Source organism: Triticum urartu, chromosome 7A (assembly GCF_056163025.1).
Source record: "Triticum urartu cultivar PI428250 chromosome 7A, HENAU_Tu73, whole genome shotgun sequence".
NCBI lineage: Eukaryota > Viridiplantae > Streptophyta > Magnoliopsida > Poales > Poaceae > Triticum > Triticum urartu.
In genome coordinates this window covers 270,989,389-271,061,477 of record NC_141879.1, presented here as the reverse complement: position 1 = coordinate 271,061,477, position 72,089 = coordinate 270,989,389, and positions in this window count along the sequence as shown.

Below are 72,089 nucleotides of genomic sequence, written 5' to 3'. Positions count from 1 at the left end.
GTTTTATATGCATTAATATGCTATTTTTATTATTTTTGGGGCGAACGTATTAACCTATTGCCCAGTGCCAGTTTCTGTTTTCCCTTGTTTTTGAGATTCGCAGAAAAGGAATACCAAATGGAATGAAACCTTTGCGATGATTTGTCTTGGACAAGAAGACACCTGTTGGACTTGGACCCCAAGTCAGAAGAGCTTGGAGTAGACAACAAGCCATAGGGGCACGCCCTAGAGGGGCCCTGCCTTGTGGCCTACTCCAACACCCCTGACCTAATTCTCCATCCTATATATTCACATATATTCCCAAAACTCCAAGGCCATCCACAAAAACACTTTTCCATCGCCGCAATCTTCTGTACCTATGAAATCCCATTTAGGGACCTTTTCCGACACCCTGTCGGAGGGGGATTCGATCACGGAGGGCTTCTACATCAACTCTATTGCCCTTCCAATGAAGCATGAGTAGTTTACCACAGACCTTCGGGTCCATAGCTAGTAGCTAGAGGGCTTCTTCTCTCTCTCTTTGATTCTCAATACCATGTTCTCCTCGATGTTCTTGGAGATCTATCCGATGTAATTTTCTTTTGCGGTGTGTTTGTCGAGATCCAATGAATTGTGGATTAATGATCAGCTTATCTATGAATATTATTTGAATCTTCTCTGAATTCTTATATGCATGATTTGATATCTTTGTAATTCTCTTCGAACTATCGGTTTAGTTTGGCCAACTAGATTGGTTTTTCTTGCAATGGGAGAAGTGCTTAGCTTTGGGTTCAATCTTGCGGTGTCCTTTCCCAGTGATAGTAGGGGCATCAATGCACGTATTGTATTGTTGCCATCAAGGATAAAAAGATGGGGTTTTCATCATATTTCTTGAGTTAATTCCTCTACATCATGTCATCTTACTTAATGCGTTACTCTATTCTTCATGAACTTAATACTCTAGATGCAGGTAGGAGTCGGTTGATGTGTGGAGTAATAGTAGTAGATGCAGAATCGTTTCAGTCTACTTGACACGGACATGATGCCTATATTTCATAATCATTGCTTTAGATATCGTCATAACTTTGCGCTTTTCTATCAATTGCTCGACAGTAATTTGTTCACCAACCATATTATTTGCTATCTTGAGAGAAGCCTCTAGTGAAACCTATGGCCCTGGGTCTATTTTCCATTATAAAAGTTTCCGATCTACAATATTAGTTTCCAATCTACTATTTTGCAATCTTTTATTTTCCGATCTATAAACTAAAAATACCAAAAATATTTACTTTACTGTTTATCTTTCTCTATTAGATCTCACTTTTGCAAGTAACCATGAAGGGATTAACAACCGGTGCAAGTTATTTGATTGTTTGTGCAGGTATTAGGCGATTTGTGTGTTGTCTCCTACTAGATTGATACCTTGATTCTCAACCTAAGGAAAATACTTATCTCTACTTTGCTGCATCACCCTTTTCTCTTCAAGGAAAAACCAACGCAAGCTCAAGAAGTAGCAGTTACCTCTACCTCTCCTCTTTACATTCTAACTGTTTCAATCATGTGATTTGTCTCAATGCATGCTTTTAGTTTCCATTCGTTAGCTTGTATTCGCTCGTTGTACTCTGTTTTCATTCGCTCTCCTGCTGGGTTCCGAGAGTTTTAAGATTTCTGAAGAAATTTTGAAACTCTCATTCACCCCCTATGGTAGACATACTTCATTCCTATAGGAGGGGGGGCCAACACCTGAGAGGACAATAGGGCATCTATTTGTAGATGAAGGCACGCTGCTCGTGAATGTGCAGCTCGGCAACCCTGGCCGTGACCGCCGCCACGAGGCCAGGGAAGGTCAGGTTTGTGTCAACCAACGCACGCCTAGCTCACTACTCCTCCACAGATTGGATCACATTTGCAAGGTGGCCCATGCTGGTTCTTGGGGCCAAAAGTGGCGAAGCCCATCGCCGCCTGCGAGGAGTAGTTCATTGCCTTTGGCCGAAACACCACTTCCGGCCCAAGAGCAGGAGGGTACAAGTATCATCTCAGGGAGTACACACATGGGAGGGGGCGGCACAAGTTTGTCATATTTAAAAGCACAAGTTGTGTTCGAGAAAAGGTAGTTGAAATCTATCAACTTGAGATATAATTTCATAGATACCGACGCAAGGAACATTATGATGGAAACAATTTATAACTTGGATGCTCGTTTTAAGAGGTTTTCTTCTTTTCTCAGTTGTATCTAACAAAACAACACATGCACAACCAACCCTTCCAGCTTCTCCTGTGGAAAAATCCATCAAAACTATCGGAGGGTGACAGGTAATGCACATTATTTTGATTTTTCTTTGGGGATTTTGGCTGTTATTTTGTTTTTTCTTAGTTTCTTTGGGTATTTTGCCCGTTTATTTTCATTTTCATTTTCTTGTTTTCATGACATTTTTTATATTTTTAAGTACTGATCTCTTTTCAGGTTCATGATTTTTTAAAAATTCATGATCTTTTTTACATTCGCAGACTTCTTTAAAAAAATTGTGAACTTTTTCACACTCGTGAATTTTTAAAAAATCCTCGAATCTTTTTTAAATAAATGAACTTTTTTCAAATACATAAACATGTTTTCATACTTCTGAATTCTTTTAAAATCCTTGAGTGTTTTTTGAATTCATGGATATTTTAAAGTTTACAAATATTTTTTAATCTGTGAACATTTTCTAAATTTAAAAACCGAGAGCCAGTTATTTACTAGACAAAGTAGCACGAAAAATGAGAAGAAGAAAAAAACTCGAGCTAAGGCGAGCAGGCGCAAGAGCATACATGGTTTTTTGGACTGCATCCTACCGACTATGCACCCAAGCGCTGGCGGATTACCTGGAGCCTGAAGCGCCCGGGAGGAGGTCTCACAAAGCATTTCGAGCAAGTTATGTGGTTCTCTATTATAACCCTTATTTTTGGGGAGCAACTAACTTACGTGTACCCCTTGCAGGGGAGCCATGGCGGAAATCATGGGGAGTACACCGGTGCCGCCATCGTGTAGAGTATTGGGTGCATCCACGAGAGCACGGTTTTTTTAGTTTCTACACGTCTTATTTTGGTTTTTGAATGTGCTTTTGGGTTCTTGTTTTCGGATTCCCTTTTTCGTTCTTTATGGTTTTTTGCTTCTTTTTTTTCATATTTTGTTTGAATTTTACTTTTTGGTTGTCGATCTTACTTGGTTTTCAATTATTTCTAGGTTTCTAAACATTTTTTCACAGAAAGAAATTCGTTCAAACCTGTTAACATGTGATTTAGTATCTAAGATCTCAATGCGACAAAAGCAAGGTGAAAATGCTCATGATCTGGATGCACAGTTTAAAAAATAAATTGTTTTGAAAAAACGAATCTACTAGAAAAAAGGCACAAAACTCCTAGGTTGTGACCTGCAGGCACTCGGAGAATAGTCACACGAACAAGCCTGGGAGACTAGCCGTCGGTTCTTTCGTTTCTTTCGAGTATTTAACAAAAAACTATCACAATTCGTGGAACCGTGCCTACAAACTACCACTTTACAAATTTGTGCGAAAAACTACCACTTTTGTTCTAATCTTCGCCTAAAAACTACCAAGTCAGAAAAGTGGCCGATTCAGGTTGTTTAAGCGTGATTATAACATGCTAGGCCCACCCGTCGGGGCTGAAAAAGTCAACCCCGTTACTTTGACCGTTAATGAAGGAAATATGCCCTAGAGGAAATAATAAAAATGTTATTTATATTTCCTTATATCATGATAAATGTTTATTATCCATGCAAGAATTGCATTAACCGGAAACTTGATACATATGTGAATATATAGACAAGACAAAGTATCTCTAGTATGCCTCTACTTGACTAGCTCATTAGTCAAAGATGGTTAAATTTCCTGACTATAGGCATGTGTTGTCATTTGATGAACGGGATCACATCATTAGGAGAATGATGTGATGGACAAGACTCATCCGTTAGCTTAGCATGTTGATCGTTTAGTTTTATTGCTATTCCTTTCTTCATGACTTATACATGTTCCTCTGACTATGAGATTATGCAACTCCCGAATACCGAAGGAACACTTTGTGTGCTATCAAACGTCACAACGTAACTGGGTGATTATAAAGATGATCTACAGGTGTCTTCGATGGTGTTTGTTGAGTTGGCATAGATCGAGATTAGGATTTGTCACTCCATGTATCGGAGAGGTATCTTTGGGCCCTCTCGGTAATGCACATCACTATAAGCCTTGCAAACAATGTGACTAATGAGTTATTTGCGGGATGATGCATTACGGAACGAGTAAAGAGACTTGCCGGTAACGAGATTGAACTAGGTATGATGATACCGACGTGTTGGGGAATGTAGTATTTCAAAAAAATTACCCACGATCACGCTTTAGGAGATGCATAGAAGCGAGAGGGGAGAGTGTACCTACGTACCCTCGTAGACCGAAAGCGGAAGCGTTTAGTAACGCGGTTGATGTAGTCGAACGTCTTAGTGATCCAACTGATCCAAGTACCGAACATACAGAACCTCTGCATTCAGCACACGTTCAGCTCGATGACGTCCCTCGGGCTCTTGATCCAGTTGAGGCCGAAGGAGAGTTCCGTCAGCACGATGGCATGGCGACGGTGATGATGAAGCTACCGACGCAGGGCTTCGCCTAAGCACTACGACGATATGACCGAGGTGTGTAACTATGAAGGGGGGCACCGCACACGGCTAAGACAAATCTTTGATTGACTTTGGGGTGCCCCCTGCCCACGCATATAAAGGAGGGAGGAGGAGGAGGCCGTCCTAGGAGGGGCACGCCTATAGGGGGAGTCCAATTAGGATTCGCAATCCTTGTTGGAGTCCCCTTCCTTTTCCAAGAGGGGAGAGAGGGAAGGAGTAGGAGAGGGAGAAGGAAAGAGAGGGGGGCGCCGCCACCTCCCTAGTACAATTCATACTTGCCATGGGGGGTGCGCGGCCAACCCTTGAGGCACTTCTCTTTTTTCCAGTATGGCCCATTAAGGCCCACTACTTCCCCCAGCGAATTCCGGTAACTCTCCGGTACTCCACAAAATACCCGAATCACTCGGAAACTTTCCGATGTCCGAATATAGCCTTCCAATAAATCGATCTTTACGTCTCGAATATTTCGAGACACCTCGTCATGTCTGTGATCTCATCCCGGACTCCAAACAACCTTCGGTACATCAAATCACATAACTCATAATACAAATCGTCATCGAACGTTAAGCGTGTGAACCCTACGGGTTTGAGAACTTGTAGACATGACCGAGACACATCTCCGGTCAATAACCAATAGCAGAACCTGGATGCTCATATTGGCTCCTACATATTCTACGAAGATCTTTATCGGTCAAACCGCATAACAACATACGTTGTTCCCTTTGTCATCGGTATGTTACTTGCCCGAGATTCGATCGTCGGTATCATCATACCTAGTTCAATCTCGTTACCGGCATGTCCCTTTACTCGTTCCATAATGCAACATCCTACAACTAACTCATTAGTCACATTGCTTGCAAGGCTTATAGTGATGTGCATTACCGAGAGGGCCTAGAGATACCTCTCCGACAATCGGAGTGACAAATCCTAATCTCGATCTATGCCAACTCAACAAACATCATCGGAGACATCTATAGAGCATCTTTATAATCACCCAGTTACGTTGTGACGTTTTATAGCACACAAGGTGTTCCTCCGATATTCGGGAGTTGCATAATCTCATAGTCAGAGGAACATGTATAAGTCATGATGAAAGCAATAATAATAAATCTAAACAATCATTTATGCTAAGCTAACATATGCATCTTGTCCATCACATCATTCTCTAATGATGTGATCCCGTTCATCAAATGATAACACATGTCTATGGTCAGGAAACTTAACCATCTTTGATTAACGAGCAAGTCAAGTAAAGGCATACTAGGGACACTTTGTTTTGTCTATGTATTCACACATGTACTAAGTTTCCGGTTAATTCAATTCTAGCATGAATAATAAACATTTATCATGATATAAAGAAATATAAATAATAACATTATTATTGCCTCTAGGGCATATTTCCTTCACAATGGTCGAATCTCAGGCAAGTAACATACCGATGACAAAGGGAACAACGTATGTTGTTATGCAGTTTCACCGATAATGATCTTTGTAGAATATGTAGGAGCCAATATGAGCATATAGGTTCCGCTATTGGTTATTGACCGAAGATGTGTCTCGGTCATGTCTACATAGTTCTCGAACCCGTAGGCTCCGCACGCTTAACGTTTGATGATGATTTGTATTGTGAGTTATGTGATTTGATGACCGAAGTTTGTTCAAAGTCCCGGATGAGATCACAGACATGACGAGGAGTCTTGAAATGGTCAATAGGTAAAGATTCATGTATTAGAAGGCTATATTCGGACATCGGAATGGTTCCGAGTGATTCGGGTATGTTTGGGAGTACCGGAGAGTTAAGGGAATTCGCCGGGGGAAGTTAATGGGCCTTACTGGGCTTTAGTGGAGAGAGGGAAGAAGAGCCATGAGGTGGCGCACGCCTCCCCCCTGCCCAAACAGAACTGGACAAGGGGTGGGGGCGCGGCCCCCTTTCCTTCTTGAAAGTGCTAGTAATCGACTAGAGGGGGGTGAATAGGCGATTTTTATGAAAGTCTTCAAAACATGGAAGTTTCGAAGACAAACGATAGAAATGAACCTATTAACATGCAGTGGAAGGAATACTACACTAGCCAAGCCATAGTCAAGTATTTAATGAAGTGAAAGCACGAAGACCACTGGCAGCTAGGAAGTATGGATCAGGATGGAAGATAGTATGAAGCCAATCAAAACAAGTAGTCTCACAGTGAAGTCGAATAGATAATGCAAGTAGGCAATGACTTCACGAAGACAAACTGTAAGTAAAGAGAAGGAAGAGATAGAACCAGTTTCTTGGTGAAGACAAAGGATTTGTTGGACCAGTTCCAGTTGCTGTGACAACTGTACGTCTGGTTAGGGAGGCTGAGATTCAACTCAGAAGACCGTGTCTTCACCTTATTCCCCTTGAGCTAAGGACACCCAGTCCTCGCCCGATCACTCAGGTAAGTCTTCAAGGTAGACCTCCAAACCTTCACAGACTTTGTTCACCAGCGATCCACAATGACTCTTGGATGCTCAGAACGCGACGCCTAACCGGCTGGAGGATTCACAATCCTCAAGTGTAACAAGTCTTCAGATCACACAGACAAAAAGACTTCAGTGATGCCCAACACTCTTTGGCTCTGGGTGTTTAGGGCTTTGTCCTCGCTAGGATTTCTCTCTCAAAGGCTTCAAGGTGGGTTGCTCTCAAACGACAAAAGCCGTGCACTAACTCTGAGCAGCCACCAATTTATGGTGTAGGGGTGGGCTATTTATAGCCACTAGGCAACCCGACCTGATTTGTCCGAAATGACCCTGGGTCACTAAGGAACTGACACGTGTTCCAACGGTGAGATTTCAAACACACGCGACACCTTGACTTGGGCTACAAGTAAAGCTGACTTATCTAGCTCTGGATAAGATTTGCTCTCATTGTCTTTGCTCGAAGACTTAGGATTTGGTTGAGCATCAGTTTAGTCACTCTGGCTTTGTTCACTTGGACCCCACTTAACAGTATGGTGGTTCCTATGACTCAACGAAGAAGAAAACGAAACTACGAAACAACTATGTCTTAGCGCTCCAAAGTCTTCATGCGATGTCTTCTCATGTCATAGTCTTCAATATGAATATCTTCACATACCACCATTGTCTTCAATGTCTTCACACATTTTTAGGGGTTATCTCCGGTAGGTAAACCGAATCAATGAGGGACTAGTACCTGTGTTATCCTGCAATTCTCACAAACACATTAGTCGCTCAACCAGGTTTGTCGTCAATACTCCAAAACCAACTAGGGGTGGCACTAGATGCACTTATAATCTCCCCCTTTTTGGTGATTGATGACAAACTGGTTGAAGTTTTCAACGGGGATAAAAGTATGTGAAATTGTAAAGGATTGAGGTATTGTCTTCGTAAGTAGCAAAAAGGCTCCCCCTGAATATGTGCATATAAGTATTTTTCTTTCGAATGCAAATGCACATGGCAGGTTGTACTTGTGGAGATCCTCTTCAACTTATGAAGACAATTCATCATGCATGTAGAGATATAACGAAGATAATGACATGCATAATGAAAAATGGACGTCTGCAAAATGACTTTGTGAGGAATTTATCGTCGCACATGCAGAATTTATCATCGCATCACATAGTTGACAGAAAAGGTACTAGACGACCATCAAGTATAAGTGTTACAACTCAAAGAACCAAATGTATCAAAAGCCAGAGTTGTAAGCACTTGGCAAATGTAGCAAAAGTATAGCAACCACACATATGGACCCGCTTGAAGACTATCAACTCATATGCTTCTCCCCCTTTTGTCAGTAATGACCAAAAAGGTTTGAAGACATAGAGCTTTCTACTCGTTCCCATGAGGAGTAGGCGAAGCAGTAGGGTCGTCGTTGAGGTTTGGTGGTGCAGAAGAACTTGGTGCAGTGTCGATACGCGCCGAAGTTGGAGGTGGTGAAGTAGCATCATCTTGGTCATCAATGACTCTGGCATTAACAGGTGCAGCTGAGGAGGAATAGTCAGAGTCTTCGAGTGAGGGAGTCCGACGCAAGTGAGCGTTCCGGGGAGGAGTGGAATCAAACTTGAATATCTCCATGAAGCCATCCCGTTGAAGATCATCTTCAGAGCTCAGCAAAGTCAGACTCTTCCATGACCGGCGACAGATTTCATGAGTGACAAATGCATTCTTGGTGGCAAGGTTGCGAATGTGATTGACATTCACCAAGAGGCTATGCATTTGACGCTTGAGCCAGTCATGATGCTTATCATGTTTCTGATCCAGGGCGACTAGAAGCTCTCGGTCATTGAGAACATGAGATCGCTTCCGAGGCCTTTGGGAAATTGTGCTTTTAGTGGCTTCAGTTTGGGACGAGGGGCATGTGTATTGCCAGCTAAAGGATAAACACGAGTGATGGCCTGAACTCCATCAATGGGTTAGGTGAAACTTTGACGATCGACGTTGTGAAGATAAATTGGCTCCTTGGCAGGCTCTGGGTATATGGCTTCGATAGACAGATCAACCTCTGGCAAGAATATGAGATGATTGTGCGCAGAAGGCTGATAGCTGATAGCAGAGTGAAGCTTGATGCGGCGCATTACCCATGGAGCATAGAACTTCAGACCAAATATATCGGAGCCAGATGCAGCCAATTGCCTGATGAAGAAGTCTTGAGCATTGAAGCTGATGCCATTGAAGATATAGAAACCCAATGTCTTCATTGCTCCTTCAAGCTTCGCTATAGGAGAATGTCCTTTGACAGGTCATAGAGTTCGCCTGATGATATGATAAATAGTGTGGGGCAGATACTCTAGGTCTTCAACAAATAACTCCTTTCAATAGTCAGCGTCATGGGGCAGTGGATTCATCATGCTCAGCATTTGGCTCATGTTGGTCTCTGGCTTCTGGAAGATGCTTTCCAAAGCATTCTGGTGCAGCTGACAACCTGGTTCAGAGTGTTCACCAGGAGTGGGAAGGGCAGTAAGCTCAGTGATGTCTTGGGCTTTGGCTTCATGGTGTACATCGCCTGTCATCCACTCACGGATCCAAGTCTTCGGATCCCTGTTGTAGTCGCGAATGTGGAGGGTAGCATAAAATTGTAGCAGAAGCTCTTCATTCCAATGCTCTTTAGCAGCCACAAAGTTCAGGAGACCAGCATCACGGAAACAGTCAAGTGCCTCTTCTAAGCAGGGCAGTTCAGCAATAGCTTCACTATCGAGACGCATATGGGGAAAGATGCGCCCTTGATCATAGAGAACACAAGAATAGTAACTGCGCTGCTGATAGCTCCAGAATCGATCAGATGAAATTCTTGGCTTGGAGTAGGGGTTCTTGGCACTATCAAAGAAGGTGTTGTGTGCTAGGAAGCCATTCACATTAAATGATACTTGTGAAGTTGTAGTACCTGGAAACCTTGGCAGCCTTGTCTTCGGCTTCTGGACCTGAGACCTGTGCTCCACATGATAGTCAAATTGAGGTCCGGGAGCAGGCGGAGGAACCAGAATGGGCCAGCGGATGGTCACAAGTTGACCATGATCATATGCTTGCTCAATGGTGTGAGGTCTTGGAGGTGGTACAAGAGCAGAGGCATTGTCTTCGAGCTGTGGTGCAGCATTGGCTTCAGGTGCATTCACTTCTGGCACCACATTGGCTTCGGCCATGACAACGTCATTGGCTTCAGTACTGGTATTAGTGGCCGCCTCAGTATTTTCAACCTCCACTCGAGTAGCTAGAGGGTCGGACACGTTCTCTTCAAGAACAACTTCAGGGTTGGACGGGGGTGTAGCAACACGTTCTTCTTCTCTTGGTTCTTCTTGTTCATCGGCTGATGGAGCCGAAATGTCTTCAGCAGCTTTTGCTTCGGATTCAGAGACATTCATAGTTGGAGTGGCGTCAGGGAACACTTGTCATGCCACTGAATTATGTTGCTCTTCTCCTTCTGGAACGCTCGACAGAGTGACTTGTGGCCTTGGTCCTTTGCGAAGCCTGCGAAGTGCGGGCGACGTCTTTGGAGAGGGAGTCAGCTGGACCACAAAGTCATCACCTTCAAGCACCGGAGTGGTGGCTTGAGGTGGGGGAGTACTTGGAGAGTCTTGAGGGTGATCAGCCCATGAATCATCCTGAGCAAGTGGCGTCAAGGGACGACCAATGCTGATGAGTTCGCTGTTCGTCGAAACAGCCGATGATACCATGTTGTGCTCGATCTAAGGAAGCACTTCATCATCTTCAACATTGTCTTGGGGACCAATGTCTTCAGCTGCGGTGGGGTCAATAGCTGGATCTTCTTCAGCTTCAGGAGCCTCTGTGGTAGCAGGCTCATGAACTATCAACTGGCGCTCATGGTGTTCAGACGCAGGGCGAGCAACTGAGATTGGCTCGGCGACCAGGAACTCTGTCGGAGCAGCCTGATCTTTCTTCTTTGTCTTTCTCTTCTTGGTCGGTGGAGCGTCGTTAGTGGTGTTCTTGGTCTTGCGCTTTCGGGCTTCGGCTTCAGTTGCCCTTGTTTTCTTGAGTTCTGAAGCAGCTGTGGGGACCTTAGGCTTCGAGCCTGTCATGCTGGCGGGGAAGACAATGCGAGGTTCTTCCTGCCTTGATGCTTCAGCTTGGGCCACAACAGGCTTCTTCTTCTTCTTGGCAGCCATTCTAGGGTCGATGCTAGGGCGCCCCAGAGCCTTGCACTTTTCTGCTTCATTGTGAGCTTGAACACTTTTCTCCGCAAAATACTTCATTCTCTCTCTTGAACCTTTTGCTTCCTGGCGTTTCTGGTGAAACTTTTCCTTGAGCTCATGCAACGTCTGCTTGAAGCTTTGAACATCAGCCATGTTGAGGTTAGCCATGTTCTTCTTGAACTGAGCCTTCTCATAATCAATCTTGTTCTTCATTTCAACAATCTTCTGAGCCAGAGCCAGCTCAGTAGCAATGGCACTATGGAAGGAGACACTGATGCCAATTGGAAGCTCAAGGTCATCAAGGTTGATGTTGGGGTTTTCAAACCATTCATCAATGAAGTTGTTCAAGATGTCCACATCAAACAGGGGTAGATCATTAAAGATCTCTGCCTCTTCCTTGCTCTTTATCAGCAGCTCAAGAGGATCATCGCCAAGATCATCATCACTTGACAGATCAATGGCTTCATTCTCATTCCCCAGAACGGCAGCAGGGTCAGTGCTTGACCAGAGATTTGAATGGGCTTCTTCTTCTTCTTCTCAGTCTTGGAGATGCGTGACAGATCTTCAGACTGCACACTAGCTTCAGGAGGTGCAGTGACTAGAGGCTTCGCATGCGAAGCTTTTGGTGCAGAGGAGGTCTTTGAAGCCTTTGGTCTCTTCTGCTTCTGTGGCTTGGGAGGAGCAGGCGCTTCATCAGAATCAGCGTCATCTGCAGAGTGCTCCACGGCTGCCCCTGAACAACAATGTGAGTGAGGAGACCGTCGAGGTTGTAGAAAGGCCCAATGATATTGGGTTGGGCATCACGGGTGCCATCGACACGAGGAGTAGATGGACTCGGGTTGAAGCCCAGACCAAAGTCCTTCTTGTTCTTCTTTGTAGACTCTTTGGCAAACTGGAAGTTGCGCTTAAAGAGATTGTCTTCACAACACCATAACAGAGAGGATGGGTCTGCATTAGCAGGCTGAGGTCCACAGACCATGTAAGGGTAGAAGCCTTGAGCAATGGCTTCGAACTTCGACTTGGGCTGAAGACCTTTGTATATAATACCTCCTGTCGGTGTCAAAACCGGCGGATCTCGGGTAGGGGGTCCCAAATTGTGCGTCTAGGTCAGATGGTAACAGGAGGCAGGGGACATGATGTTTTACCCAGGTTTGGGCCCTCTTGATGGAGGTAAAACCCTACGTCCTGCTTGATTAATATTGATGATATGGGTAGTACAAGAGTAGATCTACCACGAGATCAAGGAGGCTAAACCCTAGAAGCTAGCCTATGGTATGATTGTTGTTCGTCTTACGGACTAAAACTCTCCGGTTTATATAGACACCGGAGAGGGCTAGGGTTACACAGAGTCTGTTATAATGGTAGGAGATCTACATATCCGTATCGCCAAGCTTGCCTTCCACGCCAAGGAAAGTCCCTTCCGGACACGGGACGAAGTCTTCAATCTTGTATCTTCATAGTCCAGGAGTCCGGCCGAAGGTATAGTCTGGCCATTCGGATACCCCCTAATCCAGGACTCCCTTAGTAGCCCCTGAACCAGGCTTCAATGACGACGAGTCCGGCGCGCAGATTGTCTTCGGCATTGCAAGGCGGGTTCCTCCTCCAAGTACTTCATAGAAGATTTTGAACACAAAGGTAGTGCCCGGCTCTGCAAAATAAGTTTCCACATATTGCCATAGAGAGATTAATATTTACACAAATCTAATCTGCTGACGTATTTCGTAGCGTGACATCACACCACGGCCAAGTCTTTATTCGAATTGTTTTACTGTCCCACCTCAGCGCGTTTAGCGAGGTGGTTTCCTTAGCACGTCTTGTTAAAGCAGAGATCGTGTCCCCTTATTCTGGGATTCTCATCAATACGGGTGTGGGTAACCCAACCGCGCCCTTGACTACGGCGCTTGGGAGATAAGCGAGTTTTACCAGGCTGGTGGGGGCGCATAGTCGTCCGCCCATATAAGGGGATAAGGATCCGCCTTTTCATCCACGCCTTCTTCCTCCTTTGCCTATCCATTTCCGCACGCTCGAGCTCCAGCGCCCAAGTCCGCACACCCCACCTCAACCTTCTCCAGCCATGTCCGGAGCGGGAGGCAAGTGGATGGTCTCCTCCGTCACGGAGGGACACATCAAAAGACTGAGGAAGGCCAGATACTTGTCTAACGACATTGTGCAGCGGCTTCCCGAAGAGGGGCAGCTCATCCCCACCCCTAGGCCCCATGAGAGGGTGGTGTTCCTCCCCCATTTCCTCTGCGGACTGGGCTTCCCTCTCCACCCATTTGTCCGGGGGCTCATGTTTTACTATAGCCTGGACTTCCATGATCTGGCCCCGAACTTTGTCCTCAACATCTCGGCATTTATCGTCGTGTGCGAGGCTTTCTTCTACATCCGCCCCCATTTCGGCCTATTGCTCAAGACTTTCAATGTCAAGCCAAAGGTGGTGCGCGGCACCCAGGCGGAGTGCGGAGGCGCCATGGTGGGCAAGATGCCCAATGTCCTATGGTTCGAGGGCTCCTTCGTGGAGTCCCTAAAGGAGTGGCAATCGAGGTGGTTTTACATCACCGAGCCACGCGACCCTGAATGGGTCGCAGCCCCCGAGTTCCGATCCGGACCCCCTATGCGGCTCGTCTCCTGGAAAGAGACGGGCCTGTCGTGGGGTAAAAAAGGAGAGCTGATCGGACTCCAAACATGCGTCCAAACCCTGGTGGACAGGAAGCTCAAACTTGTCAATGTAGTCCAGGTTATGCTCATCCGCCGGATCCTCCCGTGTCAACAACGGGCTTTCAACCTGTGGGAGTTCAACCCGGCGCGGCACCGAACTCTGAGCAGGCTCTTCGACACGACATACGAAGATGCCTAGAAGGTGCTTTTCAAGGGCGCCGAGGCCCCCCGCATCCACTACCGAGGATCGCGGATTCAGCACGCAGCGTCACGCTCGTGCGGTAAGCTGCTTTTACCTTTTACAGGGTATTAGTTTTTCATAGTTTGACTCCATGCGGGATCTAAGCTCCCTTACCTTTGACAAGATTGGCAAGAGACGTCCGGACAGATCAACTATCCAGCTCCTTTGCCCGAAGGCCCAGCGGACGCTCGCTTGGCGAAGCTGCTGGTTCCGGCACACTACGTGGTGGCGGAGAAGAAGGCCAAGAAGAAGGCCACGGGGACTCGAAAGAGTGCCCGGCGCCAGGAGGTGTCGGATTCATCATCCGACGACTCCAAGGCGCACTCCTCCCATGAAGACGAGGAGGAGGAAGAAGAGACCTCTCCCCCTCCAGCGGGGGCAGGGAAGAAAAGGAAGGCCGCCCCAACCGGGGAGGCCGAAGGGTCCAAGAGGGGGAAGACCCCTCCTCCGGACTACTCCACCAACGCCGACGATGGCGAAGAGGAGTGGCCGCACAGGGCCAAGCCCCTGGCGAGATCGTAAGTATCCGGATACCAGAGTGATTCATAGTATTCCCCCATTGCACAATTTTTGCTTACGTCGAACATGATTGTGCAGTCCGCCCAAGGCCGGGCTCGACGAGTTGTCTAGCGGCTCCCTGGATTCGTCGAATGTGAATTCGCTTCCGATGGCTTCCTCCCCCACCCTACGGACGGCGCCGAGGTGGCGTCCCAACAGGTTCCAAGCCAAGAGGAGGTGGTCCTGGAGGCGCCGCAAGGCAACCTCCCGGACTCCAGGCGTAAAGGGGATAAAACCCCCAAGGGCTCCAAGTCCGGCCTTGAGCCGGACACCGCGCCGGAACCTTCAACGGTTCCGGACTCCGGTAGGCAGCCTCCTTCCAAGAGGAGCAAGCCTATCGAGCCGGTGACCTCCGTCCAACCGGAGGCACCAGACAGTTTGCTGGAGACGCTTAACAGTGCCTCCATCGACGAGGAGCACCGCATTATTATGAGTGCGGTGATCCAGAAGGTTCAGTCCGCCAAGAGCGGACTGACTGAAGCCTGTGCCAGCCTTCTAACAGGCTTTGAGGTAAGTAAAGAATATGTAAAAATATTACCACATAGACAGTAGCCCCTGATGCTCTGTTCGGCGTTCGGAAAGAAAAGCCAAATAGAGGATCTAATAACATTTGCAGGAGTCTAACATGATCAACTCAATATGCGTATGCAGGCTTCGCTGCTGGCCTCCGCCGCACTGACTGCGGAGGTGGATACGCTGAAGCAGAACCTCGAGCGGTCCGAGCAAGAGCTCGGCCTAGCCAAGCAGCAGCTCGAGGAGAAGGAAGGTACGGAATACCTTATTGAAATATGTGAAAGGTGCAATTGCAAAAAGTGACAGGATTAACGCGGCTATTGTAGGGGCCACAACTGAGGTGGCAACCCTTAAGCAAGCGCTGTCCGAGGCCGAAAAGAGGGCGGCCACGAAGCGCACCGAGCGGGAGAAGCATGAGATGCAGGTTGGCGAGGTGCGGAAAGAGCTCCAGGCTCTCATGAAAAAACATGAGAGTTTGGAGCTTGACTCGAAGACGTGAGAGTATGAGCTCGCGGCGGCCATTGAAGATGCCAAGTCTGCCAAGGCCGAAGCCTAGAAGGCCCTCCAGGAGATTGAGGCGATAAAAAAGATAGCGGAGGGTACGACATTCTTTATGCAAAGCAAGTACGTAAAAGTGAATTACTTGTTACTTACCCGAATCCGGAGCTCTCCAGGAGCATTCGCAGACTTTCCCCGTAGCGTGTCGGATGCCGCCGCCTTCTACCGAGCCGAGGAGGGAAGCTCGACGGAGAAGGTGTTCTGGTCTCAGTATGCTGAGGCCGAACACCCGGTGCCCTTAAGCGGCCAGCTAAAACAGCTGGTCGAGCTCCATAAGGTGGGCGAACAGGCCATGAAGGGCCTCATAGTCCGGCTGTGGCCTGGAGAGGCCATGCCTGGGAGCTACTTCAGGCTGGTGAGGTGGCTGGTGGAGGCCTGTCCAAGGCTCGAAGTCATCAAGCGCTCGGTATGCATCGAGGGTGCCCGTAGGGCGCTTGCCCGTGCGAAGGTGCACTGGGGCAAGCTGGATGCCGAGAAGCTTGTGAAGGACGGGCCACCGCCGGGCAAGGAGCATCGCAAGCCCGAGATGTATTATGAGGGCATTCTGATGGATGCCCGTCTTGTGGCGGATGAATGTTCCATGAATGTAATTTTTCAGTGAACTCGCTCGTTTTGTCCTGAGCGCTGAAAACTTGTTCATGTGCGCTAAGAAATGCTTTTTGAATTTAAAATATTACCTTCTGTGCGGCCATTTATCAAATTTGAGAGATGGCGAGTCATCGGCTTCTGCCCCCATGGCACGAGTGTTGGGGTGTTCGGGATAAACATGAGCGCTCTTTTTCCCATTCTTGGGTCCTTCGAGGGAGGCGCTCAACACAACGAACAAGCCAATCGGACTATAATGCTTGAACACTCTCACTTAGCCATAGAATTCTATAATTTTAAATTTCGGCGAAGCCCCTAGTGTTCGGAACACCGAGTTCGGGGCGCTATCCACGCCTAGGCCGGACAAAGCCGGCTCCTCACTCTAAGCGGCATAAGTCTTTAGGGACTCGAAAACCTCTCGAACAGCGACCAGCTCTCGCCTCATCATGACGGTCAGTTTTAGCTTTCTCTACTGAGGTGCTTAGCCCAGCTCAACTGGGGCACAATCACAGTAGTTCTCCTAGTGCTACCTTAGCCGATATAATGGAACGTAATGTACCAAAACATAGGAGCCGGGCAAACCCAACTATTGACCCAAGACATGATTCGGAGCCGATGCATATAATGCTATAAGTTCGGGGTGCCGTACTTGTGAAAGTGTTCGGACTTCTCACACCATGTTGTGGGGTACTTAAGCCCCTGGCGTATTGGTCGTACCAAAGTGTACGGGTGCAACATGTCATTAATGAACATATATTCGTAAAAAAGAGGTAATGCAATAATAGACGGAAGCTATGCATTGTTTATTTAAAAAAGCTGCGATCAAAGCAGAACGATACAAATAGTGCGATAAGCAAAAGATAGGACTATCAAATATGTCCTTTCCAGGGGCGAGCTGCGGAATGTTATGCGAAACAGGTATACTGCTCGTTATAGAGACCACCTTAGAGTTCCATAGTGCGGCGTAGCTTTCTGCTTCCCTGGTTGTATCATTTGTGCGGCAATTGTACTGTCGGACAAGCCTTCCGAAGAATGGAGTCCTGAAAATAAGAGAAAGTTAAGAAATCCGCAGCCCCTAGTGCGGTTTAAGCTGCGTTTCGGGCTTGCCGTGATGGTGCCCCTCCCCCTGTGCCCATGGTATTTCTAGAGCATAGTTATGTACATGCAACACTGGTTTCGCAAGTTCGCGAGGGCTGGGGTTGGGGCCACATTGCTATGCTTGCTCGGAACGTGCCAGGCGATCTTGTTGTAGGTTACTCTGGGCGCGCTTGACGGTGTCCGGACGTTTAATGGCTGGACTGGAGAATTGCCTTGAGAGGCTGCTTTGTACTTCCACTGTGATAGCCACCGTATGGTCCTCTGTTCGGAGAGAGCGTTCGGTGTTTCCATTGACCGTGATGACTCCTCGAGGGCCTGGCATCTTGAGCTTGAGGTATGCGTAGTGCGGCACCACATTCAATTTGGCAAATGCGGTTCGCCCGAGCAGTGCGTGATAGCCACTACGGAACGGGACTATGTCGAAGATTAACTCCTCGCTTCAGAAATTATCCGGAGATCCGAAGACCACTTCAAGTGTAACTGAGCCTGTACAGTTGGCTTCTACACCTGGTATGACGCCTTTAAAGGTCGTTCTGGTGGGTTTAATCCTCGAGGGATCAATGCCCATGTTTCGCACTGTATCCTGATAAAGCAGGTTCAGGCTGCTGCCGCCGTCCATAAGGACTCTAGTGAGGTGAAATCCGTCAATAATTGGGTCTAGAACCAATGCGGCGGATCCGCCATGACGGATGCTAGTGGGGTGGTCCCTTCGATCAAAAGTGATCGAGCAGGAAGACCATGGGTTGAACTTTGGGGCGACTGGCTCCATCGCGTATACGTCCCTTAGCACACGCTTCCGCTCCCTCTTGGGGATGTGGGTTGCGTATATCATGTTCACCGTCCGCACTTGTGGGGGAAAACCTTTCTGTCCACTATTGTTCGGCGGCCGGGGCTCTTCCTCATCATCGCTATGCAGCCCCTTGTCTCTGCTTTCGGCATTTAACTTGCCTGCCTGCTTGAACACCCAACAATCCATGTTGGTGTGATTGGCTAGTTTTTCAGGGGTGCCATGTATCTGGCATGAGCGGTCGAGTATTCGGTCCAAATTGGACGGGCCCGGGGTATTTCTTTTGAATGGATTTTTCCGCTGACCGGGTTTAGAGCCTCTGAATCTGGCATTAACTGCCGTATCCTCAGTATTGTCGCCGTTAATGCAGCGCTTTTGCTTATTGCGACGCGACCTGCCACTGCTGTCCTTGGTATCCGAATTACCAGGGCTCTTGGTCATGTTATTGCTGCGAGCTAGCCAGCTGTCTTCTCCCGCGCAAAAGCGGGTCATAAGTGTCGTGAGGGCTGCCATAGATTTCGGCTTTTCCTGTCCTAGGTGCCGTGCAAGCCACTCGTCGCGGATGTTATGCTTAAAGGCTGCTAGGGCCTCTGCGTCCGGACAGTCGACCATTTGATTTTTCTTGGTTAGGAACCGTGTCCAGAATTGTCTGGCCGATTCCTCTGGCTGCTGAATTATGTGGCTTAGGTCATCGGCGTCTGGTGGTCGCACATAAGTGCCCTGGAAATTGTCGAGGAATGCGGCTTCCAGGTGCTCCTAACAACCAATTGATTCTGCTGGCAAGCTGTTAAGCCAATGCCGGGCTGGTCCTTTAAGCTTGAGTGGGAGGTATTTGATGGCGTGTAGGTCATCACCGCGGGCCATGTGGATATGAAGGAGATAGTCCTCGATCCATACCGCAGGATGTGTTGTACCATCGTATGATTCGATGTTCACGGGTTTGAAACCCTAGGGGATTTGATGATCCATTACTTCATCTATGAAGCATAGTGGGTGTGCGGCGCCTCTGTATTGGGCTACATCACGACGTAGCTCAAACGAGCTTTGTCTACTATGCTCGGCCCGGCCGGATTTACTGTATCCGGCGTGATGAGTACCATCTCGTGCCGTGGGGCGCCCACGTGATACGTAGATCGATCTTATTTGCCTTGCCTTGTCCTCCAATATATCTCACAGGTCTGGCGCATTTTCCCATGCCTTGGTGGTTTTTGAGCGGCGCCGAGGTGCGGCTTGAGTGGAGGGCCAAGAGGCCTCTCTATCGCGGCCATGGGGTGGCCGATCGGCCGCATCATGCGTTGGTGATGTAGGTTTAAGTGCTTCCTCCTCTAATTGGGGTAGCAACCTGCGCTTTGGGTAGCTCTTGGAGGGGCGTTCGAGTTCATACTCTTCGGCCGCAAGGACTTCAGTCCATCTGTCGGCTAGCAAATCTTGATCAGCTCTAAGCTGTTGCTATTTTTTCTTGAGGCTGCTCGCTGTGGCCATAAGCCTGCGTTTGAAACGCTCTTGTTCGACGGGATCCTTCGGCACGACAAATTCGTCGTCGTCGAGGCTTGCCTCATCTTCGGAGGGAGGCATATAATTATCGTCCTCGACCTCTCTGTCTGACGCTCTCTCATGAGAGCTGGCTTCTCTATCCTCCTGTGCTGAATCTTGCTGGAGGTGGTTGTCTTCGGCACTGTCCGGGGTGTTATTATCCCCCGTGCCAGAATCACCGTTTTTGTTTTGTCGGGATTTAGAGCGGCGCCGCTGACGCCGGCGCTTAGGCTGCTTCTTGGAGGGGTCATCCTCCGCTGTTCAATCACCATTGCCTTCTTTTGGGGTGTCCACCATGTATATATCATATGACGAGGTGGCTTTCCAGTGCCCTATAGGCGCTGGTTCTTGATCATCTCCTGCATCCGCGTCCATACCGTCGATGTCTTCGGAGTCGAAGTCGAGCATGTCAGTTAAATCATCGACAGTGGCTACGAAGTGGGTGGTGGGTGGGCGATGAATTTCTTCATCATCCGCATCCCAACCTTGCCGACCATAGTCCGGCCAGGGCTCTCCTGACAAAGAGAGAGACTTTAGTGAATTCAGAATATCGCCGAAGGGCGAGTGCTGAAAGATGTCCACGACGGTGAACTCCATGATCGGCGCCCAATCGGGTTCGATCGGTCAGGGTGCGGAGGGCTCGGAGTCTGGAGAGGAGTCCGGCTCCTTGGAGTCACGGGCTTCGCAAAGAATAGGGCAGGTGTTCAGCTCGATCACCGTAGAGATTGCAGCCCCCGAGGCGGTGTCGAACCACCCATCCTCGGTTGGTGTGATCGGCTCCGAGCTAGGGGTCGGAGCGGACACAAGTGCGGCCTCCAGGGCACTGTTCGGCGGTAGAGCTAAATCATGCCCATCGTGACAGTGCGGCGCGCTCGACTGTGGCTCGAATCCGTCGAAGATCAAGTCTCCGTGGATGTCGGCCGTGTAGTTCAAACTTCCAAATCTGACCTGATGGCCAGGGGCACAGCTTTCGATCTGCTCCAGATGACCAAGCGAATTGGCCCGTAGTGCAAAGCCGCCGAATAGGAAGATCTGTCTGGGGAGAAAAGTCTCACCCTGGATCGCATCGCTGTTGATGATCGGAGAAGCCATTGGGCCTAAAAGTGACGACACAGAGGAACTCTCAATGAAAGCACCAATGTCGGTGTCAAAACCGGCGGATCTCGGGTAGGGGGTCCCGAACTGTGCGTCTAGGTCGGATGGTAACAGGAGGCAGGGGACACGATGTTTTACCTAGGTTCGGGCCCTCTTGATGGAGGTAAAACCCTACGTCCTGCTTGATTAATATTGATGATATGGGTAGTACAAGAGTAGATCTACCACGAGATCAAGGAGGCTAAACCCTAGAAGCTAGCCTATGGTATGATTGTTGTTTGTCCTACGGACTAAAACTCTCCGGTTTATATAGACACCGGAGAGGGCTAGGGTTACACAGAGTTAGTTACAATGGTAGGAGATCTACATATCCGTATCGCCAAGCTTGTCTTCCACGCCAAGGAAAGTCCCTTCCGAGCACGGGACGAAGTCTTCAATCTTGTATCTTCATAGTCCAGGAGTCCGGCCGAAGGTATAGTCCGGCCATCCGGACAACCCCTAATCCAGGACTCCCTCACCTCCCCAGGGGCCCTTGATGGCATTCTTTTCAGCATATTCCTCAATGACAAATTTGTACTTGAACCATTCCTCTACCCAATGTCTTCGAATCCATTGGATTCGGTTCTTGCATTCACCATAGGTCTCTTCAGGATCTGACTTGTATAGCTCATAGAGATCTGGTGGCAGGTCCTTAGCTGTGTTCCCATAGCGCTGTCTGCCGCCCTTCCTGACTGATTTCTCTATTGCGATGAAGTTCAGACTGAATGGCTTCAGGACTTGCAAAGGCTTCTGTCTGCTGGTCAGACAGAAACTGGCTTCGGGAGAATTAATGTGACATTGTAAGAACTCTACAAATGAATGCAGACTATGAGAACCAAGGGATTCTCCCACGGACATGTACCTATGACAGCATTAGAGATGCAAGGGAAGTGGAAGAGGTCATATGCATTCTCAGAAGATTTTGAAGATAAATCAGTTTAGAAGACATTGACCTCATAGTGTGAAGACATTCACTCATATGTTAAGAGTTGGTTCCAGATTTGTACGAATCCAAGAATAAGTACAAGTGAGGAATCTAACTACTTTGTGAAGCATAAGTGAATATACTAGGCATGTTATGAGATACAGAACAGGATAGATACAAATTTGTAGGGACAGAAACCACTTGTGGTTGACAAGGATGAATCTATCGGATCAAATGGACAGTAAAAAAGGAGGTTTTATTTACAACACGAAGAACTGGTAGACGGAGTAGAAGATGAGCCTGAGCAGTTCGATCATCCGTGCCCTAACTTGGAGACGGAGGACACCTACGGCGACTGATACGTCTCCAATGTATCTATAATTTTTTATTGCTCCATGCTATATTATCTACTGTTTTGGACATTATTGGGCTTTAATATCCACTTTTATATTATTTTTGGGACTAACCTATTAACCGGAGGCCCAGCCTAGAATTGTTGTTTTTTTGCCTATTTCAGAGTTTCACAGAAAAGGAATATCAAACACAGTCCAAACGAAATGAAACCTTCGGGAACATGATTTTCGGAACGAATATGATCCAGGAGACCTGGACCCTACGTCAAGAAATAAAGGAGGAAGCCACGAGGTAGGGGGCGCGCCTAGCCCCCTAGGCGCGCCCTCCACCCTCGTGGGCCCCCTGTTGCTCCACCGACGTACTCCTTCCTCTTATATATACCTACGTACCCCCAAACGACCAGATACGGAGCCAAAAACCTAATTCCACCGCCGCAACCTTCTGTATCCATGAGATCCCATCTTGGGGCCTGTTCCGGAGCTCCGTCGAAGGGGGCATCCATCACGGAGGGCTTCTACATCAACACCATAGCCTCTCTAATGAATTGTGAGTAGTTTACCTCAGACCTTCGGGTCCATAGTTATTAGCTAGATGGCTTCTTCTCTCTTTTTGGATCTCAATACAATGTTCTCCCCCTCTCTTGTGGAGATCTATTCGATGTAATCTTCTTTTTGCGGTGTGTTTGTTGAGACCGATGAATTGTGGGTTTATGATCAAGATTATCTATGAACAATATTTGAATCTTCTCTGAATTCTTTTATGTATGATTGGTTATCTTTGCAAGTCTCTTCGAATTATCAGTTTGGTTTGGCCTACTAGATTGATCTTTCTTGCAATGGGAGAAGTGCTTAGCTTTGGGTTCAATCTTGCGGTGTCCTTTCCCAGTGATAGTAGGGGCAGCAAGGCACGTATTGTATTGTTGCCATCGAGGATAACAAGATGGTTTTTTTATCATATTGCATGAATTTATCCCTCTACATCATGTCATCTTGCTTAAGGCGTTACTCTGTTTTCATGAACTTAATACTCTAGATGCATGCTGGATAGCAGTCGATGAGTGGAGTAATAGTAGTAGATGCAGGCAGGAGTCGGTCTACTTGTCTCGGACGTGATGCCTATATACATGATCATACCTAGATATTCTCATAACTATGCTCAATTCTGTCAATTGCTCAATAGTAATTCGTTCACCCACCGTAAAATACTTATGCTCTTGAGAGAAGCTACTAGTGAAACCTATGGCCCCCGGGTCTATCTTCATCATATTAATCTTCCAATACTTAGTTATTTCCTTTGGTTTTTACTTTGCTTTTATTTTACTTTGCATCTTTATCACAAAAATACCAAAAATATTATCCTATCATATTTATTAGATCTCACTCTCGTAAGTGACCGTGAAGGGATTGACAACCCCTTATCGCGTTGGTTGCGAGGAGTTATTTGTTTTGTGCAGGTACGAGGGACTCGCGCGTAGCCTCCTACTGGATTGATACCTTGGTTCTCAAAAACTGAGGGAAATACTTACGCTACTTTGCTACATCATCCTTCCCTCTTCAAGGAAATCCAACGCAGTGCTCAAGAGGTAGCAGCGACTGCGGAGAAGACGATGTCCGCGGCCGGCGTGAGGACGGCGTCGGTGAGGTCACGGCAGCTAAGCGCTTCATCGCCGGCATCGTCGCGAGCTAGCAGTGGCGCTAGGGTTCGTGCGAGAAGGAGAAGTGGAAGAAGAGACAATGACTAGGGTGTGGCGTGTATTTATAAGGACAGGGACGGCACAATGTTATTACGCAGGTGCCCCTGGTGGTTCACATCTGAGGGACACGTGGCGAACATGCAACACATTGGAAGTTGTTCCATGTTCCCACGCACGCCTGGATTGTCGGGTGATCGTTCCCACTTCTCCGTGTTTCAGGCAAAAAGGATTGAGCATTTAAAACAGATTTAATGTTTGTGTATGTATCTTCTGCTGACAAGGACGCAGAGAAGACATTCGATAGTTTCAATAGAATGCATATGATTTGGATAGATAGATTTGGGAAGGGAGCATAGAGAGGTTAGGGTCCGATCACATTCACTTAGATCAAAAGATTCAAATGGGAAGACATAGCTATAAGTGAATGATGTAGAGGACAGAACACTAATATATGAATATATCAGAATAAGACCAAATCAACATTGTGAAGATAAACATGAAGTCATGTCAATATTGAAGACAAACCAAATGCGAAGACTTTGCAAATGTAACGCCAACAGAAAACACTCCAAACAAAAGTTTGGTGGTGGTGTTACCCACCGTATAGGAAGTATTAGACCCAGACACGGCGCACAATTATCGTGGCGCTCCAAAGTCAAATTCCACATTAATGTATTCACACTTAGAGTGTAAGTCTTCATTAATTGAATATATTACTTCGTGTGTTGCACATCTAAGTCATCAACATGCATAAGTGTTAGGATGTGTGCATAATCACAGGACATTTGAGGATTCCAAGATATTTAGCTCACACCACAACTTGCAAAACCTTTTCTCATCCAAGGCTTTGTGAAGATATCTGCCAGTTGCTCTTCAGTTATGACGTGAATGATATCAATATCTTCCTTCATGACATGATCTCTGAGAAAGTGATGATGAATTTCAATGTGCTTTGTCTTCGAGTGCTGAACTGGGTTGTTGGCAATCTTGATGGCGCTTTCATTGTCGCAGTAGAGTGGTACTTGCTTCAGATGGATGCCATAGTCTTTGAGTGTTTGCTTCATCCATAGAAGCTGAGCGCAGCAAGATCCAGCAGCAATGTATTCAGATTCAGCAGTGGAGAGAGATACACAGTTCTGCTTCTTTGAAGACCAACAAACAAGTAATTGTCCTAGAAAGTGACATGTGCCTGATGTAGACTTGTGATCCACCTTGTCACCAGCATAATCAGCATCTGAGAATCCAACTAGATCAAACTCTGAGCCCTTTGGATACCATAATCCTAGTGTTGGGGTGTAAGCCAAATATCGAAGAATTCGCTTCACAGCTAAGTGATGCGATTCCTTTGGTGCCGCTTGGAATCAGGCACACATGCAAACACTAAGCATGATATCTGTCCTAGATGCACATAAATAATGTAAAGAACCAATCATGGAGCGGTATACCTTTTGATTGAACTCTTTACCATTAGCATCAGGACCCAGATGACTTTTGGTTGGCATTGGCGTCGTGTAACCTTTGCAGTCTTGCATTCCAAACTTCTTCAGGCAGTCTTTGAGGTATTTCTCTTGAGATATGAAGATGTCGTTGCTTTGCTGACGTATTTGAAGACCAAGGAAGAACTTTAGCTCACCCATCATGGACATCTGATATTGCTCTTGCATCATGTGTCCAAACTCATCACTGTATTTTTGATTAGTGCAGCCGAAGATAATGTCATCCACATATATTTGGCACACAAACAGTTCACCATCATATGTCTTCGTGAAGTGTGTGGGATCTAGGGAACCAGGTTTCAAGCCTTTGCTCTTCAGGAAGTCTTTGAGTGTGTCATACCAAGCACGAGGGGCTTGTTTGAGGCCATACAGTGCCTTATTGAGCTTGTATACCATATCAGGGTGTTTTGGATCTTCAAAGATAGGTAGTTGTGCAACATACACTTCTTCTTAAATCTTGCCATTGAGAAAGGCACTCTTCACATCCATTTGATACAGAAGGATGTTATGATGATTTGCGTAGGCTAGTAGTATGTGAATGGCTTCAAGCCTAGCCACAGTACCAAATGTTTCATCGAAGTCAATCCCTTCAACTTGAGTGTATCCTTGAGCAATGAGACGAGCCTTGTTTCTGAAAACTTGACCATGCTCATCTTGCTTGTTGTGATATATCCATTTAGTGCCTATGATATTGTTTTTACGAGGATCAGGACACTTGACTAGTTCCCACACATTGTTCAGCTCAAACTGTTGAAGCTCTTCTTGCATAGCTTGAATCCATTCAGGTTCCATGAAGGCTTCAGCAACTTTCTAGGGTTCAGATATTGAGACAAATGCAAAGTGCCCACAGAAATTTGCTAGCTGTGTTGCTCTTGAACGAGTGAGTGGACCAGGTGCATTGATGCTATCAATTATCTTCTCAATCTGTACTTCATTTGCAACACGAGGATGAACTGGACCAAGACTTTGCTCTTGCTGATCATTGTCATCATTAGGAGGATTGTCTTCGGGATGAGCATTGTCTTCAGGTTGACTAGGTGCAGAAATGATAAGTTCCTCTTCAGCCTGAGCTTCAGACGGTATGATTTCTCCAGTTCCCATAAGCTTGATGGATTCACTAGGTGGAATGTCATCTAGCACATTTGGCAGGTGCTCTCTTTACGAGCCGTTAGTTTCATCGAACCGCGCATCCACAGTTTCAACCACTTTATAGTGAAAGAGGTTGAATACTCTGTAGGAGTGCGAATCCTTTCTGTAACCAAGCATAAAACCTTCATGTGCTTTCGGTGCAAATTTTGAAGTGTGATGTGGATCCTTGATCTAGCACCTAGCACCAAATACTCTGAAGTAACTGACATTTGGCTCCTTACCAGTAAGGAGTTCATAGGATGTCTTCTTCAGAAGCTTGTGAAGATATACACGGTTGATGACATGACATGCAGTATCAATAGCTTCAGGCCAGAACTTTCTTGGAGTCTTGTATTCATCAAGCATCGTCCTAGCCATCTCAATGAGTGTTCTGTTCTTGCGTTCCATGATGCCATTCTGCTGCGGCGTGTATGGAGCTGAGAACTCATGAGTGATACCCAAGGTATCAAGATAAGTGCCGAGGCCGGTGTTCTTGAATTCTGTGCCATTGTCACTTCTGATATGCTTGATCTTGACGCCATAGTTGTTCATGGCACGGTTGGCAAATCATCTGAAGACATCCTGCACTTCAGTCTTGTAGAGAATTATATGCACCCATGTATATCATGAATAATCATCAACAATGACGAAGCCATAGAGACAAGCAGTAGTAGTGAGAGTAGAGTAGTGAGTAGGGCCGAATAGGTTCATGTGTAGCAGTTCGAAGGGTTGAGTTATTGTCATGATTGTCTTCGAGGGATGCTTGGACCTTGTCATCTTTCCAGCTTCACAAGCATCACATAGGTGATCCTTCTTGAACTTGACGCCTTCGATGCCTATGACGTGCTTCTTCTTTGCGAGAGTATGCAAGTTCCTCATGCCAGCATGCCCTAGCCTCCGATGCCAGAGCCAGCACTCTGAAGCTTTTGCAAGAAGACATACATCAAGTTGTGGTCCTGCTGAGAAATCTACCATGTACAAATCATCTTTCCGATACCCTTCAAAGACTAGAGACTTCTTAGATTCCATTTGAACAAGGCAACGATATTTTCCAAATATCACAATCATGTTCAAGTCACAAAGCATTGAGACAGACATTAAGTTGAAACCAAGGGATTCAACAAGCATCACTTTATCCATGTGCTGATCCTTTGAGATTGCAACTCTACCTAGACCCAATACCTTGCTTTTACTAGTGTCAGCAAATGTGATGTGACTCTTGTCAGATGGACGTAAGGTTGAGTCCATGAGAAGACTTCGATCGCCAGTCATGTGGTTAGTGCATCCACTATCAATAATCCATTCTGAAGCAGCTGGTGTCATACCCTACAGTGCAGTTAGGGGGATAGGCTTCACGAAGAGTATTGTGAAGCATAAAAATTTGACGAGCAAGTGGATTATGAAAGCTTAGATCGAGGTTATGACTGATAGGATGAATAGCAGGCAAATCAGGAACGAAATACATAATAAGACCATTTGGGCATTCAATCTTGCGCCCCACAAGATGTTTTAGGTCCCCAGCAATAGCATCTGATGCCTTTGATTACCGGCTGGAGACCTTTCCCTGCAAAAGAGAGTTAAGTCTTCTTAACCACCCACATTTTCAGGGGTGGCTTGGAAGCAATGAGTCTAAGTGCAGCATCTGAGAACTTTGGCTTTGGAGCCCTAGCAAATAGTCTTGCAGGAGGTGAATAATACTCATAAGAATAAGAAGAGTAGTTCCTAGTTTTATGAACATGGTGGTTTGAAACACGCTCATATGCATAGTCCTGAGTATAGTTTCCCTGCAAAACATCAGCGTTAGGGTGACTCAGGTGAGTCCTGTGTCTGTATGAAGCCTTTGGACCGGGGTTTGTCTTCTTCCCTTGTGGTGTCATGACGACATTCACAGGAAGATTCTCCAGACACCTTTTGGGCACCCAGATTTTCTTCATAGGTGGCCCATTCCTGCAGTTAGTACCAATATACCTGGCAAACACTTCACCATTCTGATTCTTAAACAGTTTATAGTTTGCATCAAAGGATTCATCAATGATAATAGGGTTAGCACAAGTGAAGCCAGATAGGGCAGATGGATCCACTAAAGGTTCCTTTGCAGCAACCCATGTGGTTTTGAGGTATTTCTCAGGCTTCCAGTAAGAACCATCAACATTCATTTTCCTCTCGAACCCAACACCCTCTTTCCTAGGGTTTCGGTTCAGAATATGCTTTTTGAGGACATCACATAGTGTCTGATGCCCTTTGAGACTTTTGTACATCCCTATCTCAAGCAATGTCTTCAACCTAGCATTTTCATCAGCAATAGCAGTGGCATCCTCAGTAGAGGGGTTAGTTACCACATCAACAATTGAAGATATTGCAACAGTAGCAGCAGTAGAACATTCAGCAACAGAAGTAGCGTTATCACGCTCAAGGCATTTTAGACATGGTGGTTCAAATCCTTCCTGGGCGGGACTGGTCTATTGAGCGCGAAGTGACTCGTTTTCCTTTTGAAGATCTTCATCAACTGCTCTTAATTTCTCAAGTTCCTGGTTCCTTTGAAGATAATCATAGGAAAGCTTTTCATGAGTTGTTGAGAGCGTTTCATGACGACTATCAAGTTCCTCATACTTAACATGAAGATTTTTTATGTCTTCAATTAAGGACTGAGATCGGGTCATTTCCGCATCCAACAGGTCATCGCTTTTGTCTAACAGTTTTCGAATATGTTCCATAGTTTTCTGTTGTTCAGTTGCAATTTTAGCAAGTGTTTTGTAGTTGGGTTTGGATTCACAATCAGAGTCATCTTCACTTGATGTTTGAAAGTAAGCATCGCGTGAGTTTACCTTGGCACCACGTGCCATGAAGTAGTAGGTGGGAGCGAAGTCGTCCTTGTCATTAGCATCAGCGTAGGTGACGGAGCCATTGTCTTCAGTGTTGAAGATGGACTTGGCAACGTAGGCTGTAGCCAGACTTGCAACGCCAAAGTCAGACTCCTCCTCAGACTCCACCTCCGCCTCCTCAGAAGCGGACTCCTCCTCTGAATCCATCTCCTTGCGAACAAGAGCACGAGCCTTGCCAGATGAGCTCTTCTTGTGTGATGAAGACTTTGATGAAGACTTGGAAGAAGACTCTGAGGATTTTTTCTTCTTCTTGTCATCAGAATCATATTCCTTGCTCTTCTTCTTGTTGTTGTTTTCATTGTCCCACCGCGGACACTCAGAGATGTAGTGACCAGGTTTCTTGCACTTGTGGCATGTTCTCTTCTTGTAGTCATGAGTAGAAGCTTCATCATTTCTTGAGCTGGACCGTGAAGACTTTCTGAAGCCTTTCTTCTTGGTGAATTTCTGGAACTTCTTCACAAGCATAGCAAGCTCCTTTCCAATGTCTCCAGGATCACCAGAACTGCAGTCAGATTCTTCTTCAGATGAGGAAACAGCTTTTTCTTTCAAAGCATGAGTCGGCCATAGTTGGGACCGTAGATATCTCTTTTCTTAGAAAGCTGAAACTCATGTGTGTTGAGCCTCTCAAGTATGTCAGACGGATCGAGTGTCTTGAAATCTGGGCGTTCTTGAATCATCAGGGCTAGGGTGTCAAATGAGCTGTCAAGTGATCTCAGGAGTGTCTTGACGATTTCATGCTTGGTGATCTCAGTAGCGCCAAGAGCATGAAGCTCATTTGTGATGTCAGTGAGGCGATCAAACATGACCTAATAATTCTCATTGTCGTTTCTCTTGAATCGGTTGAAGAGGTTGTGAAGGACACTGATCCTTTGACCTCTCTAGGTTGAGATGCCTTCGTTGACCTTGGAGAGCCAGTCCCAGACTAGCTTCGACGTTTCCAGAGCACTCACACGGCCATATTGTCCTTTGGTCAGATGACCACAGGTGATGTTCTTGGCAGTAGAATCCAGTTGAACAAACTTCTTGACATCAGCAGGGTGACACCTTCACCAGTCTTGGGAACGTCGTTCTTGACGACATACCATAGATCGACATCAATGGCTTCAAGATGCATGCGCATCTTATTCTTCCAGTAGGGGTAATCAGTGCCATCGAAGACAGGGCACGCAGCGGAGACTTTGATTATCCCTGTAGTCGACATAGCTAAAACTCCAGGTGGTTAAACCGAATCGCACAGAACAAGGGAGTACCTTTCTCTGATACCAATTGAAAGTGCTAGTAATCGACTAGAGGGGGGTGAATAGGTGATTTTTATGGAAGTCTTCAAAACATTGAAGTTTTGAAGACAAACGATAGAAAGTAACCTATTAACATGCAGCAGAAGGAAGACTACACTAGACAAGCCATAGTCAAGTATTTAATGAAGTGAAAGCACGAAGACTATTGGCAGCTAGGCAGTATGGATCGGGATGGAAGATAGTATGAAGCCAATCAGAACAAGTAGTCACACAGTGAAGTCAAACAGACAATGCAAGTAGGTAATGACTTCACGAAGACAGACTGTAAGTAAACAGAAGGAAGAGATAGAACCAGTTGCTTGGTGAAGACAAAGGATTTGTTGGACCAGTTCTAGTTGCTTTGACAACTGTACATCTAGTTAGGGAGGCTGAGATGCAACTCAGAAGACCGTGTCTTCACCTTATTCTCCTTGAGCTAAGGATGCCCATGTTGGGGAACGTTGCAGAAAACAAAATTTTTCCTACGATTTCACCAAGATCCATCTAGGAGTTCATCTAGCAACGAGTGATCGGATTGCATCTACATACCTTTGTAGATCACGTGCGGAAGCGTTCAAAGAACGGGGATGAGGAAGTCGTACTCGACGTGATCCAAATCACCGGAGATCCTAGCGCCGAATAGACGGCACCTCCGCGTTCAACACACGTACGGTCAGCATGACGTCTCCTCCTTCTTGATCCAGCAAGGGGGAAGGAGATGTTGAGGAAGATGGCTCCAGCAGCAGCACGACGGCGTGGTGATGGTGGAGCTGCAGTACTCCGGCAGGGCTTCGCGAAGCTCTATGGAGGAGGAGGAGGTGTTGGAGAGGGAGAGGGAGGCACCAAAGGCGTAGGTCTGAGGCCCTCCCTCCCCCCCCCCCCCACTATATATAGGGGCCTAGGGGGGCGGCGGCCAAGGGGTGGGGGGCTTGCCCCCCAAGCAAGGGGGCGCCCCCCTTTAGGGTTTCCCCACCCTAGGCGCATGGGCCCTAGGGGAAAGTGGCGCCCCAGCCCACTTTGGGCTGGATCCCTTCCCACTTCAGCCCATGGGGCCCTCTGGGATAGGTGGCCCCACCCGGTGGACCCCCGGGACCCTTCCGGTGGTCCCGGTATAATACCGGTGACCCCGAAACTTGTCCCGATGGCCGAAATAGCACTTCCTATATATAATTCTTTACCTCCGGACCATTCCGGAACTCCTCGTGACATCCAGGATCTCATCCGGGACTCCGAACAACTTTCGGGTTATTGCATATACATATCCCTACAACCCTACCGTCACCAAAACTTAAGTGTGTAGACCCTACGGGTTCGGGAGACATGTAGACATGACCGAGATGGCTCTCCGGTCAATAACCAACAGCGGGGTCTGGATACCCATGTTGGCTCCCACATGCTCCTCGATGATCTCATCGGATGAACCACGATGTCGAGGATTCAAGCAACCCCGTATACAATTCCCTTTGTCAATCGGTACGTTACTTGCCCGAGATTCGATCGTCGGTATCCCAATACCTCGTTCAATCTCGTTACCGGCAAGTCACTTTACTCGTACCGTAATGCATGATCCCATGACTAGACACTTGGTTACTTTGAGCTCATTGTGATGATGCATTACCGAGTGGGCCCAGAGATACCTCTCCGTCATACGGAGTGACAAATCCCAGTCTTGATCCGTGTCAACCCAACAGACACTTTCGGAGATACCCGTAGTATACCTTTATAGTAACCCAGTTACGTTGTGACGTTTGGTACACCCAAAGCACTCCTACGGTATCCGGGAGTTACACGATCTCATGGTCTAAGGAAAAGATACTTTACATTGGAAAACTCTAGCAAACGAACTATACGATCTTGTGCTATGTTTAGGATTGGGTCTTGTCCATCACATCATTCTCCTAATGATGTGATCTCGTTATCAATGACATCCAATGTCCATAGTCAGGAAACCATGACTATCTGTTGATCAACGAGCTAGTCAACTAGAGGCTTACTAGGGACATGTTGGTGTCTAAGTATTCACACATATATTACGATTTTCGGATAACACAATTATAGCATGAATAAAAGACAATTATCATGAACAAGGAAATATAATAATAATCCTTTTATTATTGCCTCTAGGGCATATTTCCAACATTCTCCCACTTGCACTAGAGTCAATAATCTAGTTACATTGTGATGAATCAAACACCCATGGAATTCTGGTGTTGATCATGTTTTGCTCTAGGGAGAGGTTTAGTCAACGGATCTGCTACATTCAGGTCCGTATGTACTTTACAAATTTCTATGTCTCCATCTTGAACATTTTCACGGATGGAGTTGAAGCGACGCTTGATGTGCCTTGTCTTCTTGTGAAACCTGGGCTCCTTGGCAAGTGCAATAGCTCCAGTGTTGTCACAGAAGAGCTTGATCGGCCCCGGCGCATTGGGTATGACTCCTAGGTCGGTGATGAACTCCTTCACCCAAATTGCTTCATGTGCTGCCTCCGAGGCTGCCATGTACTCCGCTTCACATGTAGATCCCGCCACGACGCTCTGCTTGCAACTGCACCAGCTTACTGCCCCACCATTCAAAATATACACGTATCCGGTTTGTGACTTAGAGTCATCCAGATCTGTGTCGAAGCTAGCATCGACGTAACCTTTTACGACGATCTCTTCGTCACCTCCATAAACAAGAAACATTTCCTTAGTCCTTTTCAGGTACTTCAGGATATTCTTGACCGCCGTCCAGTGTTCCTTGCCAGGATTACTTTGGTACCTTCCTACCAAACTTACGGCAAGGTTTACATCAGGTCTGGTACACAGCATGGCATATATAATAGAACCTATGGCTGAGGCATAGGGGATGACGCTCATCTCTTCTATATCTTCTGCCGTGGTCGGACATTGAGCTGAGCTCAATTTCACACCTTGCAACACAGGCAAGAACCCCTTCTTAGACTGATCCATATTGAACTTCTTCAATATCTTATCAAGGTATGTGCTTTGTGAAAGACCTATGAGGCGTCTTGATCTATCTCTGTAGATCTTGATGCCTAATATATAAGCAGCTTCTCCAAGGTCCTTCATTGAAAAACTCTTATTCAAGTAGGCCTTAATGCTGTCCAAAAGCTCTATATCATTTCCCATCAAAAGTATGTCATCTACATATAATATGAGAAATGCTACAGAGCTCCCACTCACTTTCTTGTAAACGCAGGCTTCTCCATAAGTCTGCATAAACCCAAACGCTTTGATCATCTCATCAAAGCGAATGTTCCAACTCCGAGGTGCTTGCACCAGCCCATAAATCGAGCGTTGGAGCTTGCACACCTTGTCAGCATTCTTAGGATCGACAAAACCTTCCGGCTGCATCATATACAATTCTTCCTTAAGGAAACCATTAAGGAATGCCGTTTTGATGTCCATTTTCCATATCTCATAATCATAGTATGCGGCAATTGCTAACATAATTCGGATGGACTTCAGCTTCACTACGGGAGAGAAAGTCTCATCGTAGTCAACCCCTTGAACTTGCCGATAACCCTTAGCGACAAGTCGAGCTTTATAGATGGTAACATTACCATCCGCCTCCGCCTTCTTCTTAAAGATCCATTTGTTTTCTATCGCTTGCCGATCATCGGGCAAGTCTGTCAAAGTCCATACTTTGTTTTCATACATGGATCCTATCTCGGATTGCATGGCTTCAAGCCATTTGTTGGAATCTGGGCCCGCCATCGCTTCTTCATAGTTCGAAGGTTCACCGTTGTCTAACAACATGATTTCCAAGACAGGGTTGCCGTACCAATCTGATGCAGAATGTGTCCTTGTGGACCTTCGAATTTCAGTAGGAGCTTGATCAGAAGTATCTTGATCATCATCATTAACTTCCTCTCTAGTCGGTGCAGGCACCTCAGGCACATTTTCTTGAGTCGCGCCATTTTCCGATTCAAGAGGTAATATTTCATCAAGTTCTACTTTCCTCCCACTTACTTCGTTCGAGAGAAACTCCTTCTCTAGAAAGGATCCATTCTTGGCAACAAAGATCTTCCCTTCGGATCTGAGGTAGAAGGTATACCCAATAGTTTCTTTAGGGTATCCTATGAAGACGCATTTTTCCGACTTGGGTTCGAGCTTTTCAGGTTGAAGTTTCTTGACATAAGCATCGCATCCGCAAACTTTTAGAAACGACAGCTTAGGTTTCTTCCCAAACCATAATTCATATGGTGTCGTCTCAACGGATTTCGACGGAGCCCTATTTAAAGTGAATGCGGCAGTCTCTAAAGCATAGCCCCAAAAAGATAGCGGTAAATCGGTAAGAGACATCATAGATCGCACCATATCTAATAGAGTGCGATTACGACGTTCGGACACACCATTACGCTGAGGTGTTCCAGGCGGCGTGAGTTGTGAAACTATTCCACATTTTCTTAAGTGTGTGCCAAATTCGTGACTCAAGTATTCTCCCCCACGATCTGATCGCAAGAACTTGATTTTCCTGTCACGTTGATTCTCAACCTCACTCTAAAATTCCTTGAACCTTTCAAAGGTCTCAGACTTGTGTTTCATTAAGTAGACATACCCATATCTACTCAAGTCATCAGTGAGGGTGAGAACATAACGATAACCACCGCGAGCCTCAACACTCATTGGACTGCACACATCAGTTTGTATGATTTCCAATAAGTTGGTTGCTCGCTCCATTGTTCCTGAGAACAGAGTCTTGGTCATTTTACCCATGAGGCATGGTTCGCACGTGTCAAATGATTCGTAATCAAGAGACTCTAAAAGTCCATTTGCATGGAGCTTCTTCATGCGTTTGACACCTATGTGACCAAGGCGGCAGTGCCACAAGTATGTGGGACTATCATTATCAACCTTACATCTTTTTGGTACTCACACTATGAATATGTGTAGCATTACGCTCGAGATTCATTAAGAATAAACCATTCACCATCGGAGCATGACCATAAAACATATCTCTCATATAAATAGAACAACCATTATTCTCGGATTTAAATGAGTAGCCATCTCGTATTAAATGAGATCCTGATACGATGTTCATGCTCAAACTTGGCACTAAATAACAATTCTTGAGGTTCAAAACTAATCCCATAGGTAAATGTAGAGGTAGCGTACCGACGGCGATCACATCGACCTTGGAACCATTCCTGACGCGCATCATCACCTCGTCCTTCGCCAGTCTCCACTTATTCCGCAGCTCCTGCTTTGAGTTACAAATGTGATCAACTGCACCGGTATCAAATACCCAGGAGCTACTATGAGTACTGGTAAGGTACACATCAATTACATGTATATCACATATACCTTTCGTTTAGCCGGCCTTCTTGTCCGCTAAGTATTTGGGGCAGTTCCGCTTCCAGTGACCACTTCCCTTGCAATAAAAGCACTCAGTCTCGGGCTTGGGTCCATTCTTTGGCTTCTTCCCGGCAGCTTGCTTGCCGGGCGCGGCAACTCCCTTGCCATCCTTCTTGAAGTTCTTCTTACCCTTGCCTTTCTTGAACTTAGTGGTTTTATTCACCATCAACACTTGATGTTCCTTTTTGACTTCTACCTCTGCTGATTTCAGCATTGCAAATACTTCAGGAATGGTCTTTTCCATCCCCTGCATATTGAAGTTCATCACAAAGCTCTTGTAGCTCGGTGGAAGCGACTGAAGGATTTTGTCAATGACTGCGTCATCCGGGAGATTAACTCCCAGCTGAGTCAAGCGGTTATGCAACCCAGACATTTTGAGTATGTGCTCGCTGACAGAACTATTTTCCTCCATCTTACAGCTGAAGAACTTGTCGGAGACTTCATATCTCTTGACCCGGGCATGATCTTGAAAAACCATTTTTCAGCTCTTCGAACATCTCATATGCTCCGTGTCTCTCAAAACGCTTTTGGAGCCCGGGTTCTAAGTTGTAAAGCATGCAGCACTGAACGAGGGAGTAATCATCAGCACGTGTCTGCCAAGCGTTCATAACGTCTTGGTTCTGTGGGACAGGTGCGTCACCTAGCGGTGCTTCTAGGACATAATCTTTCTTGGCAGCTATGAGGATGATCCTCAGGTTCCAGACCCAGTCCGTATAGTTGCTGCCATCGTCTTTCAGCTTGGTTTTCTCTAGGAACGCGTTGAAGTTGAGGACAACCTGGGCCATTTGATCTACAAGACATATTGTAAATATTTTAGACTAAGTTCATAATAATTAAGTTCATCTATTTAATGAACTCCCACTCAGATAGACATCCCTCCAGTCATCTAAGTATAACATGATCCGAGTTAACTAGGCCGTGTCCGATCATCACGTGAGATGGACTAGTCAACATCGGCGAACATCTTCATGTTGATCGTATCTTCTATACGACTCATGCTCGACCTTTCGGTCTTCTGTGTTCTGAGGCCATGTCTGTACATGCTAGGCTCGTCAAGTCAACCTAAGTGTTTGCATGTGTAAATCTGTCTTACACCCGTTGTATGTGAACCTTGGAATCTATCACACCCGATCATCACGTGGTGCTTTGAAACAAAGAACTGTCGCAACGGCGCACAGTTAGGGGGAACACTTTCTTGAAATTATTATGAGGGATCATCTTATTTACTACCGTCGTTCTAAGTAAACAAGATGCAAAAACATGATAAACATCACATGCAATCAAATAATAATAGTGACATGATATGGCCAATATCACATAGCTCCTTTGATCTCCATCTTGGGGCTCCATGATCATCTTGTCACCGGCTTGACACCATGATCTCCATCATCATGATCTCCATCATCGTGCCTCCATGAAGTTGCTCGCCAACTATTACTTCTACTACTATGGCTAACACGTTTAGCAATAAAGTAAAGTAATTTACATGGCGTTTCTCAATGACACGCAGGTCATGCAAAAAAATAAAGACAACTCCTATGGCTCCTGCCGGTTGTCATACTCATCGACATGCAAGTCGTGATTCCTATTACAATAGCATGAACATCTCATACATCACATATATATCATTCATCATTCATCAAAACTTTGGCCATATCACATCACAAAACACTTGCTGCAAAAACAAGTTAGACGTCCTCTAATTGTTGTTGCAAGTTTTACGTGGCTGCAAAAGGGTTCTAGCAAGAACGTTTTCTTACCTACGTGAAAGCCACAACGTGATTTGTCAACTTCTATTTACCCTTCATAAGGACCCTTTTCATCGAATCCGCTCCAACTAAAGTGGGAGAGACAGACACCCGCCAGCCACCTTATGCAACTAGTGCATGTCTGTCGGTGGAACCGGTCTCACGTAAGCGTACGTGTAAGGTTGGTCTGGGCCGCTTCATCGCACAATACCATTGAAGCAAGATAAGACTAGTAGCGGCAAGAAAGTTGACAACATCAACGCCCACAACAAATTGTGTTCTACTCGTGCATAGAGAACTACGCAAAGACCTAGCTCATGATGCCACTGTTGGGGAACGTTGCAGAAAACAAAAAAAATTCCTACGATTTCACCAAGATCCATCTAGGAGTTCATCTAGCAACGAGTGATCGGATTGCATCTACATACCTTTGTAGATCATGCACGACAGTGTTCAAAGAACGGGGATGAGGAAGTCGTACTCGGCGTGATCCAAATCACCGGAGATCCTAGCGCCGAACGGACGGCACCTCCGCGTTCAACACACGTACGGTCAGCGTGACATCTCCTCCTTCTTGATCCAGCAAGGGGGAAGGAGAGGTTGAGGAAGATGGCTCCAGCAGCAGCACGACGACGTGGTGATGGTGGAGCTGCAGTACTCCGGCAGGGCTTCGCCAAGCTCTATGGAGGAGGAGGAGGTGTTGGAGAGGGAGAGGGAGGCACCAAAGGCGTAGGTCTGAGGCCCTCCCTCCCCCACTATATATAGGGGGCCTAGGGGGGTGCGCCGGCCCTAGGAGATGCAATCTCCTAGGGGGGGCGGCGGCCAAGGGGTGGGGGGCTTGCCCCCCAAGCAAGGGGGCGCCCCCCTTTAGGGTTTCCCCGCCCTAGGCGCATGGGCCCTAGGGGAAAGTGGCGCCCCAGCCCACTTTGGGCTGGATCCCTTCCCACTTCAGCCCATGGGGCCCTCCGGGATAGGTGGCCCCACCCGATGGACCCCCGGGACCCTTCTGGTGGTCCCGGTATAATACCAGTGACCCTGAAACTTGTCCCGATGGCCGAAATAGCACTTCCTATATATAATTCTTTACCTCTGGACCATTCCGGAACTCCTCGTGACATCCGGGATCTCATCCGGGACTCCGAACAACTTTCGGGTTACTGCATATACATATCCCTACAACCCTAGCGTCACCGAACCTTAAGTGTGTAGACCCTACGGGTTCGGGAGACATGTAGACATGACTGAGATGGCTCTCTGGTCAATAACCAACAGTGGGGTCTGGATACCCATGTTGGCTCCCACATGCTCCTCGATGATATCATCGGATGAACCATGATGTCGAGGATTCAAGCAACCCCGTATACAATTTCCTTTGTCAATCGGTATGTTACTTGCCCGAGATTCGATCGTCGGTATCCCAATACCTCGTTCAATCTCGTTACCGGCAAGTCACTTTACTCGTACCGTAATGCATGATCCCATGACCAGACACTTGGTCACTTTGAGCTCATTGTGATGATGCATTACCGAGTGGGCCCAGAGATACCTCTTCGTCATACGGAGTGACAAATCCCAGTCTTGATCCGTGTCAACCCAACAGACACTTTCGGAGATACCCGTAGTATACCTTTATAGTCACCCAGTTACGTTGTGACATTTGGTACACCCAAAGCACTCCTACGGTATCCAGGAGTTACACGATCTCATGGTCTAAGGAAAAGATAATTGACATTGGAAAACTCTAGCAAACGAACTATACGATCTTGTGCTATGTTTAGGATTGGGTCTTGTCCATCACATCATTCTCCTAATGATGTGATCTCGTTATCAATGACATCCAATGTCCATAGTCAGGAAACCATGACTATCTATTGATCAACGAGCTAGTCAACTAGAGGCTTACTAGGGACATGTTGGTGTCTAAGTATTCACACATGTATTATGATTTCCGGATAACACAATTATAGCATGAATAAAAGACAATTATCATGAACAAGGAAATATAATAATAATCCTTTTATTATTTCCTCTAGGGCATATTTCCAACACCCCAGTCCTCGCCCAATCACTCAGGTAAGTCTTCAAGGTAGACTTCCAAACCTTCACAGACTTTGTTCATCTGTGATCCACAATGACTCTTGGATGCTCAGAACGCGACGCCTAACCGGCTGGAGGATTCACAGTCCTCAAGTGTAACAAGTCTTTAGATCACACAGATAGAAAGACTTCAGTGATTCCTAACACTCTTTGGCTCTGGGTGTTTAGGGCTTTATCCTCGCAAGGATTTCTCTCTCAAAGGCTTCGAGGTGGGTTGCTCTCAAACGACAAAAGCCGTGCACTAACTCTGAGCAGCCACCAATTTATGGTGTAGGGGTGGGCTATTTATAGCCATTAGGCAACCCAACCTGATTTGTCCAAAATGACCCTGGGTCACTAAGGAACTAACACGTGTTCCAACGGTCAGATTTCAAACACATGCGGCAGCTCGACTTGGGCTACAAGTAAAGCTGACTTATCCAGCTCTGGATAAGATTTGCTCTCATTGTCTTTGCTTTAAGACTTATGATTTGGTTGAGCATCACTTTAGTCACTCTGACTTTGTTCACTTGGACCCCACTTAACAGTACGGCGGTTCCTATGGCTCAACGAAGAAGAAAATGAAACTACGAAACAACTATGTCTTCGCGCTCCAAAGTCTTCATGTGATGTCTTCTCATGTCATAGTATTCAATATGAATATCTTCACATACCACCATTGTCTTCAATGTCTTCACACATTTTTAGGGATCATCTCCGGTAGGTAAACCGAATCAACGAGGGACTACTACCTGTGTTATCCTGCAATTCTCACAAACACATTAGTCCCTCAATCAGGTTTGTCGTCAATACTCCAAAACCAACTAGCGGTGGCACTAGATGCACTTACACTTCTCCCTCTCCCTCCTTTCCTTCTTTCCCACTCCGAAAAGGAAAGGGAATCCTACTAGGACTTGGGAGTCCTAGTAGGACTCCCTACACTTGGCGCGCCCCTAGGAGGGCCGGCCTCTCTTCCTTCCTCCTTTATATACGTGGGCAGAGGGCACCCCATAGGCACTCCAAGATTTGTCTTAGCCATGTGCGGTGCCCTCCTCCACCATTACACACCTCGATCATATCTTCATAGTGCTTAGGCGAAGCCCTGCGCTGGTAACTTCATCATCATCGTCGCCACGCCGTCATGTTGACGAAACTCTTCCTCACCCTCAACTGGATCAAGAGCGCGAGGGACGTCATTGAGCTAAACGTGTGCTGAACACGGAGGTGCCGTATGTTCGGTACTTGGATCGATTGGATCATGAAGACGTTCGACTACATCAACCGCATTATTAAACGCTTCCGCTTTCGGTCTACGAGGGTACATGGACAACCTCTCCCGTCTCTTTGCTATGCATCTCCTAGATGGATCCTGCGTGTTCGTAGGAAATTTTTGAAATACTACGCTCCCCAACAGTGGCATCCGAGCCAGGTCTATGCGTAGATGTTATATGCACGAGTAGAACACAAAGAGTTGTGGCCGATAATAGTCATACTGCTTACCAGCAACGTCTTACTTTGATTCGGAGGTATTGTTGGATGAAGCGGCACAGACCAACTTTAGTTCAATCGAGTTTGACTATGTCTGGTCCTTGTTGAAGGTTAAAACAGCACACTTGACCAAAAGTCGTTGTGGTTTCGATGCGTAGGTAAGAACGGTTCTTGCTAGAAGCCCGTAGCAGCCACGTAAAACTTGCAACAACAAAGTAGAGGACGTCCAACTTGTTTTTGCAGGGCTTGTTGTGATGTGGTATGTGATGACCCACAAGTATAGGGGATAGCAACACTTTCCGAGGGTAGAGTATTCAACCCAAATTTATTGATTCGACACAAGGGGAGCCAAAGAATATTCTCAAGTATTAACAGTTGAGTTGTCAATTCAACTGCACCTGAAAGACTTACTATCTTCAGCAAGGTATTTAGTAGCAAAGTAATATGGAAGTAATGGTAACAGTAGAAAAAGTAATAGTATTGGTTTTGTACTGATTGTAACAGTGTCCACAGAAAAGTAATAAAGCAAAGATCAATATATGAAAAGCTCATAGGCAATGGATCAGTGATGGATAATTATGTCGGATGCGATTCCTCATGCAACAGTTATAACATAGGGTGACACAGAACTAGCTCCAATTCATCAATGTAATGTAGGCATGTATTCCGAATATAGTCATACGTGCTTATGGAAAAGAACTTGCATGACATCTTTGTCCTACCCTCCCATGGCAGCGGGGACCCATTGGAAACTAAGGGATATTAAGGCATCCTTTTAATAGAGTAACAGACCAAAGCATTAACACTTAGTGAATACATGAACTCCTCAAACTACGGTCATCACCGGTAAGTATCCCGATTATTGTCACTTCGGGGTTAACGGATCATAACACATAATAGGTGACTATATACTTGCAAGATAGGATCAAGAACTCACATATATTCATGAAAACATAACAGGTTCAGATCTGAAATCATGGCACTCGGGCCCTACTGACAAGCATTAAGCATAGCAAAGTCATAGCAACATCAATCTCAGAACATAGTGGATACTAGGGATCAAACCCTAACAAAACTAACTTGATTACATGATAAATCTCATCCAAACCATCATCGTCCAGCAAGCCTATGATGGAATTACTCACGCACGGCGGTGAGCATCATGAAATTGGTGATGGAGGAAGGTTGATGATGACGATCGCGACGGATTCCCCTCTTCGGAGCCCCGAACGGACTCCAGATCAGCCCTCCCGAGAGAGATTAGGGCTTGGCGGCGGCTCCGTATCGTAAAATGCGATGAATCCTTCTCTTTGATTTTTTTCTCCCCGAACGTGAATATATAGAGTTGGAGTTGAGGTTGGTGGAGCACGAGGGGGCCCACGAGGTAGGGGGCGCGCCCCCACCCTCGTGGACAGGGTGTGGGCCCCTGGCCTTGATTCTTTCGCCAGTATTTTTTATATATTCCAAAAATATTCTCCGTTGATTTTCAGGTCATTCTGAGAACTTTTATTTCTGCACAAAAATAACACCATGGCAATTCTGCTAAAAACAGCGTCAGTCCGGGTTAGTTCTATTCAAATCATGCAAGTTAGAGTCCAAAACAAGGGCAAAAGTGTTTGGAAAAGTAGATACTGAAAGAACATGCTGTGCCCCCATGTTTGGTTTTGGAAATTGATGACAATCTCTATGGACTAATGGTTGCCTTGAGTTATATTTGAAGGTTTTGTCCATAGGCTTTTCCTGGAGTACATGTGTTGGTTTCAAGAAAAGTTTGTGTCGACCAAGGTGCTATTCAAGGAATTATCCAAAGATTGGTCATTTGAGAGTTGAGCTTATTGCAAGCATGTCTTGAAGAAGAAGATTGTGTGATCATTCATGTTTACCTTCAAGACATCATCCAAACGAAGAGAGTTGGAAAGATTCAAGGTTGATCAAGACTAAGTCAAGAGTGAATCAAGTTGATCAACTCACAAAGCATAGAAGATGTACCGAGAGGGTTCAAGTGATCCCATGGTTTGGTAAGCATTGTCCATTGTGCTTTGTGTACTAACCCATGGTCTATGTGAGAGTTCTACGTGGGGTTAGGTACATGTTCATGGGCTTGTGTCAAGAGGAAGATATCTCTCAACCCATGGAGAGGATGACATCAAGTGGTGATCGTCATCAAGATTGCCGTGTGCAAGTTCAAGTGGATCATCGCAAAGAGATCAAGTGCTTGAAGCTTGCCGGCCATTGTGGTGACAATGGACTTGTGAAGATGTGCCGAAGAGTGGCTCACCCATAGTGGTCTATGGGGGAGCAATCATCTAGTATTCATCGTGCCAACACAATCAAGAAAGGTGGTCCAACTTGAGGAAGTCAAGATCGTCATCATCTAGCTCAAGTGGACCATGTGCAAGGCAAAGGTTTGCCCTTGATAGGTTTTCTATTTTACCGGTCTCATGATGGTAGTTGGGAGACCGGGTTATAGGATCGATTGCCGTACTATCAAGGGGGGCTCTCGATGAGTAGCTTGATCGTATCGTTTGTAGAGAGCTCAATCCATTGCATCCTTGCATCATCTTTCTTGGTTCTTGTTTGGTTCTCTTTGTGAGTCTTAGAGCTTATGGTCATCTTGATGACAAGCTTGAGTTCATCGAAAACGGAGTTCGCATGCTTCTTCTATGATGTTTTCGATGTTGGAGGTTTTGCCGGTTCTTCTCGGTTGGAGGTTTCACTCCTCTATTTGTTGGCATTCCTCCCCTGCCTTTTCTTACTATAACCAGTCGTTGTTTTGATGCTACTCATCGTCTTGTTTTCAACAAGCTTGAGTTTGCTCAATTCGGAGCTCATATGCAGAAGTTATGGCAGTTCTGATTTTCTTGAGTGTGGTTTTTGTCAGGGACCCAGCGGTAGTATCGCGGGCCACAGCGGTAGTACGGCTGAAGCTCAGCAAGCGGTAGTACCGCTCCTCCGAGCGGTAGTACCGCTGGATGGCCTCAGCCGCAGTACCGCTGTGGCTCCGTGCTCCTACCGCCTCGACTCGAGTGCGCATTTTCTCGTGTCGGGTTTTACGGTACTAGCTGCAGTAGTAGTGGCGGTAGTGCTGCTTGTGAGCGGTAGTACCGCCCTGCCTCCGCGGTAGTACCGCTCTGGGTCCCAGCCCCAGCCCCTTCTCTTCTAGCGCGGCAGTACCACTGAGGGGGAGCGGTAGTACCGCTTATGAGCAGTAGTACCGCCCTGCCCCCGCGGTAGTACCGCTCTCTGCGGGGCTGAGTGGGGGATAACGGTTGGATTTTCCCCCTCCTATAAAAGGGGGTCTTCTTCCCCTTTGAACCTTATCCTTTGAGCTCGTGTTCTTTCCCCATTGTTGACCTTCTTCGAGCTTGCTAACTCTCAATCCCTCCATGGATTCTTGCTAGTTTTTGAGGGAAAAGAGAGAGGAGATCTAGATCCACATCTCCACCAATCACTTTCTCCTCTATGTGAGGGGAACCCCTTGGATCTAGATCTTGGAGTTCTTGGTGTTCTCTTTCTTGTTCTTCCTCTCATTTTCCTCCCTAGCATTAGTTGCTTCGGTGGGATTTGAGAGAGAAGGACTTGGGCACTCCGTGTGCCCTTGCCATTGCATTTGGTGCATCGGTTTGAGTTCTCCACGTGATACGTGGAAGTTGCAAGTTGAGAAGCTTATTACTCTTGGGTGCTTGGTACCCTTGAGCTTGTTCCTCTTGGGTGCTTGGGCACCCTAGACGGTTGTTGGTGTTCGGAGCTCAATCCTTGTGGTGCAAAGCTCCGGGCAAGCGTCGGGGTCTCCAATTAGGTTGTGGAGATCGCCCCGAGCAATTTGACGGGTTCGGTAACTGCCCCCAAGGGTTGCCAAAGTGTACGGGTTCGGTGACCGCCCCCAAGGGTTGCCATTTGTACGGGTTCGGTGACCGCCCTTAAGGGTCCCTTAGTGGAATCACGGCATCTTGCATTGTGCGAAAGCGTGAGGAGATTACGGTGGCCCTAGTGGCTTCTTGGGGAGCATTGTGCCTCCACACCGCTCCAAACGGAGATTAGCATCCGCAAGGGTGTGAACTTCGGGATACATCGTCGTCTCCTCGTGCCTCGGTTATCTCTTACCCGAGCCCTTTACTTATGCACTTTACTTTGTGATAGCCATATTGTTTCTTGTCATATATCTTGCTATCACATAGTTGCTTATCTTTCTTAGCATAAGTTGTTGGTGCACCTAGGTGAGCCTAGTTGTTTTAGGCTTTGTGCTTGGCAAATTAACCGCTAGGTTTATTCCGCATTTGTTCAAGCCTAAACCGTAATTATTTTAAAGCGCCTATTCACCCCCCCCTCTAGGCGACATCCACGATCTTTCAGATACGATAGAGACGTATGTAACGCCCTCGATGCGACTATATCTCCCACGTGTCGAGGCACGACTTAGAGGCATAATCGCATTGAAGGCATATGTCGCAAGTTAGGCAATCTTCACAACATCCCATGTAATATAGATAATAAAAGGGGAGATACATAGTAGGCTTACACTCGCCACGTCAATCAAGTACATAAATAGCATTACAACATTCAAACACTCATGGCCCGACTACGGCGCCAAAATAAAAGATAACCCAACATACGACACGGTCCCGATCACCCCCAACTGGGCACCACTACTGATCATTAGGGAAAGACACGTAGTAACATTGAGAGTCCTCGTCAAACTCCCACTTGAGCTCAAGCGCGTCACTGGGAGCGGAATCATCAGGCCCTGCATCTGGTTTGGAAGTAATCTGTGAGCCACAGGGACTCAGCAATCTCGCACCCTCGCGATCAAGACTATTTAAGCTTAATAGGTAAGGGAAGGTAAATATGTGGAGCTGCAGCAAGCGACTAGCATATATGGTGGCTAACCTGTTCGCAAAAGAGAGCGAGAAGAGGGGGCAAAGCGCGAGCGAGAAACTAGAGAACAACCTGCGCAAGCATTACTCCAACACCGTGTTCACTTCCCGGACTCCGCCGAGAAGAGACCATCACGGTAACTCACACTATTGATTCATTTTAATTAAGTTAAGGTTCAAGTTATCTACAACCGGACATTAACAAATTCCCATCTGCCCATAACCGCGGGCGCGGCTTTCGAAAGTTCAAATCCCTGCAGGGGAGTCCCAACTTAGCCCATGACAAGCTCTCATGGTCAACGAAGGAATAGACCTCATCCTGAGACGTTCCGATCAGACTCGGTACCTCGGTTCTTCAAGACACTTCGACAGGTTAAAACAAGACCAGCAACACCGCCCGAATGTGCCGACAAATCCCGATAGGAGCTGCACATATCTCATTCTCAGGGCACACTCAGATGAGCCAAACGTCGGGTAGGCCAGCCCAGAGTTGCCCCTGGTAGCCCCGGACATCGCTCGGTTGGACCAACACTCAAAGGAGCACTGGCCCGGGGGGGTTCAAATAAGATGACCCTCGGGCTCCGGAAACCCAAGGGAAAAAGAGGATAGGTGTCAAAGGATAAAACCAAGGTTGGGCATTGCTGGAAAAGCTTTAATCAAGGCGAACTATCAAGGGGTTCCCATTATAACCCAACCGCGTAAGGAACGCAAAATCCGGGAACATAACACCGATATGACGGAAACTAGGGCGGCAAGAGTGGAACAAAAAACACAAGGCGAGAGGACGAGCCTTCCACCATTTACCAAGTATATAGATGCATTAAGATAACATGGCAATATAATGATATCCCAACAAGTAAACAATGTTCCAACAAGGAACGGTCTCCAATCTTCACCTGCAACTAGCAACGCTATAAGAGGGGCTGAGCAAAGCGGTAACATAGCCAATCAACGGTTTGCTAGGACATGGTGGGTTAGAGGTTTGACATGGCAATTTGGGAGGCTTGAAAGTAAGTGGTAGGCATCGTAGCATTGGCATAGCAAAAGAGCGAGCATCTAGCAAAGCAAAGATAGTAGTGATTTCGAGGGTATGATCATCTTGCCTGCAAAGTTGTCAGAGTTGACTGGATCCTCGAAAGCAAACTCAACGGGCTCCTCGTTAGCGAACTCGTCTCCCGGCTCTACCCAAACAAGACAAACAAGCAAACGGAACACAATCAACCACGTGCAAGGCTCAAACAATATGAGGCAAAGATGGTATGCTATGCGGGATGCGATGCGGGATGCATATGCAAGATGTGACAAGGAATGCATGAACCTGGCCTCAACTTGGAAATCCAAGTGTGCCACTGGAAATATGAGATGAAATCGCTTGAAAACGATATAAAGAACGCCGGAATCGGAGTTACGGTTTGGAAATGGCAAGCAATTCAAATATGACCACGTTCTGCGATTTACAGCAAGTAGCCATCTAAATGCTACAAGATGAACAATCTACAGCACCCAAACATGACAACAAAATACATGGCAGGGATGCATTCATGATGCTTAACAAAAGTCTAGCACTGAGCTACGGCCAATTCATCCATTAACAGGTTCAAACATGCATGGCAAAAATGCATATGGCAAACAGATTTCAGACTTTGTGAAATTAACACTTGTCTGGAATTTCAGATCAGGTAGCACTCTTCGAAGCATGAAAACTATATGCTACAGGACCTGAACATGGCAAAGTAAATCATGGCATGGAGCTACTCAAAGAGCTTAACAAAATTCCCTTAGTGACCTTGAGCCAAAAGGGATCAGAAAATACAATTGCAAGCATGTGAACATGGCAAAAACATAATCAGTTCTCAGACTTTGTGAAAACTAAAGCATGCTGAAACAGATATCAAGTAGGCATGTTTACGAGCTCGATGCACTCACTACGGAGCAAGTCATGACAAGCTAAGCATACACCCATCAAGAATACACAAAATGCAAGCTAGACATGGCAAGAACAATATCATAGCATGCACGGATCAACTACAACATCATCGGCAAAATCGCTAACAAGTAGACAATCTGCCCAGATTCATGAAATAGCAAAAGTAGAGCTCGATTGACTCAAGCTAGGATGCTCCATAATTGCAAACAAAGACATGGATGGATAGAGCACTACAAGATTTACAAAACATCCTTACTGATCATCCTCAAAAGAGGCACGGATCACTAGGAAACAACATGAACATATGGCATATTGAGATAAACAGCTCAAGGACTTAGTGGAAATGCTAAGTCCCTGAAATCAGCATTACCAAGTGCCTCACTTTGCAAGCTTGTGCTAGTCACCACACACATCACAAAAATACATGGGTTGCACCTCTGGAAAGATGGCAAAACCCTTAACAAAACATATGTAGAGCTCATGGGCATATCATGCACACAATAATCATGGCAAAAATGACAAATATCTAAATGGAGCAGCAGATCTAACAATTATCTCAAGTAGTACTCTTCTAACAGCATTTCGGGCATCAATATGAACACAAATGAAAATGATGCAATGGAATGAAATGATGTACTCTCTGAGACGAACATTTTGATATGCTATATGCCCAAAACGGAGTTACGGATGAGGAGTTACGATGCGATAAACAGGAGCATATGAGCTAGGGTTTCGGGCAAAAAGTCAACCCGATGCAATTTTTGGATCTGAGATTTGCACGGACTTCCAGGCGCTCGCCAGAATCACTGTTCGCCGGAGTTGCGACGGGTCTTGCCGAGGGGAGGAGGAGGCGACCGGAGCTGGAGGGGGCCGGCCGGAGCCGGCGGTGGCGATGGCGGCGCTAGGAGGCGGCGGACGACGGTGAGGCGGCGAGTGGCGGGGCGGCGGCTGCCGGCCGGACTGGCAGTTGTCGTCGGACAACGGTGGCCGGTGATGGCGGCGAAGGGCGGAGTCGGGCGGAGTGCGGGCGGCGCGGCGAGGGAGGTAGGTGGCGGCGGGGCACGGCCTGGTTGGCGGCGCGGGAGGGCCGGCTGCGGGCTCCGCGGGCCGGCGGCGGAGGAGATGCGGCCGGGCCAATGGGGAGGTGACACGTGGCAGCGGCGGAGGCAAGTCGGACGCGTCCGACTCGTCCGGACGTGTCCGGCGGCGGCGGAGATCCGATTTTTAGGGTTTGGGAGAGGGGATCCGCGAATTTAGAGGAAGGGGTCTATATATAGGCATAGGAGGAACTATGAGAGTCCAAATGAGGTGCGGTTTGCGGCCACGCGATCGTGATCGAACGCTCTAGATGATGGAGAGGGTTTTGGTGGGTTTTGGGCCAAATTGGAGGGGTGTTGGGCTGCAACACACACGAGGCCTTTTCGGTCCCTCGGTTAACCGTTGGAGTACCAAACGAAGTCCAAATGGTACGAAACTTGACAGGTGGTCTACCGGTAGTAAACCAAGGCCGCTTGGCAAGTCTCGGTCCAATCTGGAAATGTTTAATCCCCACACACGAAAGAAAGGTTGAAATGACCACCGGAGGAGAACGAAGCGCCGGAATGCAAAACGGACAACGGGGAAAATGCTCGAATGCATGAGATGAACATGTATGCAAATGCAATGCACATGATGTCATGAAATGAAATGCAAGATAACGAGAACAACACACGGAGACAAAGACCCGAACCCAAGAAAATAAAATAACTTAATGCCGGAAACGGCAAGAGTTGGAATACATATTGGGAAAGTCATATCCGGGGTGTTACAACACTCCACCACTACGAAAGGATCTCGTCCCGAGATCTAGGACTGAAAGAATGCCGGGTACTCAGAACAGAGGTGATCTTCGCGTTCCCAGGTAGCTTCACGGTCGGAATGGTGTGACCACTTGACTTTGAGGAATTTGATTGACTTGTTGCAAGTCTTGCATTCAGTATCTTCAAGAATAGCAACTGGATGCTCACGATAGGAGAGATCTTCTTGGAGCTCAATGTCCTCGAAGTTGACGGTGCGGTCAGGAGTCTTGAAGCACTTTCGAAGCTGAGAGACATGGAACACATCATGAACATTTGCAAAGTTTGAAGGAAGCTCGAGTTGATAGGCGAGATCGCCTCTCTTGCTGACAATCTTGAAAGGTCCCACGTATCTAGGGGCAAGCTTCCCTTTGATACTGAAGCGACGAGTACCTTTCATTGGAGAGACGCGGAGGTAAACATGATCTCCGATCTCGAAAGCCAAATCACGGTGCTTACTATCATAGTAGCTCTTCTGGCGGGATTGGGCTGCTTTGAGGTTATCTCGAATGACTTTACACATTTCCTCTGCCTCTGTGATTAAGTCATTGCCCAAAAGCTGATGTTCGCCGGTTTCGGACCAGTTGAGAGGGGTACAACACTTCCTGCCATACAGAATTTCAAAAGGGGCCTTGCCCGAACATGCTTGAAAACTGTTGTTGTAGGAGAATTCGGCATAAGGAAGACAATCCTCCCACTTCATGCCGAAGGAGATCCCACAAGCCCTGAGCATATCTTCAAGAATCTGATTGACACGCTCGACTTGACCGCTAGTTTGAGGACGGAAAGCTGTGCTGAAGCGGATGTTGGTGCCCATGGCCTTCTTAAAAGAATCCCAAAACTTGGAGGTAAAGATGCTGCCATGGTCTGAAGATATCACTTGTGGAATACCGTGCAGAGAGACAATTCTTGAGGTATAGAGTTCCGCCAATTGAGCTGCAGTGATTGACTCTTTGATAGGCAGAAAGTGAGCCACTTTGGTGAGTTTGTTGATAACAACGAATATAGCATCATTGCCACGCTTGGACTTTGGAAACCCAGTCATGAAGTCCATCTCAATGTGGTCAAACTTCCATTCTGGAATGGCAAGAGGTTGGAGGAGACCCGCTGGCCTTTGATGTTCTGCCTTCACTCTTCTGCAGACATCACATTCATTCATTAATTGAGCAATCTCGCGCTTCATTCGAGTCCACCAATAAGCCTGCTTGAGGTCCTGATACATCTTCGTGCTCCCAGGGTGGATGGAGAGGAGAGAATTGTGAGCCTCGTTCATGATCACTTTACGAAGTTCACCTTTGGGTACAACAATACGATCCTCGAAGAAGAGAGTATCCTTGTCATCAAGGCGGTAGCACTTGTACTTGGGTTGACTCTTGGCAATCCCAGTCTTCACCTTTTTCACCATAGCATCAAGAAGTTGGGCTTGGCGAATCTGGTCTTCCAAGGTAGGAGAGACTTGAAGGCTGACGAGGAAACCTTGAGGAACAACTTGCAAATTAAGTTTGCGGAAAGCTTCACAGAGCTCGGGTTGATAAGGCTTGAGAATCAGACTGTTACAATAAGCCTTTCTGCTCAATGCGTCAGCAATCACATTGGCCTTGCCTGGAGTGTACTCGATACTCGGATTATACTCTTGAATCATTTCGACCCATCGAGTTTGCCTGAGGTTGAGATTAGGCTGAGTGAAGATGTACTTGAGACTCTTGTGATCAGTGAAAATGTCCACTTTTCTTCCCAATAGGAGATGTCTCCAAGTCAAAAGAGCATGCACGACTGCCGCCAACTCGAGATCATGAGTGGGGTAGTTCGTCTCGTTGGGCTTCAACTGGCGAGAGGTATAAGCAACAACTTTCTTCTCTTGCATCAACACTGCGCCAAGACCTTGGAGAGAGGCATCACAAAAGACCTCGTACGGCTTGGATTCATTAGGCGGAGTCAGAACTGGAGCAGTGATCAATTTCTCTTTCAAAGTGTTGAAAGCAATGTCACACTCCGGAGACCAAACGTACTTGACGTGCTTCTGGAGAAGATTTGAGAGAGGCTTCGCGATCTTAGAAAAGTTTTCAACGAATCTTCGGCAGTAGCTTGCGAGACCGAGGAAGCTACGGAGTTGCTTCACGTTCTGAGGAGGTTCCCAATTCACAATTGCAGACACCTTCTCAGGATTCACCGGAATGCCCTTGGTAGAGATGATATGACCAAGATAAAGAACCTCATCGAGCCAAAATTCGCACTTGGAGAACTTGGCGTAGAACTGATGTTCCCTGAGCTTATCAAGCACCAAACGCAAGTGCTTGGCATGATCTTCCTTGTTCTTCGAGAAAACCAGAATGTCGTCGAGATAGACCAAAACGAAGTCATTGGTGTAAGCGTTGAAGATGAAGTTCATCATGCGAGAGAAAGTCAGTGGAGCGTTGACGAGGCCAAAAGACATGACAGTGTATTCATATGCACCATAGCTTGTCCTGAAAGCCGTCTTGGGAATATCTTGCTCACGGATTCGAATCTGATGATAACCCATACGGAGATCAAGCTTGGAGAATACTTGGGCACCTTTGAGTTGTTCGAACAGCTCATTGATGTTGGGGAGTGGGTATTTGTTCTTGATGGTCTTCTTGTTCAATGGACGGTAATCAACACAAAGTCGGTCCATTCCATCCTTCTTCTTCACAAAAAGAACACCACAACCCCACGAAGAAGAACTAGGCCGGATGAGACCCATTCTCTCTTGAATATCGAGTTGCTTCTTCAGCTCCTTCAACTCTTCAGGTCCGAGCTTGTAAGGACGCTTGCACACAGGTTCCGTGCCAGGCTCAAGATCAATGATGAATTCAACTGACCGGTGCGGAGGCATTCCTGGAAGCTCTTCTGGAAAGACGTCTTGATATTCGCAAATGACTGGAATCTGCGAGATAGCATCGAGTTCACCCTTCTCATTGAGAGAAAACAGACAGATGGCATCATCCCGAGCGGCAAAGACAATTACATCCTCAGACGAATGAGTCAATTGAATCTGCCTGGCTGCACAATCAAGATGTGCCTTGTGCTTAGAAAGCCAATCCATCCCGAGAATAAGATCAATATCCAAGTTGCCAAGAACCACCGGAGAAGAGAGAAACTTGTAATCGCCCAACGTGATAGTAACATCCGGGGAGATAGCGCTTGCATTCATGAATTTACCCGGAGAAACAACAGATTACTGTCTAGGAAAATCTTGTAAGGGTAACTCATGCTTAGAAACAAATGGTCTCGAGATGAAACAATGCGATGCACCCGTGTCAAAAAGAACTTTTGCAGGAATATCATTAACAGGAAGGTTACCCATGATGACATCTGACGAGTCCTCTGCCTGAGCTGCATTCATCAAGTTGACCTTGGCGGACTTGGTGTTATGCTTGACCATAGCTGTACTTGACGCTCTCACGGGAGGAGGAGGAGGAAGACGCCTCTGGTTGAAACACTTGTTGGCATAGTGACCCTTCTGTTGGCACTTGTTGCACGTGACCTCTGAAAGCGGACGGTGATACGGAGCACTCGATCTTGGAGCTTGAGACGAAGTCTTGTTCTGAAAGCCAGGGTTGGGTGGGTGGGAAGATCCACTGCCACCTTTGCTCTTCTGCTGATACGGCTGACGGAACGGAGGAGGAGGAAGCCAATACTTCTGCTGCTTGGCCACTTGAGTAGAGGAAGAAGGAGTAGCATCTCTGACTCGCTTCTTGGAAGCATCACACCTCAATTGAGCGGCCTCTTGCTTCAGTGCCATGTTGTAGAACTCATCATACCTCAAGGGATCAAAAAGGACAAGAGCTAGCTGAATTTCTTCTCTAAGACCACCCCTGAACTGGTATATCATGCTCTTCTCATCAGGGATGTCCTGCTTAGCAAAGCGGGCGAGCTTCTGAAACAACTTGTTGTAGTCATAGATAGACAAAGAGCCTTGCTTCAGGTTGCGGAATTCCTCACGCTTGCTTTCAACCACGCTCTGAGGGATATGGTGAGCTATGAAATCTTGACGGAATTCATCCCAGGTAATAACACGTCCACCTCTGGAATCCTTGTACTGCTGGAACCATTCTGCAGCTTGATCTTTGAGTTGGAAGGAAGCGAACTTGACAAAGTCCTCAGGCCTGACATTACTGCACTCGAAATGCTTGCACAGATCCACGAGCCAATCGTCAGCATCAGTTGCCTCAACACAATTGCTGAAAGTTTTTGGCCCGTTAGCAAGGAACTGGTTGAGTGTAGCAAAGTGATTCTGATTGTTGCCTTGGTTCCCTTGGTTGCCTTGATTGCGCTCTTGAAGAATTTGCATGATCAACTGTGTGTTTGCATTGGTTGCGGCCATCACAGCTTGCCATGCCTCCGGAGGAGGGGGAGGTGGTGGCGGATCTTGATTCTGATTCTGATTGGTACTCTTAGCGGGAGCCATCCTGAAGAGGTTGACCACCGTTAGCACATTGACAGATAAATGAATCTGAATCCAACGGAATGAAAATTGCAACATATAGTCTTCACATCCGAACAAAATGAACGAATGCATTCCTCTTGAAATGGTCACATATCCATAAATTGAGAAGCCACGTAGAATTTAGGTAGAGAAATAAATCAACAAGGTACGGATGAAGAACGAATAATCGGTAAGAAATCCCAATCTCAAACCAATATTCGTGGAAGAAGAAACTAGAGCTACAAGAATTCCCACCTATGAAACTCCTGAACCTTTTCGGTTATGCAATCAGGTGTTGGGGATACAGGGGAAGCATAATATCTCACCCAAATCTAGCAAATCCTACATCTAGCTATATCCATCCTTCAACACATAACCGAGAAAAACTTCGGAAACCATCTACCTCAACCTTCGAAAAGCATCCGTTATACAAGTTATGGCGATACTCCCGAACTCCCGCCCTAGTACTGGGTGGCGTCGAGGTTATCTCACCAATGAACTGCATAAAAGAGATTTTTGATGTCGGCGTACTAAACTTAGGTATTCCAGAACTGCAACGATAAAATTATGACGACAACACCTCAGAGCTCAACTCCCCGGGACACTTCCACAAAACCCCTGACAGGAGGCACGAGACAATGTTCTCATCATAAAACCATCGGAACGATTCCAAGATACCCGCGTGATCCTAAAAAAAATTTGTGAAAATTTGAGAAGAGAAGAGTCAAAACTCTACGTCAGGATGCCTTACCAGAGCGATGAGGAGACTGGGAAGTAAAAAGAATTCCTAAACTCTCCGATATATAATTCCTAAATGACTCAAAACATTTTTCTAGACACAACTCGGCCGCTAAAAACGATCAAGCAATGGGGCTCCTAAGGTCGGGGAAGGCTCTGATACCAACTTGTAACGCCCTCGATGCGACTATATCTCCCACGTGTCGAGGCACGACTTAGAGGCATAATCGCATTGAAGGCATATGTCGCAAGTTAGGCAATCTTCACAACATCCCATGTAATATAGATAATAAAAGGGGAGATACATAGTTGGCTTACACTCGCCATGTCAATCAAGTACATAAATAGCATTACAACATTCAAACACTCATGGCCCGACTATGGCGCCAAAATAAAAGATAACCCAACATGCGACACGGTCCCGATCACCCCCAACTGGGCACCACTACTGATCATCAGGGAAAGACACGTAGTAACGTTGAGAGTCCTCGTCAAACTCCCACTTGAGCTCAAGCGCGTCACCGGGAGCGGAATCATCAGGCCCTGCATCTGGTTTGGAAGTAATCTGTGAGCCACAGGGACTCAGCAATCTCGCACCCTCGCGATCAAGACTATTTAAGCTTAATAGGTAAGGGAAGGTAAATATGTGGAGCTGCAGCAAGCGACTAGCATATATGGTGGCTAACCTGTTCGCAAAAGAGAGCGAGAAGAGGGGGCAAAGCGCGAGCGAGAAACTAGAGAACAACCTGCGCAAGCATTACTCCAACACCGTGTTCACTTCCCGGACTCCGCCGAGAAGAGACCATCACGGTAACTCACACTATTGATTCATTTTAATTAAGTTAAGGTTCAAGTTATCTACAACCGGACATTAACAAATTCCCATCTGCCCATAACCGCGGGCGCGGCTTTCGAAAGTTCAAATCCCTGCAGGGGAGTCCCAACTTAGCCCATGACAAGCTCTCACGGTCAAAGAAGGAATAGACCTCCTCCCAAGACGTTCCGATCAGACTCGGTACCTCGGTTCTTCAAGACACTTCGACAAGTTAAAACAAGACCAGCAACACCACCCGAATGTGCCGACAAATCCCGATAGGAGCTGCACATATCTCGTTCTCAGGGCACACTCAGATGAGCCAGACGTCGGGTAACCAGCCCAAAGATGCCCCTGGTAGCCCCGGACATCGCTCGGTTGGACCAACACTCAGAGGAGCACTGGCCCGGGGGGTTTAAATAATATGACCCTCGGGCTCCGGAAACCCAAGGGAAAAATAGGATAGGTGGCAAAGGGTAAAACCAAGGTTGGGCATTGCTGGAAAAGCTTTAATCAAGGCGAACTATCAAGGGGTTCCCATTATAACCCAACCGCGTAAGGAACGCAAAATCCGGGAACATAACATCGATATGACGGAAACTAGGGCGGCAAGAGTGGAACAAAACACTAGGCGAGAGGCCGAGCCTTCCACCCTTTACCAAGTATATAGATGCATTAAGATAACATGGCAATATAATGATATCCCAACAAGTAAATAATGTTCCAACAAGGAACCGTCTCCAATCTTCACCTGCAACTAGCAACGCTATAAGAGGGGCTGAGCAAAGCGGTAACATAGCCAATCAACGGTTTGCTAGGACATGGTGGGTTAGAGGTTTGACATGGCAATTTGGGAGGCTTGAAAGTAAGTGGTAGGCATCGTAGCATTGGCATAGCAAAAGAGCGAGCATCTAGCAAAGCAAAGATAGTAGTGATTTCGAGGGTATGATCATCTTGCCTGCAAAGTTGTCAGAGTTGACTGGATCCTCGAAAGCAAACTCAACGGGCTCCTCGTTAGCGAACTCGTCTCCCGGATCTACCCAAATAAGACAAACAAGCAAACGGAACACAATCAACCACGTGCAAGGCTCAAACAATATGAGGCAAAGATGGTATGCTATGCGGGATGCGATGCGGGATGCATATGCAAGATGTGACAAGGAATGCATGAACCTGGCCTCAACTTGGAAATCCAAGTGTGCCACTGGAAATATGAGATGAAATCGCTTGAAAACGGTATAAAGAACGCCAGAATCGAAGTTACGGTTTGGAAATGGCAAGCAATTCAAATATGACCACGTTCTGCGATTTACAGCAAGTAGCCATCTAAATGCTACAAGATGAACATGCTACATCACCCAAACATGACAACAAAATATATGGTAGGGATGAATTCATGATGCTTAACAAAATTCTAGCACTGAGCTACGGCCAATTCATCCATTAACAGGTTCAAACAAGCATGGCAAAAATGCATATGGCAAACAGATTTCAGACTTAGTGAAATTAACACTTGTCTGGAATTTCAGATCAGGTAGCACTCTTCGGAGTATGAAAACTATATGCTACAGGACCTGAACATGGCAAAGTAAAGCATGGCATGGAGCTACTCAAAGAGCTTAACAAAAGTCCCTTAGTGACCTTGAGCCAAAAGGGGTCAGAAAATACAATTGCAAGCATGTGAACATGGCAAAAACATAATCAGTTCTCAGACTTAGTGAAAACTGAAGCATGCTGAAACAGATATCAAGTAGGCATGTTTACGAGCTCGATGCACTCACTACGGAGCAAGTCATGACAATCTAAGCATACACACATCAAGAATACACAAAATGCAAGCTAGACATGGCAAGAACAATAGCATAGCATGCACGGATCAACTACAACATCATCGGCAAAATCGCTAACAAGTAGACAATCTGCCCAGATTGACGAAATAGCAAAAGTAGAGCTCGATTGACTCAAGCTAGGGTGCTCCATAATTGCAAACAAAGACATGGATGGATAGAGCACTACAAGATTAACAAAACATCCTTACTAATCATCCTCAAAAGAGGCACGGATCACTAGGAAACAACATGAACATATGGCATATTGAGATAAACAGCTCAAGGACTTGGTGGAAATGCTAAGTCCCTGAAATCAGCATTACCAAGTGCCTCACTTTGCAAGCTTGTGCTAGTCACCACACACATCACAAAATACATGGGTTGCACCTCTGGAAAGATGGCAAAACCCATAACAAAACATATGTAGAGCTCATGGGCATATCATGCACATAATAATCATGGCAAAAATGACAAATATCTAAATGGAGCAGCAGATCTGACAATTATCTCAAGTAGCACTCTTCTAACAGAATTTCGGGCATCAAGATGAACTCAAATGAAAATGATGCAATGTAATGAAATGATGTACTCTCTGAGACGATGCGATGAACAGGAGCATATGAGCTAGCGTTTTGGGCAAAAAGTCAACCCGATGCAATTTTTGGATCTGAGATCTGCACGGACTTCGAGGCACTCGCCGGAATCACTGTTCGCCGGAGTTGCGCCGGGGCTTGCCGAGGGGAGGAGGAGGCGGCCGGAGCTGGAGGGGGGCGGCCGGAGCCGGCTGTGGCGATGGCGGCACCGGGAGGCGGCGGACGGCGGTGAGGCGGCGAGTGGCGGGGCGGCGGCTGTCGGCCGGACTGGCGGTTGTCGCTGGACGACGGTGGCCGGTGATGGCGGTGAAGGGCGGAGTCGGGCGGAGTGCGGGCGGCGCGGCGAGGGAGGTAGGTGGCGGCGGCGCGCGGCCCGGTTCGCGGCGCGGGAGGGCCGGCGGCGGGCTCCGCGGGCCAGCGGCGGAGGAGATGCGGCCGGGCCAATGGGGAGGTGACACGTGGTGGTGGCGGAGGCAAGTCGGACGCGTCCGACTCGTCCGGACGTGTCCGGCGGCGGCGGAGATCCGATTTTTAGGGTTTGGGAGAGGGGATCCGCGAATTTAGAGGAGGGGGTCTATATATAGGCATAGGAGGAGCTAGGAGAGTCCAAATGAGGTGCGGTTTGCGGCCACGCGATCGTGATCGAACGCTCTATATGATGGAGAGGGTTTTGGTGGGTTTTGGGCCAAATTGGAGGGGTGTTGGGCTGCAACACACACGAGGCCTTTTCGGTCCCTCGGTTAACCGTTGGAGTACCAAACGAAGTCCAAATGGTACGAAACTTGACAGGCGGTCTACCGGTAGTAAACCAAGGCCGCTTGGCAAGCCTCGGTCCAATCCGGAAATGTTTAATCCCCACACACGAAAGAAAGGTAGAAATGACCACCGGAGGAGAACGAAGCGCCGGAATGCAAAACGGACAACGGGGAAAATGCTCGAATGCATGAGATGAACACATATGCAAATGCAATGCACATGATGTCATGATATGAAATGCAAGACAACGAGAACAACACACAGAGACAAAGACCCGAACCCGAGAAAATAAAATAATTTAACGCCGTAAACGGCCAGAGTTGGAATACATATTGGGAAAGTCATATCCGGGGTGTTACAACGTATCAACTCCCCCAAGCTTAAACCTTTTCTTGTCCTCAAGCAATTCAGTTGATAAACTGAAAGTGATAAAGAAAAACTTTTACAAACTCTGTTTGCTCTTGTTGTTGTAAATATGTAAAGCCAGCATTCAAGTTTTCAACAAAGGTTATGAGCTAACCATATTCACAATAACATTTAGGTCTCATGTTTACTCATATCAATGACATAATCAAGTAGCGAGCAATAATAGTAAATCTCGGATGACAACACTTTCTCAAAACAATCATAATATGATATAACAAGATGGTATCTCTCTAGCCCTTTCTGAGACCGCAAAACATAAATGCAGAGCACCTCTGAAGATCAAGGGCTGACTGGAAATTGTAATTCATGGTATAAGAGATCCAGTCACAGTCATACTCAATGTAAACTAATAATCACTACAAAAAAAGACACATCCGTGACATTTTGGGCCGAACGAAAAAAATTCTGTCATACATATGGCACTTCTATGACGATAATTGTGACAAAACCCGGTATCATCATACATGTGGTGGGCTCCTACTTCTATGACAAAAAATCATGACAGAAAATGGGCTTTTCATCCTGGGCGGGCTGGAGACGTAGCTGCATGACATTCTTTGGGCCGTCCATGACAGAAAAAACCATGGTAGAAGCGAGGGCGAGGAAAATTTCGGGGAGTTCTCGGTTACGGTGGGAGGTCGGTGGCCGAGCGATGCGCGTTTCTCTCGTACATGTACGTGCATGTGTGCGAGGCGTTGGCTCTAACTGAACCTGGGTGAGGTGTTGGGCTCTAACTGAACCCGAGCGATTGCACTGCAGGCTACGCATTACTGAACCCGAGCGATCGATCGATGGCTGTTAACTGAACCTGATCGAGCGATTCCTTCGCTACTGCTGCTAACTAAAGCCGATTGATTGGATGAACAGTGAGCGTTGCGGGGGGGGGGGGGGGGGTGGATGAACAGTGAGCGGTGGCGTTGCCTCTGGATGAACAGGACCCCATGGTGTGGTGGAGGGCTGGATGAATAGTAGACAGTGGAGGGGTGGTTGAACATGACCTCGTGGTGTGGAGGGCTGGATGAACAATAGACAGTGGAGGGGTGGTTGAACAGTAGCCGGTGGAGTAGCGCGCGGTGGAGGCTGGATGAACAGGAGCCCTTGGAGGCTGGAGGAGGTCGACGGTAGCCCGTGGAGGCTAGAGGAGGTCGATGGTGGAGATGAACAGTATCCCATGGAGTCCTGTTTTGCGGTACGCCACACCCCTCCCGATGAACAGGACCCCTGTTTCGACCGTAGGACGTCCGTTTCGTCCATTTTGCGGCACGCCACACCCCTCCCGATCAATAGGACCCCCGTTTCAACCGTAGGAGGTCCGTTTCCTCCGTTTTGCGGTACGCCACACCCCTCCCGATCAACAGGACCCCCGTTTCGACCGTAGGAGGTCCGTTTCCTCCGTTCTGCGGTACGCCAGGCCTCATTTCCATCGCCTGTTCCATCCAAGCCCTCCCGATGAACACGACCACGCATTCCGTTCCGACCCAGCCGGTTGGCTCCCATGCGTTCCGTTGCCTCCCGATGAACACGACGCATTCCGTTGCCTCCCCATGAACACGACGCATTCCGTTGCCTCCCCATCAACACGACGCATTCTGTTGCCTCCCCATCAACACGACGCATTCCGTTGCCTCCCCATGAACACAACGATGACGTTGTTTCTCCGTTCCGACCCAGCCATGTACACGAGCCCTGGCCATACATATGCGTGAGTAGGAGTTCGAGACCCTGCCCGTATGTACACATACGTTGTCGTATTTTCTTTCTTGCACCCTGGCCGATGTACGTACGTGTACAAGCTACGTGCGCGCCTCTACTACGACACGTGTGCGCCTCTACATCGACCAGTATGTACGTACATGTTCGCGACCAGAATGACAACGCTACGTACGCTTCGACCAGGTGGGTCCCGACTATCAGGCACTTCCTTACCTGCGAAGATGTAGCTGGTGGGTCCCGGCAGTCAGTGGGGCGAATCGTTTTGTTTTTTTTGCCCGGACGCACTTCCTTGCTTGCGAAGGTGTACCTGCTGGGTCCCAGCAGTCAGGGGGGTGAATCGTTTTTTTTCGGACGCACTTCCTTGCGTGCGAAGGTGTAGCTGGTGGGTCCCAACAGTCGGGGGGCAAATCATTTTTCTTTCGGACGCACTTCCTTGCGTGTGAAGATGTAGCTGGTGGGTCCCAGCAGTCAGGGGGTGAATCGTTTTTTCAGACGCACTTCCTTCTGTGCGAAGATGTAGCTCGTGGGTCCCAGCAGTCAGGGGGCGAATCATTTTTTCATGAAATACGGTGGCCCGTCCGGTGGGTCCCCGATGTCAGGTGGAGGAATAATTATTTTGCTCGTAATAAGGAGGCACTTCCTTGCGGCTGCCGTGGACCCAGCTATCAGCCTCTCCACCTACAGTCCACGTCCGATGGAAGTCGTTCCTTGACCATGTTGACCACGCCGCGCCGAGAGCACCAGGGTGATGGACGACGTCGAGGCCTAGGAAGGGGACGATGCGGAGCCGGGGAAGACGCGGCAGTGGATGCACACGCGGAGAGGAGTACGAGGGTTCACTGGTTCGGCTGCGCTATCATCGCCGCAGAATAACAGGGGGTGTGGGTGAGTGGAGGGATGGCCTGGCCAGCGGTGGGAGTAGTAGGGGGCGGTGAGGCCTCCGCGGCAGCACAGCCGGCCACGGGAGGCAGAAGCAGGTGGCACAACCGGCGCTGCTTTGGGCGGCTGGAGCAAGAAGACCAGAGGTTGAAGAAGCACGACGGCCGTTGGATGGACATCGTACGGTCACTGCAGCTAGAATCGTTTATATTGACTAAGTTGACAAAGCCCTTGGTACGTCAACTTAGTAGGCCCATAGGTCAGCTTCCAAAACGGTGCGCCCCAGATGTCAGGGGGAGGAATCATTTTTTGGGCGGGTGAAGCTAGAATATCCGAGATTGAAGAAGAAGCATGGTTTTTTAGGGGACGCGTCAACTCTGTTTTTTTAGGGGACGCGTCAACTTAGTAAGGCCAGAAGTGTGTGGCAGAGAACTTATAGCCCATTTGAGATTTGTAAGAATGTGTAGCCCATCTTTGAATTCTAATGGAATTTATTACAGCCCATTTACAGTTTGTTAAAAGTACAGCCCATTTCAACCAACCATTCAAAACAGAATTCAATAAAATTTCCCACATTTTAATGGGATCTGAAATATTTTTATCCCGAAATTTATAGTCAGATTAAATACAATTTCAATATAAATTTATATTATGTAAAAATCCAACGAAATATTGCGCTCGCAACAATTAATGAAATTAAAATTTTCAATATCCAAAAATAATATTTTATAAAGTAATCACGTGTTTGGTGCATTTTTTATAGTTACTGCCCAGTTTTTATAATTACATCCCATTTATTATTTCTTAAATCCCATTTTCTTGTTAAGCCGAATGCATCCCTCCTAGGAAAGATTTGCAGTCCGGCGGGGCGGAGAATAACAACTTGACCTTGCCTGGGTATTCCTAAAAAAAGTATAGCTGGGCTAGCCATTTTCAGCTTGAAAAAAATTAATATCTGGGCTGGATATCTGGCCTGGGCTAGATGGGCCACAGCCCGCCCAGTTAATACCTGCAGCGATGTTTTCGTTGTTGTTTAGAGGAGAAAAGTTAATATCTGGGCTAAACATCGAAAAACTCTGCAGTGCTCACACCTCAAAAACACAAATACTACTTGAGCTGCTTGGTCCCAGCTGTCGGCCGCTTCTTGTTTTCCTCAAAAAATTATGTTTACGAATGCATTAATTGCGATGCATGCATGCATAAAGTGCATGCATTGGTCAGTTTTCTCTTAATACTTGCATGCAATGATTTAATGCACCTTGAAGTCTGATCATGTGATGGGGAACAACCAAATTGAGCCTTATAAAATGGAAAAACTAAAATTTTGAGATAAGCCCTATAAACCGGAAAGGAGGGAGTACTACGTAGGTTGACAATGGTGTGGGACCGTGATGTCAGGAAACCAGGAGGAAGCAAAATAAATTATAGTTATATATATATAATAAGGAGGCACTTGCGTACGTGAGGCTATGGACCTGGTGGGTCCCCATTGTCATCCTCTCCAAGTAAAGTCATCTCCTCGCCCGCGCGCGCTTTCTGCCCGAAACAGTCAGCGCCGCCCTCCCCGCTTCCCGGTGCAGGCAATTGCTCCTCCTTCAAACGACACAATTTCCATCCGTCCGTCCATCTGCCGCCCACATTATTGATACGCGGTTGCTGAGGTGGCTACTCCGGCGCCACACGTCCGTCCCTCTGCCCGCCCACCATTGCTATATAAACTACTGTGCCGGCCATAGTCGCAGTCATCCGCATCCGTTCCCTTTCTCCTGTCCACACAACTACTGCCCACCATGGCTTCCTCGCGCTCCAACGCTCTTAGGGACGGGCGGACTGCAATGCACATGATGACAAGATATGAGATGCATGACAACGGTAACAACACACGGAGACAAAAACCCGAACCAGAAAAAATAAAATAACTTAACGCCAGAAACGGCGAGAGTTGGAATACATATTGGGAAAGTCATATCCGGGGTGTTACAACACTCCACCACTATGAAAGGATCTCGTCCCGAGATCTAGGACTGAAAGAGTGCCGGGTACTCAGAACGGAGGTGATCCTCGCGTTCCCAGGTAGCTTCACAGTCGGAATGGTGTGACCACTTGACTTTGAGGAATTTGATTGACTTGTTGCGAGTCTTGCGTTCAGTCTCTTCAAGAATAGCAACGGGGTGCTCACAGTAAGAGAGATCTTCTTGGAGCTCAATGTCCTCGAAGTTGACGGTGCGGTCAGGAGTCTTGAAGCACTTTCGAAGCTGAGAGACATGGAACACCTCATGAACATTTGCAAAGTTTGAAGGAAGCTCGAGTTGATAGGCAAGATCGCCTCTCTTGCTGACAATCTTGAAAGGTCCCACGTATCTGGGGGCAAGCTTCCCTTTGATACCGACGCGACGAGTACCTTTCATAGGAGAGACGCGGAGGTAAACATGATCTCCGATCTCGAAAGCCAAATCACAGTGCTTACTATCATAGTAGCTCTTCTGGCGGGATTGGGCTGCTTTGAGGTTATCTCGAATGACTTTGCACATTTCCTCTGCCTCTGTGATTAAGTCATTTCCCAAAAGCTGACGTTCACCGGTTTCAGACCAGTTGAGAGGGGTACGGCACTTCCTGCCATACAGAATTTCAAATGGGGCCTTTCCCGAACTTGCTTGAAAACTGTTGTTGTAGGAGAATTCAGCATAAGGAAGACAATCCTCCCACTTCATGCTAAAGGAGATCACACAAGCCCTAAGCATATCTTCAAGAATCTGATTGACACGCTCAACTTGACCGCTAGTTTGAGGATGGAAAGCTATACTGAAGCGGATGTTGGTGCCCATGGCCTTCTGAAAAGAATCCCAAAACTTGGAGGTAAAGATGCTGCCACGGTCTGAAGAGATCACTTGTGGAATACCGTTCAGAGAGACAATACGAGAGGTATAGAGTTCCGCCAATTGAGCTGCAGTGATTGACTCTTTGATAGGCAGAAAATGAGCCACTTTAGTGAGTTTGTCGATGACAACGAATATAGCATCATTGCCACGCTTGGACTTTGGAAACCCAGTCATGAAGTCCATTTCAATGTGGTCAAACTTCCATTCTGGAATGGCAAGAGGTTGGAGGAGACCAGCTGGCCTTTGGTGTTCTGCCTTCACTCTTCTGCAGACATCACATTCATTCACGAATTGAGCAATCTCGCGCTTCATTCGAGTCCACCAATAAGTCTGCTTGAGGTCCTGATACATCTTCGTGCTCCCAGGGTGGATGGAGAGGAGAGAATTGTGGGCCTCGTTCATGATCACTTTACGGAGGTCACCTTTGGGCGTTCTTTATATCATTTTCAAGCGATTTCATCTCATCTTTCCAGTGGCACACTTGGATTCTCAAGTTGAGGCCAGGGTCATGCGTTCCTTGTCAAATCTTGCATATGCATCCCGCATCGCATCCCGCATAGCATACCATCTTTGCATCATATTGTTTGATCCTTGCACGTGGTTGATTGTGTTCCGTTTGCTTGTTTGTCTTGTTTGGGTAGAGCCGGGAGACGAGTTCGCTAACGAGGAGCCCGTTGAGTTTGCTTTCGAGGATCCAGTCAACTCTGACAACTTTGCAGGCAAGATGATCATACCCTCGAAATCACTACTATCTTTGCTTTGCTAGATGCTCGCTCTTTTGCTATGCCAATGCTACGATGCCTACCACTTGCTTTCAAGCCTCCCAAATTGCCATGTCAAACCTCTAACCCACCATGTCCTAGCAAACCGTTGATTGGCTATGTTACCACTTTGCTCAGCCCCTCTTATAGCGTTGCTAGTTGCAGGTGAAGATTGGAGGCCGTTCCTTGTTGGAACATTTATTTACTTGTTGGGATATCATTATATTGCCATGTTATCTTAATGCATCTATATACTTGGTAAAGGGTGGAAGGCTCGGCCTCTCGCCTAGTGTTTTGTTCCACTCTTGCCACCCTACTTTCCGTCATATCGGTGTTATGTTCCCGGATTTTGCGTTCCTTACGCGGTTGGGTTATAATGGGAACCCCTTGATAGTTCGCCTTGATTAAAGCTTTTCCAGCAATGCTCAACCTTGGTTTCACCATTTGCCACCTGGCCTCTTTTTCCCTTGGGTTTCCAGAGCCCGAGGGTCATCTTATTTTAACCCCCCCCCCCGGGCCAGTGCTCCTCTGAGTGTTGGTCCGAACCAGGCAGCCTGCGGGGCCACCTCGGGGAAACTCGAGGGTTGGTTTTACTCGTAGCTTGACCTATCTGAGTGTGCCCTGAGAACGAGATATGTGCAGCTCCTATCGGGATTTGTCGGCACATTCGGGCGGTGTTGCTGGATTTGTTTTAACCTGTCAAAGTGTCTTGAAGAACCGAGGTACCGAGTCTGATCGGAACGTCTCGGGAGGAGGTCTATTCCTTCGTTGATCGTGAGAGCTTGTCATGGGCTAAGTTGGGACTCCCCTGCAGGGATTTGAACTTTCGAAAGCCATGCCCACGGTTATGGGCAGATGGGAATTTGTTAATGTCCGGTTGTAGATAACTTGAACCTTAACTTAATTAAAATGAATCAACTGAGTGTGTTACCGTGATGGCCTCTTCTCGGCGGAGTCCGGGAAGTGGACACGGTGTTGGAGTAATGCTTGCGCAGGTTGCTCTCTAGTTTCTCGCTCGCGCTTTGCCTCCTCTTCTCACTCTCTTTTGCGAACAGGATAGCCACCACATATGCTAGTTGATTGCTGCAGCTCCACATATATTTACCTTGCCATACCTATTAAGCTTAAATAGTCTTGATCGCGAGGGTGCGAGATTGCTGAGTCACTGTGGCTCATAGATTACTATTACACCAGATGCAGGGCCTGATGATTCCGCTCCAGGTGACGCGCTTGAGCTCAAGTGGGAGTTCGACGAGGACTCTCAACGATACTATGTTTTTTTCCTGATGATCAGTAGTGGTGCCCAGTTGGGGGTGATTGGGACCGTGTCGCATGTTGGGTTATCTTTTATTTTGGCGTCATAGTCAGGCCATGAGTGTTTGAATGATGTAATGTTATTTATGTACCTTGATTGACGTGGCGAGTGTAAGCCAACTATGTTATCTCCCCTTTATTATTTATATTACATGGGATGTTGTGAAGATTGCCTAACTTGCGACTTATGCCTTTAATGCGATTATGCCTCTAAGTCGTGCCTCGACACGTGGGAGATATAGTCGCATCGAGGGTGTTACACGGACAATAGACCACAAGGAGATGGCAGCCATTGCTGCCGACCGGCTGGCTGGCAGGCAGCAGAAGGACGACGACGTCCCAATGGAGAACATGGTAGTCGACGGTCCGGCGCCAACCCCCTCCTCCGCGCCATCCTCGCCGGTGCATTGCACCATGACCATCGGCGAGGCCCGTGCCCAATATATGGACAGGGTGAGGCAGATGCGTGAGGAGCAGTTCCGGGAGGCGCAGGCCGATGCTGCCTACTACCACCATCTCCTCGAGGAGCACCTACAGGCGGAGGAGCAGATCGCCGCGGAGCGGGCGGAGCAGGAGGCGCTGCTCGACTCGTACCGCTCCGCCCGCAAGGGCCGCCTCGAGTGCTGGCGGTACCGCATGCAGGTGGCGGAGGCTGCGGCCACCTACAAAGAGGCTAGCAAAGAAGGCGACGAAGCGGGCGAGGCGCTGTTAGCTTCTTGGTCCCGAGCGGGTTGACCATTGACGGCCGGTTTGCTTCTTGGCGGCGACGTGGAGTCGGAGAGCTGCGCTAGAGAAGAACGCTGCTTCTACTTAACTGCTGGTGCAGTTGGCTGACTGACATGTGGGTCCAACAGGCCACATGTCAGTTATGCAGCTGCACCTGCAGTTAAGTCACTGAAGCTTTTGTTCGGCTCAGCGGGACACAGGTGGGTAGCTTAGGTTAATTAATTATACCTCCAGCGCACCCCTTTTTAGTTGAAGAATGTATGAAATGTAATGAAATCATGCATGTTTATATGAAATCCGACCGTGTATGAATGAATTTATTTCAATTAGTTTGAATTCCTGTATCACTGGCATTGGATGAACATGCAAAATAATACGTACTAGCATTATTCCCAGGGTGATCACCTCATTTGCAGCAGTTTCACATGTACTCCCTCCGGTCCTTTCTAGTCTGCATACAAGTTTTGTCTGCAGTCAAAGTGTCTCTATTTTGACCAATCTTATACAAAAAAGTATGCACTTTCACAATGTGCAAAGTAAAAAGGAACAGAAGGAGTACAAAGAGTTTGAGAAGATTTTTAGCGTTTCTGTACATTGCAATCAAACACACATGCCTGGCAATTTATAGAGAACATTCAAAACAATCCATGATTATGCATCTCAGCGACTCACATGTCAGAGGAAATATTTACTTCAAAACTAAAGAATAAAGAAAAAATTAATCGACGCTGCTGACAGCAAAGGGCGTCCCATTCGAAAATATCAAACGCATGTCTTGCTAAAATGAATGAGCAAAATTTGACAAGGTTGTCCCATTCCAAAATATCATATGCCTACAATTGTGAAATGGGCAGGGTTTGCCATCAGTTCGGACATTGACATGGCACCTCGTGCTAAATAAACCAGCTATTCTTTTTGTGCAGTTCCACCAAAATCAACCAAATCCGCGCATAGCTTGTATGATTTCGCCCTTATATGTTGCAACGCCTTGAACTTATCGGCACCTCCTTTCTTGTGGTGGAAATGAATGATTCGATGTATTCATGAACATTTTGTGCAGTTCCCGTTGAAATCAAGCTGAGCACCCCTGTTTGCACAAATACAAAAAAGTGATTAGTATAAAGCAAACTGTACTATGAATTGACAGTTTCAACAGGCACATACATGGTCCATGTAGAGCACACTTTTAGAAAAATGGAACTCACCAGAAAGAATCCTAGAACAACATTGTACTCGCGCATCACATCAAAAAGATGGAGATTTGTCAGTCCTTCTGAGCTGAAGTTAGTTTGGTCTTGTGGGGAGTAATGTAACCATCCTTCAACTGCTCCTTCTGATGAGAAGATAGACAGGGCTTCTTCATCCTGGCATAATCGGAACTAGCCACTTCACGTACTCCATATTCTTCTTCAGAGGAAGATGATCCTATTGTGCAAAGACAAGAGGACTACTAAATTCTGGCATCCCTGTTTGCTCGAAAAAAGGAAAGGAAATATTTAAAACAACACAGATGAAGCACTTCTCAAGGACAATACCACTTTTTCATGACAGTATCTAAACAGTAGCACAACACCAATAGAGATGACAAAGCTCAATCATATGGATGAAATCAGTGGGCGAGTACCAACCTTTGTCAGGAGGCTTATTGTGTAGAGCATACAGATGAAGCACTTCTCCGAAACCATCTGTTGCTATCTACGGTGGTGGCCATGCTTACTATATACTCCTCGATTAGTTTATTGTTTCCAACATCTTCTTGTGCAGTTCCACTAAAATATATGGTATCTTCAAAGAAGATCCCTGTTTGCACAAGTTGAGATAATTACATATTACATTAAGAGTGGCATCAAATAAGTGGCAAAACAATTACTCGTTCCAGCCATAGCAATAAATTAAGATGCAAAACTATATGATTACTTGTGTCATCACAGTTCCAGTGCTTCATTACAGCACCGGGAGTTGATTTTTGTTTTTCTTCCGCTTGTTCTTCCCCTTCATCACTTGGTTCAATAACAGACAAGCTTCGCCTTCAATGGAAGATTTCGCATGTCAATTAGGGAGCACAAGTATAGTACTAAACTTAATTTTCTGATGAAAGTGGCAAAATACAGGCCAGCAGTTGTGAAATATCCTTATCTTACCTCAATGGGATATTACTGTGCACATATAGATTGGAAGTCTTGTCTCCATTTGTGCAGTTCACTAAAATCAAGCAACATTATCGTACAAGGAGCACAACATATGAAAGCACACTGCAGAATCATGTGAAAGAAGGCTAGTACTAACCTCTCATGATGCGGAATTCAAACAACTCACAAGAAGAAGATCTGAACCAAATTCGCCTTAACGGATAGGAAGTAAGATCTCCTCTTGTGCAGTTCCACTAAGATCAAGCAATCAAGCAACGTTGTCGGTGTGACATTTTGGTTGAACCGCACAAAACACTCTTAAAACAAAAGTGTTTTGTGCAGTGCAACAAAAGGTCACAATGGCAACGAGGTGAAGTAGATAACCCTGTTTACACAGAGGTGGAAAGGAAACAATTAGAGGTCAATAACGGTGGATGACACGGAAGCCAACAAAAATAAGCATCTACCTTATCTAAATGGGAAAGAAAGCAAGACAGTAGCATTTCTCAAACGGTGGCATTGATTAATATTAACATAGAGATTATATTAACAATAAAATTCGTTAAACATGTAATTTGCTTTTAACTGTGGCATTGCATCAATTTTCCAGCGGCATTATTAGAGGGTGTTTGTTTACAGGGCAATTTTGGTGTAGGGACTAAAAAAACTCCGTGTCAGTCCCATCTAAACCAAACAGGAGGGACTTTTAGGGACTAAAAGTGGGCATTTGGGACTAAAGAAAGAAGACCCTGAGGGAGTCTTTTTAAGACTTTTTCCAACAGTTGCCCCTGCCACGCATCGCACCTTGTCTCTGTTAGTTCATTACTAGGGGTAACATGGTCTTTTAGCATGTCATTTAATAACCTCTAGTCCATGTTTAGTCCCTGGAACCAAGCAGGTAGGGACTAGGTAGTTTTTAACCAAATAGGGCCTTAGATTAACAACAGCTAATGAGTTGCACGGGACAGTGGATGCACCAGCACCATGTGCATCTACCGATGTACTGTGGTCATGAACAATCTGTTGCAACAAAGAACAAACAACCAAGGAGCATATTTGTGTTGGTCCCAGTTTTGTTATCTTTAGACACCTTTCCCTATGTGAGCGCAGCAAATCTAGTCCTGCTCAAACTCTACAGCCTTGTCCCTTCCTTTCCTTTTTGAACTAGTACTTTCGCCCCTTCCTTTCCTCTTTGAACCACGTCCTAGATTTATGCGATACAACTTTGCCCACTACTTTCCCCCATTCCTTTCCTCTTTGAACCACGTCCTAGATTCATGCTATACAACTTTCCCCCTTCATTTCCTCTTTGAAACACGTCCTAGATTCATGCTATATACAACTTTTCCAACTCCTTTCCTCTTTGAACCATGTCCTAGATTCATGGTATACATGCAGCTAGAGCAATGCATGTGCAGTAAGTAAATTATACCTTAAGGTTCTTGGGGCGTGGTTCGGTGGGCGACGGGACGACGGCGAAGAAGAAGGGGTCGGAGGCCCTCCCGCGCCACCGCTGGGTGGAAAGTGAACAGCTACGCCGGTAGTCCCTCGCCGATGGTGACAGCGTTAAGCCTCCTTCCCTTCCGGACGGACGGATCCTGTCGGCTCTTTGAGCAACAGTGAGGGGAGAGAGAGGCCAATGAAGTCTTGTTTAGATCTAGAGAGGGCGAGAGAGTGTGAAGAGAGCAACTACTCCCTCCGTTCCATATTACTAGTCGAAGAAATGGATGTATCTAGAACTAAAATACATCTAGATACATCCATACCTGTGACAAGTAATTCGGAACAGAGGGAGAGGGGGAGAGAGTGTGAAGAGAGCAACTACAAGCGCTGAGGCTCCAACGTGTATATATACTGGAGAGAGTGTGTGATGCGTGCAAATCCTAGAAAACATTTTGACCAGTCAAAGAATCCTCCTGGCACAAATTATGCTCAAGTGTAGTTATCGAACCCGAGACCTCAAGTTAGAAGGTGCAACGGGACCAAGGTGCGTGCGTGTGTGCGTGTGTGTGTGTGTGTGTTAGAGAGAGCGACAGATCGACCTACTCCTACAGAGAGATGTTGTGTAGTGTACGATTTTAGC